The 72,089-nt window shown below is 42.4% G+C and overlaps 1 protein-coding gene and 1 long non-coding RNA gene across 2 annotated transcripts; one reads left to right on the forward strand and one right to left on the reverse strand.

Moving 5' to 3' along the window:
- Nucleotides 1-13,445: 13,445 nt before the first annotated feature.
- LOC106580724 (uncharacterized) lies at nucleotides 13,446-16,768 on the reverse strand. The gene is made up of 3 exons (XR_001322952.2): nucleotides 16,686-16,768; nucleotides 16,464-16,516; nucleotides 13,446-15,730 (listed from the first exon to the last, which is right to left on the reverse strand). It is a non-coding gene; the product is annotated as an uncharacterized lncRNA (long non-coding RNA).
- A 20,838-nt stretch (nucleotides 16,769-37,606) lies between these two features.
- On the forward strand, nucleotides 37,607-40,149 carry LOC106580723 (mRNA decay activator protein ZFP36). Its single transcript, XM_014162065.2, has 2 exons — nucleotides 37,607-37,753; nucleotides 38,021-40,149. Exons 1-2 carry the CDS (start codon nucleotides 37,721-37,723, stop codon nucleotides 39,080-39,082), a joined length of 1,095 nt encoding a protein of 364 aa, XP_014017540.1. The 5' UTR covers nucleotides 37,607-37,720; the 3' UTR covers nucleotides 39,083-40,149.
- The last annotated feature ends 31,940 nt before the right edge of the window (nucleotides 40,150-72,089 follow it).

Consider the following 72,089-nt stretch of genomic DNA (forward strand, 5'->3'; position numbering starts at 1 on the left):
TTTTGGCCTGCCATTTGAGTTCTGTTATACTCACAGACACCATTCAAACTGTTTTAGAAACTTTAGGGTGTTTTCTATCCAAAGCCCATAATTATATGCATATTCTAGTTACTGGGCAGGAGTAGTAACCAGATTAAATCGGGTACGTTTTTTATCCGGCCGTGTCAATACTGCCCCCTAGCCCTAACAGGTTAACTGAATCCCCCAAAAACATTTCCACTGCATTTCAGCCCTGCCACAAAAGGACCAGCTGACATCATGTTAGTGATTCTCTCGTTAACACAGGTGTGAGTGTTGACGAGGACAAGGCTGGAGATCACTCTGTCATGCTGATTGAGTTCGAATAACAGACTGGAAGCTTCAAAAGGAGGGTGGTGCTTGGAATCACTGTTCTTCCTCTGTCAACCATGGTTACCTGCAAGGAAATACGTGCCATCATCATTGCTTTGCACAAAAAAGGCTTCACAGGCAAGGATATTGCTGCCAGTAAGATTGCACCTAAATCAACCATTTATCGGATCATCAAGAACATGAATAAAGAATGGTACCAACACATCCTCCGAGAGCAACTTCTCCCAACCATCCAGGAACAGTTTGGTGACGAACAATGCCTTTTCCAGCATGATGGAGCACCTTGCCATAAGGCATAAGGCATTTGGCAAAAACCCACAAATTCTGAGAAACACCAAGCATTGATTATGCAAGAATGGGCTGCCATCAGTCAGGATGTGGCCCAGAAGTAAATTGACAGCATGCCAGGGCAGATTGCAGAGGTTTTGAAAAAGAAGGGTCAACACAACAAATATTGACTCTTTGCATCAACTTCATGTAATTGTCAATAAAAGCCTTTGACACTTATGAAATGCTTGTAATTATATTTCAGTGCTCCATCGTAACATCTGACAAAAATATCTAAAGACACTGAAGCAGCAAACTTTGTGGAAATTAATATTTGTGTCATTCTCAAAACATTTGGCCATGACTGTACATCTCAATTGTCAGCAGAAACCACATTTGTTTAAGTAAGTCAGCCATTTCAAATATGTTTTTTTAAAGGCAGTAAATGAGGCTGAATGAACTGTTTCGCTGCCAGACAAGGCTCCGCTGATAGCCAGGTGTAGCAGTGGTAAGGTGTTAGGTCTGCTGTTGGGAAAGCTTTATGTAGGCCCTAACAGTTTGTGGGCACCGTTTGTAACCGTTATAGTGCAATTCATGTATTGTTTAATGTTGTGTAGTGGCTTTGCTGGCATGCATCCCACCATTTTTTTGTTTTTTTGTTTGCCCCACCAAGATTTACATGCTAAAATCACAGCTGGTCTTTACTATAACACCCCCAAAACAATGTGTGAATGCTCAAGTGCGTGCACACATAAGGGGTCCCATGAAAAAAACCTGCCCGCCTATGGATATCAAAAGCCCGTCCAACTAATTTGTACATGGCACTAGCACCAGAGACAATAAAAGCCTATGGCTTTTAACTTCTGTCCTGGTCCCTACTTTCCAAATCTGATCTCCTTCTAGCTTGGCTTGGACCGCCGTTCAGGAAACGCTCAGCAGATACTCCAATTCGGCACATGATGGCCATCTGGGAATGTGGGAGCACGGCCAAAGACATGTTTCCATCTGCTGAATTCCTCAGCGAGTCAGAGCGGCTGGCTAAATGCGCAGTGACAGAAAACGGGCACGTTTCTCTTAAAAGAGTGAAGTTAAGTGAGTTAAGACTTCCAAGAGTTCTCTGGTAGACAAGTAGGCTATCTCTGCCCCATTTGTATATTTTATGGAAGGGGCCTAGTTGTTTACCGGTCTACCAACTAACTCCGAGCATAGGAGCTTTTACTAATCTTGTGAGAATTTTTTTTATATTTTTAATACACTGCTCAAAAAAATAAAGGGAACACTTAAACAACACAATGTAACTCCAAGTCAATCACACTTCTGTGAAATCAAACTGTCCACTTAGGAAGCAACACTGATTGACAATACATTTCACATGCTGTTGTGCAAATGGAATAGACAACAGGTGGAAATTATAGGCAATTAGCAAGACACCCCCAATAAAGGAGTGGTTCTGCAGGTGGGGACCACAGACCACTTCTCAGTTCCTATGCTTCCTGGCTGATGTTTTGGTCACTTTTGAATGCTGGCGGTGCTTTCACTCTAGTGGTAGCATGAGACGGAGTCTACAACCCACACACGTGGCTCAGGTAGTGCAGCTCATCCAGGATGGCACATCAATGCGAGCTGTGGCAAGAAGGTTTGCTGTGTCTGTCAGCGTAGTGTCCAGAGCATGGAGGCGCTACCAGGAGACAGGCCAGTACATCAGGAGACATGGAGGAGGCCGTAGGAGGGCAACAACCCAGCAGCAGGACCGCTACCTCCGCCTTTGTGCAAGGAGGAGCAGGAGAAGCACTGCCAGAGCCCTGCAAAATGACCTCCAGCAGGCCACAAATGTGCATGTGTCTGCTCAAACGGTCAGAAACAGACTCCATGAGGGTGGTATTAGGGCCCGACGTCCACAGGTGGGGGTTGTGCTTACAGCCCAACACCGTGCAGGACGTTTGGCATTTGCCAGAGAACACCAAGATTGGCAAATTCGCCACTGGCGCCCTGTGCTCTTCACAGATGAAAGCAGGTTCACACTGAGCACGTGACAGACGTGACAGAGTCTGGAGATGCCGTGGAGAACGTTCTGCTGCCTGCAACATCCTCCAGCATGACCGGTTTGGCGGTGGGTCAGTCATAGTGTGGGTTGGCATTTCTTTGGGGGGCCGCACAGCCCTCCATGTGCTCGCCAGAGGTAGCCTGACTGCCATTAGGTACCGAGATGAGATCCTCAGACCGCTTGTGAGACCATGTGCTGGTGCGGTTGGCCCTGGGTTCCTCCTAATGCAAGACAATGCTAGACCTCATGTGGCTGGAGTGTGTCAGCAGTTCCTGCAAGAGGAAGGCATTGATGCTATGGACTGGCCCGCCCGTACCCCAGACCTGAATCCAATTGAGCACATCTGGGACATCATGTCTCGCTCCATCCACCAACGTCACGTTGCACCACAGACTGTCCAGGAGTTGGTGGATGCTTTAGTCCAGGTCTGGGAGGAGATCCCTCAGGAGACCATCCGCCACCTCATCAGGAGCATGCCCAGGCGTTGTAGGGAGGTCATACAGGCACGTGGAGGCCACACACACTACTGAGCCTCATTTTGACTTGTTTTAAGGACATTACATCAAAGTTGGATCAGCCTGAAGTGTGGTTTTCCACTTTAATTTTGAGTGTGACTCCAATTCCAGACCTCCATGGGTTGATAAATTGGATTTCCATTGATTATTTTTGTGTGATTTTGTTGTCAGCACATTCAACTATGTAAAGAAAAAAGTATTTAATAAGATTATTTATTTCATTCAGATCTAGGATGTGTTGTTTAAGTGTTCCCTTTATTTTTTTGAGCAGTATATTTAACCTTTATTTAACTAGGCAAGTCAGTACCTCATCACGCTGATGTCTGGGAAGGCTCTGGCCTGGGCTACGGCAGTATGGGAGCAACAGTCGGCCGTATGCGCCAATCTGGAGGAGCTTGTGGTAAAGGTTTTCGATGCTCCATTGTCCGGGAGAGAGGCTGCCCGGAAGTTACTCCAGCTTCGGCAAGGCTCCTGCAGTGTGGCAGACTACGCAGTGGATTTCTGCATGTTGGCAGCGAGAGTGCCTGGAACCCGGGAGGGCACTGTTCGACGTGTTAATGCACAGAGTTTTGGAGGAAGTAAAGGACGAGCTTGCTGCCCGGGAACTACCGACGGATCTCGACTTGCTCATCGCCTTGACCATTTGGATCGATGGGCAACTACCGGAACAAAGGAAAGAGAGGAGATTCGATTTCACTCGCCCGTTCAAGAATTCCACCTCGCCTCAAAAGTATCCCGGAAATCCCCGATGGCTCAGTTGCCGAGTGAACCTGAGGCTACTCGAGTTACCCCGAGTGTCTCCAAAGGCTGCTGATTCACCTCTTCCCGAGTCCATGCAACTAGGCAGAGCTAGGCTGTCCCCAGACGAACCCTAGGGAGGTCCAGATAACCGGATGTTCGTGCCTGACGTGGTCCGCTCCGCGGTCCTGGAGTGGGCCCACTCCTTCAGGCTTGCCTGCCACCCGGGCATCCGGCGGACCCTGGCTTTTGTGCGACAATGCTTTTGGTGGCCAACCATGGTTCCTGACGTCTCCGCATTTGTCACCGCTTGCACGGTCTGTGCACAGAACAAGACTCCTCAGCATGCTCCGGCTGGTCTCCTCCAACCTCTGTTTGTCCCTCACCATCCCTGATCTCTGGACTTTGTCACGGGTCTCCCTCTGTCTGATGGCAACACTGCCATCCTGACTGTTGTGGATCGTTTTTCCAAAGCCACCCACTACATTCCTCTCCCCAAGCTACGACAAGCAGATCGCCACCGGACCCCGGCTCCCCACTATCATCTTGGGCAGAAGGTATGGCTGTCCACCCGGGATCAGCCCCTCAGGGTGGAATCCCGCAAACTCTCCCCCCCGGTTTATAGGCCCGTTTCCCATCTCCAAAATCATTAGCCCCTCTGCTGTTCGTCTTATGTTGCTCCGTACCTTTCGTATTCATTCCACCTTTCATATGTCCAGAGTTAAACCCATGTCTCATCGACAGCCAACCGTCATACACAGTGAGGCGTCTCCTGAAGGTTCGACCTCGGGGCAGGGGTTTCCAGTACCTGGTTGACTGGGAGGGTTATGGCCCGGAGGAGAGGTGCTGGGTCCCCACCAGGGACATCCTGGACACATGCCTCATTGCGGATTTCCAACTCTGGCACCCTGGTCAACCAGGTATGCGCCCAGGTAGGACGCCAGGTGGCGCCACTAGAGGGGGGGAGAGGGGGGGTACTGTCACACCCTGATCTGTTTCGTTTGCCTGCCCCGGTTTTACAATTAAACTTTCATTTCGTCGACACTGTCTGCATCTGGGTTATACCTGAAACGTGATATGGATGATGGTGGGTTAATTGAGCGCTGCCCTATGGGACTCCCAATCACGGCTGGTTGTGAAACCTCTTGGATTCGAACCAGGATGCCTGTAGGGATGCCTCTCGCACTGAGATGCAGTGCCTTATACTGCTGCGCCACTCGGGAGCTGGACAATAATTGTCATAAACTATACCAATCAATAGACCACATCCTAAAGATAAAAATGATATGTTTAGATACTTGGAGTGTTCCTTAGGTCGATAATTAAAAAAGAGAGGTCAATAAAACCTCAAATTTATGAAAAAATCATTGGCATGTTGACACATGAGAGCTTTGGAAGTGGCTTCTGTAATGAGTTACTTAACCTCTTACAACTGACCCTTGTTACATTTAGGCCCGGTCTCCCATATTTGTGAATATTTTACATTTGGTTGAAACTTCTCTGTAAGGGTAAACTAATTAAGTAATTTAGAAAATACATATTGACTTGTATTTCCAAATCAAATCTTATTTGTCACATGCACCGGATACTACCGTGAAATTCTTACTGACATGATGACCACACCGCTCGTGTTGCATGCGCATTGCAAAATAAATGTACACATACATGTTATTCAATCATTGCACCCACACTGCTCACGCACGTCAAGGAGCCTCTACGTAGTCAGGCACTAAATATCACAATTTGTGACACTTTGACACGCTGCAAGTCTTGCCTCTCCCATCTCCTCATTGGTTTTTAGGAGCATATACCTACATGGGTGATTGAAAGATTAACTGAGGTCCACACTCCAGTCCAGTTGGTAGTGGTAATGCACCTTAAAGTTGGCTTCCAACCGCCAAATAAGTCCAAAGAAGAAGAAGAAGCCTGAAGGAGGAGAAATTTCTAGAAACAAACACGGTTTACTTTTTTATCTGTGGATTAATTGTCGGAGTAGAGGACCTTGGGCATTTCATGCATAACAACCCAATGTCTATATCCCAGGACAAATTAGCTAGCAACAGCAAGCAAGCTAGCTAAATTCCCCAAAACACCAAGCTAGCTAGCTACATTTTCATAAATTATTATTGCATTTCGACCTATCCCCAAATCAATATAGTTGGTTCAGAGTTTGTTTTGATATTTCAACATGCTTGTCCTGATCAGGTTCAACATGCATGGGAGCAGGCTGGTCAGCATTACCAACAATGCATTTTTAAGAAAACAGAGTTAAGAAAACATTTACTAAATAAACTAAGGTAAAATAAACAATAAAATAACGATAAGGAGGCTGCATACAGGTTAGTCAAGGTAATATGTACATGTAGGTAGGGGTAAAGTGACTATGCATAGATAATGAACAGCGAGTAGCAGCAGTGTAAAAACAAAGGGGGGTCAATGCAAATAGTCCGGGTGGCCATTTGATGAATTGTTCAGCAGTCTTATGGCTTGGGGGTAGAAGCTGTTAAGGATGATTTTGGCCCAAGACTTGCCGCTTCGGTACCGCTTGGTTCAGCTTTTATGAAAAAGTTTTATGGTGAAGTGAACTCAGTTGCACTACCACCACCATGAAACCAGCTCAACCACTCTCTTTCTCCATAGGGCACCAAACGCAATTTGAAAAAATGTAGGCCAACATTTGCGCTTACATGAGTGCACCGTGGCGCACGCATATTGTTTGTGCTACTAATGATTCTAATACATAAAGACTTCACGAACAACTTCTTATTAAATCATTGTGAGAATTTATTGTATCTTCTGAACAAAGTTAGGGCATACATTTCATTTTCAGCCTGTGTCTGTGTTCGCCTTCTCCTTTTGTTGTATAGGTGCTTTCATAGGCCTACCAAAGTAAATAGACAAACATTTACACAACAGAAAACATCAATAATGATGCTTCAGTCACCGACGATAGCAGGTGTTAATATTTTCAGTTGCGTATAACAATAGCCTACTTATCCAAAACTGAATAAATTAGTCACCAACACAATGTATTGAGGAAGTGAAGCGAGTGCACACCAGAGATAGATAGAGGACTCATCATGGATATAAACAATGTTAGCATGGGCATTGCCATTGAGGGCTTCCATCATTTTAAAGTAGTCAACTGGGTGGGGATTCCGATGATTTGGGAGCAATCATCAAATATAGTAAAGAAAATTGACTACTTTAAAATGGAGATAGCTTCAATGGCGCTGCCCATGCTGTCAAAGAGGCTACAATGGCACAGATACAAAGATGAGTCCTCTAACTATATCTATGGTGCGCACTCGCTTCACTTCCTCAATGCATTGTATTGGTGACTCCAGGAATTGCTTTGATTTATTCCGTTTCGGATAAGTAGGCTATTGTAATACGCTACTGAAAATACTAACACCTGCTATCATCGGTGACTGAAGTTTCAGTATTTATGTTTTCTGTTGTGTAAATGTTTGTCTATTTACTTTGGTAGGCCTATGTGCATTTTACCTTTGAAAAAAACTACCCGTTTAGGCCTATTAGGTGTCAAGTTCAGGTAGGCCTATTTAACCTATGCCTCATATTCATTGTTCAAGAGAACTGCTTATACAACGTGTGTTGCGAAGCTCTCTTGATAACTCAGCTTAGGGAGTATTTTTGAGCTGTCAAGCAACCTGTACATACTGTTGAACTTTTTGTTAAAGTTAACTGTAAATAAAACCTGTATTGTAAGGTTGTTATATTCTGATTTGCTCAAACCCTCCTAACTAGACTGCCGGAACCAGTTATATCTTAACACATATGTCGTTTATGATACACAATGTGCTATTCGACCTCTGAGACAAAGATATAAAATGAGATTCTTTGGTTGCAGAAACCATTGACAGAATGAATACAGCTTGCAGATATCTGTTGATCCATTCATCTTTGACTTAAACAGTCTGATATTTGAGTGAGTGTCACACCCCCCCTCCCCCCCTCCAATGTCCTTGAGTTTGCACAATTGGACTTTGAAGGAAGGACATTCCTCAGAGATTAGGTCAACATGACCCGACACCAAAAAAAAGCCCCTGCAGTATCTAACCACAACTGGACTAAAGGGCTCCGCCTACGCATACGATCACAACCAACTAACCGGTGCCCCCGCACATTGACTCTGTGCCGGTACCCCCCTGTATATAGACTCGCTATTGTTATTTTACTGCTGCTCTTTAATTACTTGTTACTTTTATTTCTTATTCTTATCCGTGTTTATTGAAACTGCGTTGTTGGTTAGGGGCTCGTAGGTAAGCATTTCACTGTAAGGTTGTATTCGGCGCATGTGACTAATAAAATTTGATTTGACCCATTCCTTCACTCAGCCGCCGTCTCTATAAGCAGTAACAATGAGCAAGTCACCCTACACCACCAACCCACACCAGTCTCAACCCTCTGGAACACATCCATTACCACTGACCATCCATTATTCACTGACTGAACATCTGTAACATCTTCTATTGCATGAAATATTGGAACTGAGGTAGCTGCTTCTTGACCCTGACTTTGCCTAACAATAACATGTTTCCCTCCCTCAGACTTCAGATGCTGGGTGTCTCTCTGAGGCGTATGCAGCTAGTTGCTAGGTCATGAGAACTGTTGCTATGGAAAAAGATAGGGAGCCAATCCAGATGAGTGACCAACTTCACATACTCAACTTCTTCCTTGTATTTTGTATGTACTAGAAAAGGTGACACACATAATAGCAATCATATATATATATACACACATATACATACATACATACATACATACATACATACATACATACATACATACATACATACATACATACATACATACATACATACATACATACATACATACATACATACATTTAATCCTAGTAAAAAATCCCCTGTCTTAAGTCAGTTAGGATCAACACTTTATTTTAAGAATGTCAAATGTCAAAATATTAGTAGAGAGAATGATTTATTTCAGCTTTTATTTCTTTCATCTCATTCCCAGTGGGTCAGAAGTTTGCATACACTCAATTAGTATTTGGTAGCATTGCCTTTTAATTGTTTAACTTGGGTGAAACGTTTCAGGTAGCCTTCCACAAGCTTCCCACAATAATTTGTGTGAATTTTGGTCCATTCCTCCTGACAGAGCTGGTGCAATTGAGTCAGGTTTGTAGGCCTCCTTGCTCGCACACACTTTTTCAGTTCTGCTCACAAATTTTCTATGGGATTGAGGTCAGGGCTTTGTGATGGCCACTCCAATACCTTGACTTTGTTGTCCTTAAGTCATTTTGCCACAACTTTGGAAGTATGCTTGGGGTCATTGTGCATTTGGAAGAACCATTTGCGACCAAGCTTTAACTTCCTGACTGATGTCTTGAGATGTTGCTTCAATATATCCACATAATTGTCCTGCCTCATGATGCCATCTATTTTGTGAAGTGCACCAGTCCCTCCTGCAGCAAAGCACCCCCACAACATGATGCTGCCACCCCCGTGCTTCACAGTTGGGATGATGTTCTTCGGCTTGCAAGCCTCCCCCTTTGTCATCCAAACATAACGATGGTCATTATGGCCAAACAGTTATATTTTTGTTTCATCAGAGCAGAGGACATTTCTCCAAAAAGTACGATCTTTGTCCCAATGTGCAGTTGGAAACTATAGTCTGGCTTTTTTTATGGCGGTTTTGGAGCAGTGGCTTCCTCCTTGCTGAGCGGCCTTTCAGGTTATGTTGACCCGTTTTACCGTAGATATAGATACTTTTGTACATGTTTCCTCCAGCATCTTCACAAGGGCCTTTGCTGTTGTTCTGGGATTGATTTGCACTTTTCTCACGAAAGTACGTTCATCTCTAGGAGACAGAATGCGTCTCCTTCCTGAGCGGTATGACGGCTGCGTGGTCCTGTGGTGTTTATACTTGCATACTATTGTTTGTACAGATGAATGTGGTACCTTCAGGAGTTTGGAAATTGCTCCCAAGGATGAACCAAACTTGTGGAGGTCTACAATTGTTTTTCTGAGGTCTTGGCTGATTTCTTTTGATTTTCCCATGATGTCAAGCAAAGAGGCACTGAGTTTGAAGGTAGGCCTTGAAATAGATCCACAGGTACACCTCCAATTGACTCAAATGATGTCAATTAGCCTATCAGAAGATTCTAAAGCCATGGCATTATTTTCTGGAATTTTCCAAGCTGTTTAAAGGCACAGTCAACTTTGTGTATGTAAACTGCTGACCCACTGGAATTGTGATACAGTGAATTATAAGTGAAATAATCTGTCTGTAAACAATTGTTGGAAAAATGACTTGTGTCATGCACAAAGTAGATGTCCTAACTCACTCTTGTGTTACTTTTTGATAAAAAATTTTTTTTTTTACTTTAGTTTATTTACTCAAAATATTATGAACTCTATTTCTTGAACTGCATTGTTGGTTAAGGGCTTGTAATTAAGCATTTCACGGTAATGTCTACACCTATTGTATTTCAGCGCATGTGGCAAATAACATTTTATTTGAACATTAAACTAGAAATAGGATTGAGTGGAATGAGTCACTAGTTAAAAGTTAAGTACAACTGTTGTCCAATAGAGAGTGAGTTTGGTACCTTGATAAACCTTTGGCAATAAAGACATGTATTCATTGGGAAATGATTTGCTTGTTGTATAGCCTATAGATCCATCTAGAAGAATAGGTGTAAGGGTGAGATGGTTATACTTTTGTTTTGTGTGAACATGCTGAGCAGGAAAGCAGGTTGACTTTCCAGTTTCTAAGACCCGCTGTCTGTCACACTGTGGTTGGTGCAGTCCCACAGGCATGAACAATGCATGTGTACATGCTTTCACAACCTGCCCTAATTCGTACACTATATAACCATCACACTGCACCTGATACAGTCATGTTCTCAGAAGTGATCAGACAGAATTGCTCAACTAGTGCAAAGATGACTTGAACCATGTCATACTGACCCAAATGGTGCTTGCTGACTAGTCAAAGCCAGCCATTATGACACTAAAAAAGCGACCACCTTCACTTACTAAACTGAGGCCACTGCACATACTGGTATTACCATCAAAATAGAGTCAAACCCATGCAGCACATAAGGACTTTTCTGTACTCATTAGACCGTGTTTGTGCGTGCAGTTAGCACTCCCACACGTCTTATTAACACGTCTAAAATCAGCAGCCGCCCCTCTGCACAGCTCCTTGAGAAGTTAACAGTCTGCATGGACAGGATGTTGTGGTTGTACTGGTAGAGTGCACTTCACACCAAGAGGCGAGAATGGAGACACCATGACGTAAAGGTAAGAAGAAAAACAAAGGCACCGCTATGAGGGTGTGCAGATTCCACCCGGGCCCAGGCCAACTTTGACCAGTGCAGTGTAAATAGTGGCCATGTTTATAAGCTATGTAGCCACCATTAATCTTGCTCAGTTCTTTAATCAACCTTCAGTTTAAGTTAAAGCAGGTACATTCATCTCAATTATGAATGAGAACTTCCAATTTTGAGATGGTCCCTGCGTCTAAGATGAAATAAAAGACAAACCGATCAACATTGAATTATTCCATTGTGCGATAAAAACGTTTTAGTGCCGTTATAGTACAATACAATACAAGATACCACAGGCTAACCGCAATGCAAGAATACAGAGGAAGTGTGCAGTTCCTCCTCTACACAGTCCAAAGGGTGTTTGCCTAACAGTATTCAGGCCAAGCACAGACACTGACGTCAGAGAGCATTTACAATACAGACGGCAGAGTGTACAGACCTAAAAGGTACAATAAAGTGAGAAATTGAGTCCTATGTCCATTAGAATGAGGGCAGCTACAAAACATGAATCACTGTAGTTTCCTTGGATTTCAAATGCAGATAGTGAACTGATAGAGGACAATAGTCTGTGTGTCTAGTATATGATGCAAGCTAAGCCACACAGACCTAATGGTAGAAGTAGTAGTATCTTTATATTTACATATGCCTAGTTAAATTAAATAAAATAAATAAATATGGCAGATAAGCTTGGCTACACAACGACTGGCCTAGAACTACAGGGGTGTAAAATATTGTATTTTGATGACTTGTCCCATAGGTTTATTATTAACATTGGCCAGCTTACATCTCACCATCTGCACCTTGCTAAATCAGGTGAGCGTTAGCAATGCCAAAATTGATTGTCTCTGAATTACGTCATTATATAAATAATTAGTCAGGTGGAAACGCTTCAAGAACCATGTAGCCTTTTTGAGACAGAACTTTCTTCCAGGAAGTCTCTTTCCCTCAGTCTTTGGAAAAACATTACTCAGGTCCTATGATTGTTTAATGGTAAAGGTTAAAGTATGTCAACCTCCTTCACTGATTTGACCCATGAGCTAAAAATGACCGTTGATAAGGAGAAGTTGATCTTTAACCGCGTTAAGTCATTTTTTTCCTTTGTCTGCCCTTTGTTAATCTGTACCTCATCCTTACTAACACGGCTTCCCCTGTGATTCTTTTGTTTGATTACAACAGGTACTTCATTGAGAACCTGTTCCCGTGTTGTTCTTCTTTCTACTATAGATCTACTCTACTATTGATTGTGTAATATGTATTTAGCATACACAACATCCAGGGCTCTGACCCAAACTTACTAGTAAAAAAAACAAATAAACTCCCCCACCCCCATCCAACTCCCTCTGCCCACAGCTCTCCCCTTTCAGCCAGCTGTGATAATGGCCACATTTAGAAATCCAAGGGCTGTTATTACTCACAGGCAGAAACACAAACTCACTCTGCAAACACTTGGCCGAAAGCCTGGTAAACAGAGTCAGAAAAAAAATGCTGTGTTTGTCCCCAAAGGATGGCAAATAAGGGTTGTGAGGAGGTTCGGCTAGTGAATGGTGAACAACACCCTCCTGGCTCACAGCTGTGGGAGACGTACACCACAAACCGCTCCTTGAACAACCTGCAGAGCCGCCCGCCCCTGCTCTTCCCTCACCTACATCGTGTTACACACAAACACTGCACACAGCAGGCTACAATAGCTCAAACTTTAAAGCTACAAAGTATGAACGTCCGTCTATGGGTATGTGAGGGGGTTGTACGTGTGTGTATGGATGAGAGGGAGAGCGAGAGAGACGGATAAGTAGTTAAGACATGCGGCCTGCAGAGCGGGTGAATTAAAACGTTCTAATGGCGGTCAACATTGTAACCAAGCACCAGCTAGTGCACACTCAGATGTTTAGTATGCCCCCTTTTGTATTGTGGCTGACATACACTGAGTACATCAAACATTAAGATCACCTCCTAATATTGAGTTGCAACCCCTTTTTCTCTCAGAGCAGCCTCTATTCGTCGGGGCATGGACTCTACAATGGTGTCGAAAGCATTCCACAGAGATGCTGGCTCATGTTGACTCCAATGCTTCCCACAGTTGTGTCAAGTTGGCTGGATGTCCTTTGGGTTGTGGACCATTCTTGACACACACGGGAAACTGTTGAGCAGGGTTGCAGTTCTTGACACAAACCGGTGCGCCTGTCACCTAATACCATACCCCGTTCAAAGGCACTTCAATCTTTTGTCTTGTCCCTTCACCCTCTGAATGGCACACATACACAATCCATGTCTCAAATGCCCCAAAGCTTAAAAATCCGTCTTGAAACTGTCCCGTCCCCTTCATTTAAACTGATTGAAGTGGATTAAACATGTGACATCAATAAGGGATCATAGCTTTCACCTGGATTCCCCTAGTCAGTCTGTCACGGAAAGAGGTTGTTGATGTTTTGTATAATATTTTGGCATTATTTATACACACTGTTTCTCTGTCTAGGAATGCAAGATCTACGGTAAGCTAAGCTTGTCTTTCCAGTTTTCTAAATATCGGTAACTGGGTGGGACTATTTAAAGTAGGGTGTGGGATCTCTGAATAGACAACAGACAAAGACAGAACATGGAATAATCCACAGTCACCCAACAAAAAGACAGAACTTTAGTAATTATTTCACCTGACCTTACTATTCAACATTTCCATGCAATCATTTGTTGCCTTATGTAAGGGGCCTTGAGACAAGAATCTATGTGAACAGGTTGGCTTCAAATTTCAAGTCACTGGAGTATTAGTACAGTAATTCTTTCCAGTAATGCTGACAATTTTTTTATGGATTTTTTTTCACTGAGAGAAAACATTACCAGCGTAAAGGTCAGCGGTTTGTGCTTGTGCATGTTTGTCTGTGTGTGTCTGTGTCTGATGACCTGTATGAAACCTCTGCTGCACCCCCACTATTCACTAAGTGGTTCAGTGGAGTATAGGTCATTACAGCTATTTTAACTCAGTCATAGAGTTCCTTATTTGCAATAGTATGACAAGGAATGCGATTGGGACACATGACATGAAGAAAATATTCTCTGTAAACTTGTGAACTTTTCCATTGGAATAATGTAGTAAACCTGCATGGTTTCATCATTGTTTTGGTTGAGTACTCTGGAACTTATATCACTGAGACATTTTGACAGGTCATTAATTGTTGTCCTGTGGATTTTGTGTCATGTGGGGCCTCGTCCCTGCCTGTGCCCCACCCCGACTTCAAAGTAAAACTCTGTGATGGGTTCTGCCCCTGCTGTGGGACAGTATAACCCGTTTCACCAGCTCAGAGACTTGCCCAATCAAAGACAGCTCCATAAGTCAGTCCCGTCTCTTGGCACAACGCACGCCTAGGGGTAAGGCTGTAAACCAGGGACTCGCACTGGCCGTTATTCCACCAATCAGATGATGTTTTTATTTTTTTATTTATGACGCTACAGATAAATCTACCAATCAGATGCCCTGTGTTGTATAACCAATTACTCCTCAAGTGTGTCCTATTTCATTGTGTTATGAAAACGTTCTCTATCAATTTTGAGGATTTAGAGGTGTGTCTTATTGTTAATAGCAAATGGAAATAAACAAGGCTTCATTTGTCACCAAAGAATTGTGATGACTTCAGTAAAACTCTGTCACACTGACCCTTGTTCCACCAATCAGCTTTGTGACAACATGATTTATGGTACACTCTTAGAAAACAAATTGCTATGGTAGAACTTAAAAGGGTTCTTCGGCTGTTGCCATAGGAAAACCCTTTGAAGAACCCTTTTTGTTTCCCGGTGTAACCTTTTTGGGTTCTATGTAGAACCCTTTCCACATGGGAACCAAAAATGGTTCTCCTACGTGGACAGCCGAATATTTTTTTTTTCTAAAAGTTTACCATTGCTTAAGCTACCAAGCAGCAGAGTCGAGTTGTATTGCCAATTAACGGTCTGGGATGCTGTTAGATTTCCTCAGATTTGTCCAGTTTGCTGTTTTTTTTATTATGAAAGGTTATCTCTCAAATTTGACGATGTTATTGGAAAAAACTACTGCATTTGCCACCAAAGAATAGAGTAAACCACGCCAGGTAAATATTTGCGATTCGGTTGACCACAAGGGCTATTTTTTCCCTTTAAGAGCTTAAAAAGGACCAATATTGGCTCTGTACCAATACCTCATTCATGTTGTTCTCGCTCTTCACGTGTGGGAACGGGATAAACCTGTATCCTCATCAAAAACAAGATTCACTTTCTTCTGCTATACAACATGTGGCACTTTTGAGATGCAGTAAACCAAGTTCTCAGAATGTGCAGAAATAGTTTTGAGTATGGAGAAGAACGAGTGTTTGTCTCAGAGCTAGCGGGTGGGTAAATTGGTGAGTGTGGAAGTAAGTTGGTCCTCTAAGTCTGAGTCATTGTGGCCTGTGACGAGGCCTCGATGTTCATTCCATCTCATGTGACTCTGTTTCACTGTGGTTTTGGCACAGCGTTAGGGACTTCAGATGGATTCATCTGTGAGGGAACAAAAGAAGACAAATGGATTGGCTTAATGTTCGAGACAACATAACAGACAATCAAAACAAGAATATAAATGCTTAGATGATGGCACGCTTTGTGTGTGTTATTCCTTCAAATAACTTCCTTATGTCTCAAATTCCCTAGGCATTTGTGTTAATGGCAGAAAAAAACAACATTGCACATTTGACAAAGAAGCACTGTTGAAAGGCAGAATAAGCAATACGGTTACGACAAAGCCAAGGAATGGCGGACAACCAATTTACAGCAGTGATTCAGTAGATAGTAACAAAAAGTAGTTGTAGCGGAGATATTAAGATTTGTCACAAACACATGCAAGCTTTGGGTTCTTCCATCCAGGCTTTAACTAAAAATAAAATATAAATATATATCATTATATTATGGTGTCACATGACCTATTAGAAAAAAATCTGGCATTTTACAAAATAGACAATATGGACATAAAATAAAAAGCAAGCCTCTCCACAGGCTGAAAATTTCACTAGAATGACGTAATTAATGGAAGAGATGTAAAGCTTTTCACATTTACCTGTTCAAATCAAACATTACAGTCACACCCATCAATGCCAAAACATTGGTAGACTGAGTCAACATTAGCAGTGGTATGTTTCTGGATGTTTTTGCCAGTAAAGCTTCTAATGTACATCCAGTGACAACAAAGTGTAGAACTTGTGAAGAAACATTGTCAGGTTGAAAAGAGATCACCCACCCCCTTGATTTCATTATATGTTCAACTGCCAGTCATTTGTAGGCTTTGGGAACCTAAGAATCACAAACAGATTTCTGGTTAATTAGTGTGTGTTCTTACAGGAAGTGTGTTAATCTCTCTTCCTTGGAATTGTTGTCAGAATTCTTAGAAACCTGTGGATGTACTCTTAGCCACACTGGCTGGCTTATGCTCTTGGCAGCTTGGATTGAAAAGAAAACCCACCAATCGAGCAGCAGATCTTTCCTCCCGTGGACCTCAACTCCACAGGGCAGGAATGCAGCTCTCACCTCCCTCCTCACTGATCTAGGAAGACAGACGTTTTGCTTTAGTTCTAGGCTCTTCATAGTTCTTCATGATAAGTGCTGAGGATAGCGTGGGTGGGGCGCAGAATAGCATGGTTTGAACGATACCTCCCTGGTGACATTTTCAACATATGGCCTGAGGTTTCAGCCGGAGGAATGAACTGTGATATGATCTCTGGGGAATGGAAAACTATCAGGGTTTTTGACAGTTTCAGTGATGTGGTAGATGGACGGAATCGAAATCCATACCCCAGAGTATGTACTTTGGCTAAATAGTGTAAACATGTAATTATGCACATTTTTATATTATAAAACCAATACTGATTAAAAAGGATGTGGGCGGTGTCAATATGTTGGCACATGGCTTCTGAAAGCAAATTTACTTTGCTAAAGTAAATCCAAAAACTTGCGTCAGCATTAAATGTTCTCTATCATTTCAATTATCCAGTCCACCTTTTATAGATCCTAATGGAAAATGTAATAATGTATGAGAAGCATTCCATACTTCATAGCAAGCATCACGTTACAGTTTCATCTTATTGTGCATTAGGCATTGACAGGTGTTTTGTTTGCTTTGAGGTTTTGCTGATTGAGGAACTATTAGTGAAGCATTTCATGACTTGGTCTCTAGTAACAACAAGTATACACCCTTCTCACCGTATCACCAAGACAACTCAAACAGACAATATGCTGACTTTACAAATACAATAGAAACCAGGAACCTTCTACTATGTGTGGCCGCTTTCAAATACAGCAAATGTCTAATACAAATGTATAAATACACATTTAAAATACAAATAACGTACGCAAAGTTGGTAACCACACAATTTGTACAGCAGATTATTTATTTGAACAGACATACCTTAGGTTTGACTAAACTTCATGATTGCCCCTTTGTTAAAATCAGCTAAGAATTGAATAATAAACACTTGTATTTCATTTCCGTACCCCTAATCACTAATGGCATAAATTGCAGAAGAGTGAGACTGAATCATTCCCTCCATTACTACCGCACACCTCCATATACTCAGCCCAAGCCACAATATTTGGCCCACCACCACACCCTCCATAGGCCCAGTCCTAAGCCTTTAGCCCAGTACCACACCCCTCCATGCGGTAGGCACATGCCTAGGGTCTTGATCCGCCTCCTCTCCCAGCATCTGCCGATTGTTAGAGAGGGCCCTCTTCGCGACGTCTCCTAGCGTCTCCAGTTGCTCTAGCTGGGCCTGTGACTAACACCTCTCAGCTATATTTCACTAACAAATGAGAAGGGTTTCCAGATGACGGGCAGAGAAGAAAAACCAAGGACGGAAATGAAAAACATGTGGGAAAGCCTGGACTGTATTTCATACAGAAAAGGATACTCCAAGAAAAATCTGAACATTCCCCAGACCCCTTCCTCCATTTAAGAGGGGCTTGAACCTCTCATAAAAGCTCTCTCAGTATGAATGGCTTGATGATCTTAACAGAAAGTGATACAATATTGTTATGCATTTGACTGATGAGTGAAGGTACATATCTACACCTAACATAAGCATACATTTAATTAGTCTTGTATGTGTGACCTTGTCATTATTTTTCTTAGGAAATAAAAGCCTTATTACACTATTCCTAATACTGTACGTAACACTAACACTACTGTGTACATTTCTACAACATTTGGGGTGTCTTTGCACTCTGGGCCAACAGATATAGACTTACAAATAGGGTTTTACTGTCATAACATTAAGAGGTCAATAGGTTGTTAAAAAAAAGCCGTGAGTGAGTGAGTGAGTGAGTGAGTGAGTGAGTGAGTGAGTGAGTGAGTGAGTGAGTGAGTGAGTGAGTGAGTGAGTGAGTGAGTGAGTGAGTGAGTGAGTGAGTGAGTGAGTGAGTGAGTGAGTGAAAAAAGCTAAACATTTGTTTGTATGCAGGTTATTATCAACCTCAAAACTATGCAAGGAACTCTGGGTTAAACACAAGCATCAGTCAAAGCTATGTTGTTCTGAAGACATTAAATCAACCTGTTTAAAACAGTGTACCAAATCGGTATGACTGAAGGGGGATAACGAGAAGGGCAGAGGGGGGAATTCTCTGGCAGTGAGGGAGTCAAACCTCTCTTTCAGCTGGAGTCCGTATGCCACCAGCCCAGAGGCAGCCATCTTGCAGCATTGCGGGCATTCCTGTGATTTAAAGCAGCAGGGTGAGTCACTGTGTTCGATGCAAATACGGCCTCTGATTCACACACCAGTGACTAAGACCCCAAACGGACCCCACTGAGAGACGAGGAGCGAGGAGAGGAAAGGAAAGGAGAAGCCTCTATCTATCTGCCATCTCCCCTGCCAGCCAAAACACAGGAAACCTGATAAGGGGACAAAAAGCAATGCATTTATTTCCAAAGCTAATTGTCCATTACCCAACAAATGGTTTTTGGTTGACCTCAAAGTATGCCATGAGTCACTTCCCTAGTTGGCCCAAGTCTTCAGTATACAACTGTTTCTAGTGACATTTCATTGCTAAGATTGTTTAGTAGGCCTATATGCTTTCTCTCAATAATTCTCAATGAGTTTGTACCAGACCAGTATAAAGCCGAGAAGATGTGTCAGAATACATTTCTTAGCTAAATTAGCCAACTTGGCACACATACCACTTTCAATGTATCATGATATGAATTATCAGACCTTTTCACTTTTCTTACAGCTCATTAAAATTTACAAAATAGACAAAAATGACATGTAACATGACGGCTCGACTGTTTTCTCTAAAACTGGTTCAAGAAGACTGAAGACAGCCAAACAACAAGAAACATCCATTCTCTCTCTCTCTCTCTGCAAACTGTCTGACTTCCTGCCTGCTACCAACAGAAACAGGTTGCACCTGCTATGTGACATCATAAAGTATCTTTCCTCTATCATATCCTTACATGGTCTCTCCTATCATTGTTATGCAGATGACACTCAAATACTTTTCTCCTTTCCCACTTCTGACACCCAGGTCGCGACACATCTCTGCATGTGTGGCAAATATCTCAGCTTGGATGTCGGCCCACCACCTCAAGCTCAACCTCGACAAGACGGAGCTGCTTTTCCTCCCGGGGAAGGCCAGTCAGCTCCAAGACCTCGCCATCATGGTTGTCAACCTTCCCAGCGTGCAAAGAACCTTGGCATGACCCTGGACAACACCCTGTCATTCTCTGAAAACATCAAAGCAGTGACTCGACCCTACATCACACAGGAAGCGAAGCAGGTCCTAATCCAGGCACTTGTAATCTCCAGTCTGGACCACTGCAATTTGCTGTTGGCTGGCCACCCTGCTTGTGCCATCAAACCCCTTCAGGTTATCCAGAATGCTGCATCCCGCCTGGTGTTCCACATTCCCAACTTCTCCCATGTCACCCCATCCCTCAGCACACTCCACTGGCTTCCAGCCGAAACTCGCATCCACAACTTGCCTACGGAGCAGCAAGAGGAACTGCCCCTCCCTACCTTCAGGCTATGCTCAAACCCTACACCCCAACCCGAGGACTCCGTTCTGCCACCTCTGGTCTCTTGGCCCACCCCAATGGTGGAACCAACTTCCCCCTGAAGCTCAGACAGTCCCTGCCCATCTTCCGAAAACATGTGAAACCCTACCTCTTCAAATAGTATCTTAATTCCACAGCACCCCCCCCCCCCCCCAAAAAAAAAGCCTTTCGTGAACTAACACTCGCACTTTACCTTTTCCCTTTACTAGCTGTGACTTTGCTGATAGCTACTTTGAGGAAAAATGTACTTACTATGACTATGATGTGTGGTTGTCCCACCTAGCTATCTTAAGATGAAAAGCCCTAACTGTAAGTCACTCTGGATAAGAGTGTTGGCTAAATTATGGTTCTTGCGCAATGGACGACACACCTCAATATCCCTTCTAGATGTTTTCATACTCCTGTTTCAGCAACTGATACAAAGACATAAAACTTCACACACATGATTAGATAATCATTCTTAAATTGAATGTCAAGTAAGGTTTTGATCAAAAGATGACACACATTGCTCATCTAATAAAAATAAATACACTTTATTAAGTTGTCACTTCAAAAAGCGATTCCTTTGTATGTCAGATGGTACAATGTTATATGGTGTGAAGGGCGAGTTAAAAAAGTCCACAACCCACACACTTCAACCTGGGCATTTTGAAGCTCACTTTAGAAAGATATGACCTACATATCAAGACAAAGAAAATGTTAGATTTTGTGACAATTTAGAAAATATCCGTAGGTGGAAGATAATTTACACCTCATCAAAAGGGACAAACAGACATTTTCCATTCCCCTTTCTGAAAATCTCAGATGTACCCACATTGAGAAGAACTGATGAGAACAGGTTATCAGAGCTCCTAAATTCCAGTACTGTTGTTTGCCATCCAAAACAACAGAGATTGGCCTGTGAAACCACAGGAATTAATTATGCAGATATCACCCATTTACACAACCGCAGCCTGCGTCACAGCATTACTCTGATGCTCTTTGGCTTCTTGCTTATTACCCTTCCTGACCCTGATAACTCCCCTTTTAAATCCTCACAAACTTTAAGAGGAGCTCAAAACTAAATCTTTCCGAGCGGTCAGATGTATTTCTTCCTTGTGTGCTATGACATGAACTTCTCTGATAAGGTAGAACTGACTCAAGTGTCCATAAATCCACCCTTGTCCCAGATGGAGGTGATCATATATCCCTTTTCCGGCCCTCTCTCTAGCCTTCCATTCGGATGGCTTGGCAAGGTTCGGGAATACAGGAGGCAGGAGTGTTGGTTCTGATTCAGGAGATTTCACTCTCACATAACCACGTACAACCCAAGCTCGGTCAAAACAATAGGGCGAACTGTGGAGGTTTGCCTTCTTAAGGCGGATTTCATTAGAAATAATCCCAGGGTCTAGGGTCTCACGCACATGGCCCGGGATGTTTGATGTGTGGATTATTGCTCAGATTAAGCCTCCCTTTAAAAAAAGAGGCACATTCAGTGACAGGTTTGATGTAGTGATAAAAAGACACCAGTGACCTGCTTTGATTTGTAGGCCCCTGAATCTGAACACACACCAGCCCTGACACTCCCCACAGCGACCGTATGTACATACCCCAACCAGAAGCCATGGATTACAGGCAACATCTGCACTGAGCTAAAGGGTAGAGCAGCCGCTTTCAAGGAGCGGGACTCTAACCCGGATGCTTATAAGAAATCCTGCTATGCCCTCCGATGAACCATCAAACAGGCAAAGCTTCAATTCAGGACTAAGATTCAAACCTACTACATGGACTACAATGGTCGAGCTGCCCAGTGACACGAGCCTACCAGATGAGCTAAATGACTTCTATGCACGCTTTAAGGCAAGCAACACTGAAGCGTGCATCAAAGCACCAGCTGTTCCAGACGACTGTGTGATCACCCTCTCCGTAGCCGATGTGAGTAAGACCTTTAAACAGGTCAACATTCACACGGCCGCAGGGCCAGACGAATAACCAGGACGTGTACTCCGAGCATGCGCTGTCCAACTGGCAAGGGTCTTCATCTGTTTGTAATACCAACATGTTTCAAGCAGACCATCATAGTCCCTGTGCCCAAGAACACCAAGGTAACCTGCCTAAATTACTACCGACCCGTAGCACTCACGTCTGTAACCATGAAGTGCTGTGAAAGGCTGGTCATGGCTCACATCAACACTATTATCCCAGAAACCCTAGACCCACTCCAATTTGCATACCGTCCCAACAGATCCACAGATGACGCAATCTCTATTGCACTCCACACTGCCCTTTCCCACCTGGACAAAAGGAACACTTAGGTGAGAATTCTATTAATTGACTACAGCTCAGCGTTCAACAGCATAGTGCCCTCAAAACTCCTTACTAAACTAAGGACCATGGAACTAAACACCTCCCTCTGCAACTGTATCCTGGACTTCCAGATGGGCCGTCCCCCTCGGTGCTGATCCTCAACACGGGGGCCCCTCAGGGGTGCGTGCTCAGTCCCCTCATTACTCCCTGTTAACCCATGACTGCATGGCCAAGCACAACTCCATCACCATCATTAAGTTTGCAGACGGCATAACAGTGGTAGGCATGATCACTGACAACGATGAGACAGCCTATAGGGAGGAGGTCAGAGACCTGGCAGTGTGGTACCACGATAACAACCTCTCCCTCAACGTGATCAAGACAAAGGAGATGACCGTGGACTACAGGAAAAGTAGGGCTGAGCATGCCTCCATTCTCATCGACAGGGCTGTAGTGGAGCAGGTTGAGAACTTCAAGTTCCTTGGTGTCCACATCACCAATGAACTATTATGGTCCAAACACACCAAGACAGTCGTAAAGGGCACAAAAACGTCTATTCCCCCTCGAGAGACTGAAAAGAATTGGCGCATGTGACAAATACAATTGTATTTAATTTTATTTGACATAAACCCACAGCTATGCCCTTTGAGGGCAGAGTGCATTTCACAGAGCAATATTTGAGCAATATTTGCACTTCACAATCATGGATAAATAGTCATGTCCTTGGGCATGGGGAGTAGGAGTCACTGGTAGATGGATAAGAGGAGTGGACTGGAACCAGTTTCGATAAAGGGAAATGTTTATGCATGGAATTGGATCGGGTTAGGTTCTAAATTAACCTGCTTAAATCAGGGTATTGCAATTGAGGGACAATGTCAGCTGAATGTAAATGTATCAGTTATAAAAGTAACTGTCAGATTTTAGTTTCTCTATCAGTACATACCAGTGGCGGTCGGTGCCATTTAAGATGAGGAAGAACAATGTTTTTTAATGGGCATGGCCTTATTTCTATTACAGCATATTGGATGACTGTCATTCATATTCCATTCACCCAGCTCAATGTAACATCAATAGGTTTAGGCTACTACATGATACTCAAACAGGTTGAGAGAAAAATGTGAGTAATCCAAACAGTGACACATTCAATAGCACCTTGCACACTCTTGCCTGCATCTAGCTGATATAGGGTGTAATCATTAGTCCAACAGTTGCAAACAAGAGTTTTTACTGGACAAATTCAGGTATGTTGATCCCAGTTTCGTTCTCTGTTTTCTTCTGTTTACGAAACATGTTTCAACAAATTCAGAAAATTGAATAGACCCCAGATCAATGCAAACACAATTCACTTTCATAGCAACCACATACAAACACCATGATCATTTCGCTGTATAATTCCTTTTCGCATCTATGCGCTCTGAAGTGGTGGAAAAAGTACCCAATTGTCATACTCGAGTAAAAGTAAAAATATATATATAGAGTATATAGCTATCTCTCTCTCTTTCTCTCACTTCTCCTTCATTTTCTTATGAATTAATTTCTTCAAAACTGTTCAACTATTGTCCTTCTCTCACTTTGAGTCAACTACTCACCATATTTTATGCACTCCAGTGCTAGCTAGCTGTAGCTTATGCTTTCAGTAGTCGATTCTTTGTCTGATCCTTTGATTGGAATGACAACATGCCAGTTTATACTGCAAGAGCTCTGATTGGTTGGAGGATGTCCTCTGGAAGTTATTACTGTGTAAGTCTATGGAAGGGGGTGAGAACCATGAGCGTCCTAGGTTTTGTATTGAAGTCAACGTACCCAGAGAAGGACGGAAACTAGCTGTCCTCCGGCTACACCATGGTGCTAACCCAGAGATTGCTGTTGAGGCTACAGTATACGACCTTCATTGCAAAACAGTGAGTTTTAGTCAATTATATCATTTTATCAAAATAGTATAAAAAAACGAAAATCTGAAATTCACTGAGGAGAATGGTCCTCCTCTTCCTCCTCTGAGGTTCCTCCACTGGTATATACAAAATATAGGCCTTGACAAGCAAACCATGAACATGACCCAGCGTTTATGACATCTACACAACAAACAGTAACCTCCTTCACACCTCTTCAGTGTTTTCACCCACTTCACAAGGTTCCCTTTAAAAGCCTGAGGGACTGTGTATGTGTGTGTGTGTGTGTGTGTGTGTGTGTGTGTGTGTGTGTGTGTGTGTGTGTGTGTGTGTGTGTGTGTGTGTGTGTGTGTGTGTGTGTGTGTGTGTGTGTGTATGTATTTGTGTCTATGTGCACACATTTGCTGTTATTGCTTAGCCTTTCACTTCTTTCTGCTGTGAGTGTCAATAGTGCCATGGTGGCAAATACAGAGCATACGTGAGAGCACGGCAGCAGGGAGAAGCTTCCTTCAGGAGACAGAGGAACTACACAGACTTTTAATAGGGGGACACACATACGCACCTAGGACCTAGGAGACATACAAGGCGGCGTGTGAGATATCGGAAAGGTGTTGCACTGTACCTTTGGTCTACTTTTATGTGAGAGAACATTCATAGGGAGACGCCACCTGACAAAGAAGCTTCAGATCTGATTGGTGAAAGGGATACACCAATGACGTGTGGCGTTTTCAAATCCACTGTGCTTCAATTTGAATATCTAGAATATTTCACGCTTTAAATGTGACTACAGCATACATGACCTTTCCAAAAAAGTATGGGGAAGTTATGTTATGGAAAAATACAGCTCAACGTGTCCACACAACCACTGGTATTTACTACTGCTGTTCTGATTAATGCTATTATGATAATTTATGATATTTCCACATTTCTCCCATCAGACATGGCTGACGAATGGCCTGAGTCAGGCACCAGAGTGTCGGACATTATTCAACATGACATACGGAGAAGAACCAGCAGCACAAATCCCAGAAACACTCTCCTGGTACATCAGACTTTACCCTGCACATTTTGCCTCCCCTCCCCTACAGGGAAATACTTTTTTATTTTAAAAGAGCAGACACTGGATTGTGAGTGAGTGAGTGAGTGAGTGAGTGAGTGAGTGAGTGAGTGAGTGAGTGAGTGAGTGAGTGAGTGAGTGAGTGAGTGAGTGAGTGAGTGAGTGAGTGAGTGAGTGAGTGAGTGAGTGAGTGAGTGAGTGAGTGAGTGAGTGAAAGAGTGAAAGAGTGAGAGAAGTAGGGCCTGTTATCAATGGAATGGGGAATGTTGACAGGCGGGATGGTGCTGAGATAGCGCCTGCACATCAGGCCTGGTGTGACGCATGGCAGACTTCCACGCCCACTCCCTCCCTACATCCATCTCTATCCCCCTCTCCTTCTAACCATCTTTTGCCCTTTTCTTTACTTTCCTCCCCTTACCGTATGACAAAATGTTTATTTACCTCTTTCATAAAATAATGCTATCCTCCCATAGCAATGGAGGTTAATTGACAAATCAAAGGTTTTGGAACAGACTCTGTTCTCCCTTATTTTATTGCCCATCTCAATTGAGTTCACATGCCTGTGTTTCACTCTACAGGATTTACAAGCACTGCTGGTGTTATGAAACATTTAGGGGAAGCTGCTTCCCTTGGATTCCCAAGTGCACTCATCTGCTTTCCTTTTTCTTCACTAGACCAGAGAAAGAACAAAACATCTGGTGTTGCGGAACCACTGTGAGAGCTTTCAAGACGTTTGGTTTAATTTTCCTTCTTCTGCTTCCCGTCTCTCCCACCCCTTAACCTCCTGCTAGGCTGTGCTGGCCCCACTTCCTTGAGAGGGGAAAAATTTAGAAATATGATAAAGAGGGCAAAGAGGATGGGGAAGAAAGAAAAGGGGTGTTGACATGGAGCTAAATTACAGAGGGGAGTTCAAATAAGCACGGCCCTGGGGATTAGTATATGCTATATGTTCTAATACACAAAGTATTCATAACTTCAAGCCTGTCAAAGAACCACATGAAAACCAATCCAACACTGAAACTCTATTGATATTACTGAAACTGAACAATACTGGTCATGACGTTTGAAACCTAATCTTGAGGAAATGTACTATTTCATAGGTGTGACCAAGGATGACAGAGGTATTACTATTTTTTGCATTTATTTTGTTCTTTGCTCTTGACAATGCATCAGTTTTACGGTATATAAAGAAATTGTCAGCAGTCAGACAGAAACAACTGAATACTCCCTGACCTAATATATATATATATTTTTTTTACCTTTATTTAACCAGATAGGCAAGTTGAGAACAAGTTCTCATTTACAACTGATAAAGATAAAGCAAAGATAAAGCAAAGCAGTTCAACACATATAACAACACAGAGTTACACATGGAGTAAAACAAACATACAGTCAATAATACAGTAGAAAAATAAGTCTATATACAATGTGAGCAAATGAGGTGAGATAAGGGAGGTAAAGGCAATAAATAGGCCATGGTGGCGAAGTAAATACAATATAGCAATTAAAACACTGGAATGACAGATTTGACAGTAGATGAGTGTGCAAAGTAGAAATACTGGGGTGCAAAGGAGCAAAATAAACTCATTAATTAATTAATACAGGAGGGGAAGAGGTAGTTGTTTGGGCTATTTATAGATGGGTGCTTAAAGCTGGTGCTTAAAGCTAGTGAGGGAGATAAGTGTTTCCAGTTTCAGAGATTTTTGTTGTTCGTTCCAGTCATTGGCAGCAGAGAACTGGAAGGAGAGGCGGCCAAAGGAGGAATTGGTGTACAGTCTACTATAGTAATGATGAGTAGTTGTGTATGACCACTCATTACTGCTAAATCACATGACATCCACGTAAAAGGTAGACACTGCCAGGTCTCTCCTATCAAGTGTGAGGTCACGAGGCTGATGGGAAAACACCTCAAAAAGGGGTGTAAGGCTAAGTCATAAGCTGTGTTCAAATACCCATACTAACATACTGTATACTACATACTTAATGAGTATATAGTACATACTATATACTATTAGTTTGTTTAATTATACTGTAAAGCGTCCTAGCGCTTCGCCTGTCTACCGGAAGTTGATGCTGTTGCTATGCAACCTCTTGCTAGCAAGTTAGCATAACAAATGACTAGCTAGACATTTTCCGACTTGGGGTGTGTTCTGAAATTCAATCTGGAGTACCAGAGTGCGCTCAGAGTGCGCTCTGGGCGTACGTAAATTCAGAGCATTGTCAGATTGTCTGTTTGTAAATTCAGAGCATTTCACTCTTGGAGCGTTCAGAGCGCACACTGGATGCTGTGGCCGAGGAATAGGGTTGATTCGAGCGTTCTGATCTTACAATGGCAGTCAAGCACCCAAGCCAACTGGCTAACGTTGGCTAGCTTGCTAGCTACTTCCAGATACAAATGAGAAAACACCTAACTGACCATTTTACTTGCCCTAGAAGAGCTGGTTAGGCAGTTTTCATGTTATCCAGAGCATTGGTGACTGTAACAGTGCTGCTGGCAACAATTTAATTACGCTTTTTGCCAAGGTTTACTGACACTGGCCATCTCTGAAATTGGAGTATAGCCAGAGCGAATTTACAAAAGCACCATAATGTCAATTGAGAACGCGTAACGACTACACCACTTAGCTAAGCTAAAAATTATGGGAATAATCAAGTCAATAAACATTGGGTAGTTACTTATATAGCATATAGTTAATATATTGACAAGTTTGATGTATTAGTAGCCAACTAACTTTAGGTAGCTAGCTAACATAATGGTAACGTTACATACTGCTGTAATGATATGCTATGTGGTGCGTAAGAATAGCATAGGTAACAAATTGTCAGCCAACATAACATGTAAAGGTAACCTATTTGAAAAGTCATTACTTTATTACATTGCTCAACATTTTCTTAACATTTTTCCCAATTAGTTAAAGCAATGAATTGGATGAAGCTCTCGTTGGACTTCGGCTACATATTTTCCATAATTTTCTTCAAATCTGAAAACGATGTGAAGCCACACCCATTTTCGGAAGAATTGCAATATAGGCCCTAAAAGTACGGAAATAGTGTCAACATCCGGGAACTTATAGCATACTAACTATATCCATACTATGACTAATAAGCATACTTTAAACTCAATTTACGTCACAAATAGTAAGGTTATGGCGGTTAGTATGAATAATTCGAACACAGCTATAATCTTACCGAACACTAAGTGGGTCCACATCCGCACAGTTATCATCCAGCAGTACAGCACCTGACCTTGAATACAGCTATGAGTGAAACATGGAAGAACTCAGAAAAGGGAGTGTGTGTGCTTGGCCGTAGCCTAAAGAGCTCTCACAGAGGTTAGGTTTGAAAGCCTATTGCATGATATGAATAGATACACTTAAAAATACACAACTTTGCAGAACATAACTATTTCACATGGACGAGAAAAAAACATTGCACCATAGGAACTGTCTTCTGGCAGTGTCTGACCCCTTTGTCACAAGGCGTCCCCACTCTGGGCACAGCTACATGGTTCACTGACAATAATGTTCCCTACTTTATACTGAGAGAAAGAGAGCATGAGAGAGAGAGAGAGACAGAGAGAGACTATGAGAGCTGTGCTGCTGCAGAGTGAGTGGGACTTCTGACCTATCTCAGGACTGGCAGATTCTGCACTCAGCTTTGACTGCCATACCACACTTGCCTGTGAGGGGATGGCTCAATCATTCCCACGGCGCCTGGCCATTAGGACCTAGGATCATCCAAGTTATTAAAAAGAACAGACTAGCACTGCCTTTAGTAACACCTATAACGAGACAATAATTGAAATAATGATCAAAATACCCACTTCACAAGACAGTGCTGAACTTATTATTGGAATCATAAAGGCCTTTCTTGTATTTTTTTTTATTATCCCTCCCACAAATGGTCAAATCTGAGATGATGTCACCATCCACCATTTGTGAATATTATCATAGAATGACACTGCCTTCCATGTGCGATGTCACACGTGTGGTCAAAATGTGGTTACATGTTGTGTGATGACGTCACACCTGTAAAGCAGTAATATTTGTATAGAATATTGAGAATGGAAGTGCCACACTGACAAGTCAAGCCTCAAATATCTGTAATTCAACATGCTGGATTCTTCAAAGACTATCTAGTTTTCCACGCAATCTTGAACCTTGAGTGAACCTGAATTGTGGTACATTTCCTGGGACAATATTCTACAGCATTCTTTCCAAGACAGGCTAATGATCCCATTTCCGACCTCTGCTCAGTGTGAAAATAGTGCGTCAGAAATTTGACCGAGATGGACAATAAAGGACAGCGTCATTGGCACTGCGGGGTGTTGTCACTGTACGCTGGGCCACTATATTCAGTGACAGGTGCATATAAAAGTTAAGGAATACGGTTTTATGCTTGGATTGACAAACAAGCATCCACATATTAACTGGCACAAAGCAACTTGCTTATGTGTCACGGTTTTGATATAAATTTTTCTATAACAGGGGGACAGGGCACAGTGTATTGCCATCCATTCAGGTTTTCCAGGTGTGGTAGACAGTGCTGTGTTTAAGAGGGGTTGCGTAAATAGAAGGGAGGTAGCATCAACTCACAGAGCCAGTATGTGAAAGACGAGGGGTGGTATTCCATATATAAGGCTATGTTTGTTCCTCAGGGAATATTTCACACTGCTAAAATGTGTTTCGAAGGGAAGTGTAAAAACTGCACCTCCATAGCGAAAACAGAGTGGCACAAATGCAATCCCTCTGAGGACCACTAGAGTAAGCTACCGCTTTGATTCGCTGAGGTAGTTCTAAAAAACAGACATACCTGGAAAACCTTATGTACCAAAGTATTACCCAATTTCAGTTTTTTTTTCCAAAAGCAAATCTTTTAAAAAGCATCTCAAACTGAATTTGTGAACTCAGGGAGATTAACCTCACAGACAAGTTACCCAGTGAGTTTGTCAGAACAAATCAAATAGGCTAAGGGAAAACATACAAAGGCAATAGAGGAAAACGGTTATCATACAAACGTTATAATCAATGCAGAGCAATACGTAGCTACGGTAAAGAACGTCGGCCTACTATACAGCACAAGTCCTCATATACACCTATTTCAAAAAGACACACTGATTTTAAACAAAGGAATAGAACACGGAAACACCTCTTGAAAAAATAAGAGCCACTGTGTTTCTAAGGGCTGAGACTCACTGTTAGTAATGTAAGGCGAGCAGGAAAGGAAGGTACTTTCCCTTGTAAAAGGTCTGTAAATATGGGCTCGTGACCAACCGCAGCAGCTGAGTCAGTCGATGCCCTCTGTCCTCCTCCTGTAAGGTCATCCCCAATGAGAAGAGTATGTGGTGCAACTGACCCATCTTCAAGTGCCCTGATGATACTGAAACCAAGCAGACAAGAGTATGAAAAATGGGGGGAAACAACCCTGGAGAGCTTGGAGGGTAATATAAAGGGAATATTTCGGATTTTGATTCGATTTATTAGGATCCCCATTAGCAACAGCTAGTCTTACTGGGGTCCGACATATAATGAAAAAGACATAACAGACAAATGACTTTACAATTTACATACAGTACCAGTCAGAAGCTTCCATTAACTAAGGTCGATGTCTGCACCCCCTCGGAAATCTAATTAGCAAAAAATATATATATCCCCATACAACTCTGTCAGTTTAAGCAAGAGATACACTACCACTCAAAAGTTTAAGAACACCTACTCATTTAAGGGTTTTTCTTCATTTTGACAATTTTCTACATGGTATAATAATAGTGAAGACATCAAAACTATTAATAACACATATGGAATCATGTAGTAACCAACAAAAAAAAAAGTAGCCATCCTTTGCCTTGATGACAGCTTTGCAAACTCTTGGCATTCTCTCAACCAGCTTCACCTGGAATGCTTTTCTTGAAGGAGTTCCCACATATGCAGAGCATTTGTTGGCTGCTTTTCCTTCACTCTGCGGTCCAACTCATCCCAAACCATCTCAATTGGGTTGGGGTCAGGTGATTGTGGAGGCCAGGTCATCTGATGCACCACACCATCATTCTGCTTCTTGGTCAAATAGCCCTTACACAGCCTGGAGGTGTGTTGGGTCATTGTCCTGCTGAAAAACAAATGATAGTACCACTAAACACAAACCAGATGGGATGGCGTATCGCTGGTTAAGTGTGCCTTGAATTCTAAATAAATCACTGACAGTGTCACCAGCAAAGCACCCCCACACCATCACACATCCGCCTCCATGCTGACACGGTGGGAACCACACATGCGGAGAACATCCGTTCACCTACTCTGCATCTCACAAAGACGGTAGACGGTTGGAACCAAAAGTCTCAAATTGCACTCATCAGACTAAAGGACAGATTTCCACCAGTCTAATGTCCATTGCTCGTATTTCTTGGACAAAGCAAGTCTCTTCTTCTTATTGGTACCCTTTAGTATTGACTGATCTTCATGTCTTAAAGTAATGATGGCCTGTCATTTCACTTTGCTTATTTGAGCTGTTCTTGCCATAATATGGACTTGGTCGTTTACCAAATAGAGCTATCTTCTGTATACCACCAAAACCTTATCACAAGACAACTGATTCGCTCGAACCCATTAAGAAGGAAAGAAATTCCACAAATTAACTTTAAACAAGGCACACCGGTTAATTGAAATGCATTCCAGGTGACCACCTCATGAAGCTGGTTGAGAGAATGCCAAGAGTGTGCAAAGCTGTCATCAAGGCAAAGGGTGGCTATTTTGAAGAATCTCAAATATCTAACTTATTTTTATTTAACACTTTTTTGGTTGCTATATGTGTTATTTCATAGTTTTATGTCTTCACTATTATTCTACAATGTAGAAAATAGCACAACTAAAGAAAAACCCTTGAATGAGTAGGTGTGTCCAAACGTTTGACTGGTACTGTACTGTACACTTAAAAACATTAACATGTAGTGTGTGTGTGCATATCTATCAGTTACACATTAAGGTCAGTACATACACACAACAAGTAAGGAGTACATTTCCATTTGAGTGGAAGTTATGGTCCACAATCATTTAGGTAAAAATTAAATATGTCATTTGGGGTAACGGGAGGGGTGAGGGTGGGGGGATTCTGTTATGTGTACTGTGCCTTCAGAAAGTATTCATACCCCTTGACTTATTCCACATTTTGAGTTACAGGCTGAATTCAAATTGATTACATTTATTTATTTTCACACCCATCTACACACAATACCCGATAATGACAAAGTGAAAACATGTTTTTAGATATTTTAGCAAATTTATTGAAAAGTAAATTCATAAATATCTAATTCATATAAGTATTCACACCGAGTCAATACATCACCTTTGGCAGCGATTCCAGCAGTGAGCATTTCTGGGTAAGTCTCTAAGAGATTTTCACACCTGGATTGTAGAATATTTGCACGTTATTCTTTTAAAAATGATTTATACACTGTCAAGTTGGTTGTTGATCATTGCTAGAAAGCCATTTCAAGTCTTGCCATAGATTTTCAAGACGATTTAAGTCAAAACTATAACTAGGCCACTCAGGAACATTCAATGTCCTCTTGGTAAACGACTACAGAATATATTTGGCCTTGTGTTTTAGGCTATTGTCCTGCTGAAAGGTGAATTTGTCTCCCAGTGTTTATTGGAAAGCAGACTGAACCAGGTTTTCTTGAACCAGGTTTAGCCTGTGCTTAGTTCTATTTCATTTATTTTTGATGCAGTCACCACCATGCTTGAAAAGATAAAGAGTGGTACTCAGTGATGTGTTGTGTTGGATATTGCTTTATTGCAAACAGGATGCATGTTATGGAATATTTGTATTCTGTATTCTGTTCATTATTTTCACTGTCATTTAGGTTAGTATGTTAGTGTCACAGCGGGTGGCTTGAGGAATCAGGAGAGATGGAGTCAGGCGCAGGAGACAGATGATTCCGGAAATAAAGTTTAATAAAATATTCACACGGAAAAATATGCAAAGAACGGAGTGCAGGGTGTGCAAAATAAAGGCACCACCCTCATAAGAACGTTCACCAGGGACGCAGCCCAAAAACAATACAACGTAACTCCAAGAGGGAAAAACACAGAACCTCATAACAAACAATCAACCCTGACAACGAACAATCCCGCACAAACCACAAACCTAACTAGCTAGCCTAAATACCCTTCCCCACTAACAACTAATACAAAACAGGTGCATAACTAACCTAGGCCTAACTAACAGAACGTGAAACATAAATCGGTGGCAGCTAGTAGGCCGGCGACGACGACCGCCGAGCGCCACCCAGGCGAGGAGGGGCACCACCTTCCGTAGGTGTCGTGACAGTTAGTAGGTTAGTATGATCCATCCTCAGTTTTCTCCTATCACAGCCATTAAACTCTAACTGTTTTAAAGTCACCATTGGCCTATGGTTTCCTTCCTCTTCAGCAACTGAATTAGGAAGGACACCTGTATCTTTGTAGTGACAGGTTGTATTGATACACCATCTAAAGTGTAATTAATAACTTCACCATGCTCAAAGGGATATTCAATGTCTGCATTTTTTTTACCCATCTACCAATAGGTGCCCTACTTTGCGAGGCATTGGAAAACATCCCTGGTCTTTGTGGTTGAATCTGTGTTTGAAATTCACTGCTTGACTGAGGGACCTTATAGGTAATTGTATGTGTGGGGTACAGAGATGAGGTAGTCATTCAAAAATCATGTTAAACACTATTATTGTACACAGAGTAAGTCCATGCAACTTATTATGTGACTTGTTAAGCACATTTTTACTCTTGAACTTATGTAGGCTTGCCATAACAAAGACAATGAATATTTGTTGACTCAAGACATTTTAGCTTTTCATTTCTAATGAATTTGTAAATATTTCTAAAAACATAATTCCACTTTGACATTATGAGGTTTTGTGTGTAGGCCAGTGACACAAAATCTCAATTTAATACATGTTAAATTCAGGCTGTAACACAACAAAATGTAAAAAATCAAAAAAATAAAACAAAAAAAATAGTAAAGGGGTGCGAATACTTTCTGAAGGCACTGTAAATACTGACTGCTGTACAAGAAAAATATATTTGGATTTAGGTGTTGAGTCTATTGACAGTGCTGAACACAGATGTGTCTGGACACAACCCTTCACTTATTTATGTCTTGAGCAGCATTGAGAGGAGTTATAATAAGAGCAGCTCACTACGAGCTGACAATTTTGTCAACAGTAAGATAACTACAGCATAAAAACAGTGAGTTTAGCTGAGACATTTGATGACTGGGCCATTTGAGTCACTCCCAGGTCACTTCGCATAAGCGGTATCGGTGAATGATATTGTGGGTTAATGATTTGTGGAAATTGGGACAAAGGACATGGCATACGTGATTTTCAGTGGCAATCCACAATGCACAAAATGTGATTTCTGTATGCATTACATGGAGTTACATTTACAGTTTTGCTTTTACTCATCTATTTTCACACGTTGTTGGGCTGCTAATACAAGCTATAAAAGGTGCTTTAGAAAATGTAGCAATTTCAATTCTGTCAGATTTTTTTTGCATACATTTTGTAATAATTTCCCTAATTTATACCACAGCCACCCCCACCCCATGCACATGTCACCATGAGTGTTCATAAGGGGGTTCCTGCCTAAACATGCCTATTGGGATATCTGTAGTGTATAAATTGTACCTTTGTTAAGACTGGAAAGCCCCACTGGAAAGCTTGGCGTATCGCACATTGTTGCTCACTATAGAATGTCCCTTAGGGCTTAGCTAGTATGTATATTTGTGTGAGCATGTGTGTATGAGCAAGTATGCTGCGCACCTCCCAACTCACTAGGAGCGACTTTCCATACTCTTGGGACCAGGGAAGAAAATAAACTTGGAGAAAGATGCACACCACTTCACAGTTTGAGAAACCAAAGAAGTGGATTGGGAAACAAAATAGAAAAAAAGGGAAAGAAAAGGCAAGGAATAAAATATTTTCAATTTCTCATTAACCATTTTTAAATATAAGTTCCAACCAAATTTGACAAGGTAGTGGAAGCTTGGGGTTATTTTTAACTGGACATGAGTAGGCATGCCTGCTCTACCTGCTTCTGTGGCCGGGAGTTATGCTGCCTGCAATTGATGAAACTTGAGATTTTCAGGGCCCCATATGGACACGTAACACTGCTGTTGGGATAATGACATAATGTAAAGAAAAGGTACACTGTGACCACTAAGGTGGGAAACTGACATAATATGTCTTGGGAGGGAGGGACATAGAGTGTTTCTGCCTCAAGTTTGTGTTTCAGTTCCACATCCACCCCTTGGCTATATAGGCAATGAGGAGCTGGCTTACAGGAATATGTATACAGCAGTTACTACACATCATGATAGGCCAGTCTCTGCACCCATTTCCCCTCACATTGTCTCCATAATACAACCTTAATACTGAGTTAAACACAGGCTTTAAAGTTTAGGACACAACCAGATTATACAAAAACACTATCCAGTAACAACGGTGCTGAAGTCAATGTATAAGCATTTTGAGGGAGTGATAGGGTCCAAGTAAAATGAGCAGTTTCCTTATTAAACATTGAATAGTTGAAACCGTGTCCCTTCTGCCATTAGGTCGTTTGGCAATCAAATGACTAATTTGAAAGAGCTCAACGCACATCCAAGTGTAAGCATTTCAAAGTAAATATATTACTTTCTATCGCACTTCCTTGTTAGACTTATGAACTGTGTGACAACAAACCCACATGACAAATAGAGATACAGTCACCTCTAAGAACTGTAGATCAACTCAACATGGGACACTGTCACTGGATATATTTGGACTGGATATGTTTGTAAACCCTCTTAACTTCTTCAACTTGACACTATTTACATGAGCAAGTGTATCACAACTAATGTACCAAATACTCTCCGAATGTAGTCTACTAATCAAGACAAAGAGTGGGTTATTCCACACTTTAAAATCGGGCCATTCTTGCATCTACTTTATTGGTGTCGAGTTAATGCCAAAATGACTTATTTAGCCACACAAATTCAGATGCGTTTCTCACGCGTGTGAACAGTGCTATGTCAGGCAAGGGATAGACCCATGGTTTCATTGATGGTTAAATAGCAGAAACAGAAACATAGTCATTATCCAAGAGTTTCCTGCTATTGAGGGATTAGTAATCACATTGTCTGTTTACCATTGGGCTACCAGTAACACAGATGGAAAAAATACTTACATAACCTAATTCAGCCTTGTCATGGTACCACACATGACTTAGCAAACACTACATGATATCACAAATAGAAACTAAACCATATCCTTAGAGACCCTGTGTTTCAAGTCTAGACTGATTACTGGATAATGTTATTTGTTACAGTAAGATCATACTAAAGTCATTGCCTAAATGGATTCTGTCACCTGTCTTTACATTGTCATGTAAAATGGACATACAGATGGACATACAGATACATTTTAGGCCACCTTGTTAGATCTATAGTCTACATGACCACCATCCGGTCTCCAACTAAATGTAGTCTACATGAAATTGACCATGTCTGTTTTGTGCCAAAATGTGAGTGTAATTGTCTGAAGAGTGATTGAAAACATTGAGTTTAAATAATGCACATTGGCATATTTATTTCTATAGCCTAAGGGTATATAAATAACTATCTTTCCCTCCTTTGAGGGCTAGGCTATAACTGTTGGAAAATGAAAGTAAAGACTGGAAAATATATTATTAAAGACAGAATAAAAACAGAGAGCAGGTCTCACGCATAGAAACCAATGAGGAAAAAGTCTGGGGTGATTCTGGTAACAGCCTTGGGGGAAATGTGTCCAGCAACGAAGTAGTTAATCATAGCCTACTATCCCAAAACTAGTCGTCATCGTAACTTAAAATCGAATTGAACGTAGGAAAATAATGAACAAGTGGGTGACTATTTGTGTGCGTATTATGTAGCACTGTCTATATGATGCGTTTATGTTTGAATGTTGGTGAAACCGAAACAATACACAGCTGTTCAAAAATACAAAAACAGGGCTTTACGACAACCCTGGTTGCTGTGTATGAAACTTTACGGGAGTGGTGTCCGGGAAGATAGCACAGGAAACCCCGCCTGCCGCCCTAAATAAACTATAAAAGGCGAGTCCTGCAGTAACAGCGCAGCGCAATCGCCCGTGTCTTGCAGCTGAAAGTGACAGGCGAACTAAAACTTTTCAACGGACAAGAATACATAGAAGCATGTCAGATATGATCGACGATATTATCACGAGGGTAAGTTTTATTCACTGGGTTTATATTTATGTTCAGATCAGTAACATAAGCTATGGTTATGCATTTGGTGGGTAAAAAAAACACAATTAGACTATTTTATTAGTTGTTGGCTCCTTTCAACTTTGATTATATGTTGAAATATTCACAAAACATATTTAACGATTAAGCTTCTGAGGAGCAGAGCAGATGCTACAATTCTGCATCGTGAGTAGGCTATTACATGGTTATAACGTGATCATTTATTGACTGTTATATTTCTCTCCACAGAATCTAATCAATCTGGGTTTAGATGAACCATTCACCCAGAAACAAATTCAACCGATGTTACCTCGTCTCAACCGTTCAACTTCGTTCTTCTCACCAAAGAGCCATAGTCTAAGCTCTGAGCAATTGAACAATGATACCCCCTGGCCACTTGACATTTGGAGCAAGATGGCTCCAAGTCAACCACAGGTTTCCTTCAGACCTGACCGCTCCATGAGTCTGACCGAATCCAGTGTCCTCTCCTTCGGTAAAATGAAGACCCTGGATGAAGTGCCTCCACCGCCTGGATTTCCTCCACTGAACAGCCCGACACCTCTCCCTTCCAACCGTTACAAGACCGAACTGTGCCGTAGTTTCCAGGAGAACGGCAGCTGTAAATATGGGAGCAAGTGTCAGTTTGCCCATGGAGAGCCTGAGTTGCGTGGTTTGTACAGGCACCCAAAATACAAAACGGAGGCCTGCCGCACCTTTTACAACTTTGGCTACTGCCCATATGGAGCCCGCTGTCACTTCATTCACGAAGAGAAGCTCACCCCCTTAACCCAAAAGTTCCACAACCAAGCACTTGCTGATCAGAGCCCACGTCAGCTCCGTCAGAGCGTCAGTTTCGCAGGTTTCCTGAGATCACGCAGCTCACCCCCCCCTGCGCTCCACGACCCCCTTGGCTTCACCCGTGCTCCCTCGGTGTCACCACCCCCTGCGGACATTCTCTCCCCAGTGTTCAATGACACCCAACGCGACACATTTCAGTTTTGTCAGAGCCGACCCAGTGTTGGTGACATCCACAAAATCCCTATGATAGTTGAGCCACAGAAGCCCTCACGCTGCGTTTGTGGCCACGGAAATAACTCCCCAGACACTCTGAACAAATCGTACGCTATGGAGGACCGCAACAACATCTACATCACCCAGCAAAACCTCCAGCGCTTCTCTTCTGAAGATTCCCTCTCAGATCGGGATAGTTACACCAGCACAGGCAGCACCAGCGGTTCAGAGTCCCCCACATTTGATGGGGCTGGCAACAAGCGCCTCACCGTCTTTGCGCGTCTGTCACTCTCTGACTAGGAAACCCAAATCACATAGAGACAATCGAACACACGAACCTTGATCAACTGTGAAGGTTCTGCTTACACAAATCAGAAATCCTATCAATATGATGCGCATCAACACTTTATACTGTTTATTTATATTAGTAAATTACTTGCTCAGTGACATTTATTTGGTACTCAAACTTCTATCAAAATCTGTATATTTTTTATAATTATGAATATTTTCATTTAACTTTTCATCTTGTCTTCCATTAATTGCTTTCTTTAAAAATGACCTTGATCGTTATGATAGTAACAACGTTTTAAGTAGCTTTACCTGTCTCAATCAATATGAGAAGGACCTAGTAGCCTTACTTCGATTAGTCCTTTAAATATATGATCAACAAAAGACTCCCCTCCATTTAGTAAGCTGACAGAACTGTTTGTCAGGTCTGTTTATTCTGTTGGTATTCATGTGTATACCAAGAACTATTCAAACCATCAATGTGACTTGGAAAATGACAACAATACATTCTCTCACTGTGATATGCACTTTAAACTAGGTATTGGGAGACTAGTCTCTCTATGTAGCATTTAACCAAAGCTTTACACTTCTTTTATACTTTTGCCAAATTCTATTTTTCATATTATTTTTGGACTTTCATCATATTTTAACACATCTGTGACAAAAGTGAGAAGGTGCTAGTACACCCTCTGTGTATGTCACAGATCTAGGAGGGGGTATTTGTGTAACCTTGCCATTTATTTAGAGACCTGTTTTGTTGCATAATGTTTTGACAACCCTGGTCGGGTCCTACTCAACTGTAGTAGGTGACTTCTATTTCATCAGGGACTGTAACATCACAGTATTTCCATAGACTATATGTTGACTTATTTGCATTTCTTTGCTTTTTGTAATTGTATAGACTTAACTAATATATTTATTATGATATTTATTGTGGTAATACCAATGTATTTTGTACTTATTTATCAAGAACTTGTCAGGGTATGTAAAAACGATGTGTGAATAATTGAGAAAAAAATATGAATTTATTTTTGATCGGCTAAACAAGAGAAATAAATGAAAATGATAAAGAAATGTCATTTCTTGCATTTCATTGTCTTTTTGACAGTTTCACAGTTTGTCTCAAGTTTGATTCAATAAGGAAAACATTTCTTACTATTTGATGACAACACAAACAGAAGCTACATGAGGGCAGAATACATGGTTTAATAATACAAAAATAGAAAAAGAAGAAGCTCTCAATTCCTCAGTGTAAGCTGTGAGCAACCAGTCTATATCTTTCTGGAGACGGCTGTTATGTGAACACAAATGGGTGATAGGTCCAGTATTTGGCCAAAATACTGTGTCAGTCACTGAAGGCATTTGACCCAAAACAACAACTTACTCCTTATCCTGCATGCATAGAGCTCAGTTTCAGAACTAGCCATGCGTATATGCTGGAGCTAATGTGTTGATTGGGAGCTGAGCTGTAACCTAGCAGTGTGGTCAAGTGCCTGTCATATATGACATTCCTCTCCTGGAACACCATTTCCTCAAGGGTGCTCACCCTTGTGTTTACTCACTGGCAAGGTTGTCATGGTTAACAGTCTTTCCTTCTGCTCTGTATACACTTCAGTGTAAACCAATACTTGCAATTTTTTTATCCCCAAATGGGGTATCAATTTTTATGATGTCAGATATGACTAGATTGCTTCAGAAAGGCCTTCTATTAAAAATGAACTCCGGAAATCTCCTTTTGCGATGTGTCCCTTCATATAAGGATAGCTGACAGGGTTTTATTGAGGAGTTTTTAATATGGGCACAGGATGAACACAAAGAGCAATGCAAGCACTTCCTTATACCTTGTATTTGAAATGTGAGGTTTATAGCGTTAAATCAACCTCCCTGCATCAATAACCTACTCTTACTCAACCCAGTAAGGTCTTCAAAAGTCTATACGCTGCACATTTCTGATGGGATCATCAGAAATTCCTTCTCCAAGAATAAAGTAGGGGTCAAAAAACAACCCTGAACACATAACTAGGGTTACAAAAGGAGGGTATATTACTGGAAACTTTAGATGTTTACCAGTAAATTACCAGAATTTTGTTATCTTTCAAGGATTTTATGTAATCTATCAAAATACATCTAGTCGCCCTTTTGGGTACCTCAGATTATCATAGGTGTCTGTAATTATCTCTGGCCCTCTGTGCGGCCTTATCACATCTAAAATACAGTTATATGAAATAATTGAATAAGATGATTTTAAATAATAGAATGACAAAGCTGGAAAACATTATGCTAAATATAAACGATCAACTATCAACCATTGGTGATTAATATGAGAGTTTCAGCATGAAATATACAGTACCAGTCAAAAGTTTGGACACCTGCTCATTCAAGGGTTTTTCTTTATTTTTACTATTTTCTACATTGTACAATAATAGTGGAGACATCAAAACTATGAAATAACACATATGGAATCATGTATCATCATGGGCTCCCGAGTGACGCAGCAGTCTAAGGCACTGCATCTCAGTGCTAGAGGCGTCACTACAGACACCCTGGTTCGAATCCAGACTGTATCACAACCAGACATGATTGGGAGTCCCATAGGGCGGCTAGAAATTGGCCCAGCAGGGTCCGGGTTTGGCCGGTGTAGGCCGTCTGATGCACCACACCATCACTCTGCTTCTCGGTCAAATAGCCCTTACACAGCCTGGAGGTGTGTTGGGTCATTGTCCTGCTGAAAAACAAATGACAGTCCCACTAAGCGCAAACCAGATGGGATGGCGTAGCACTGCAGAATTATGTGTTAGCCATGTTGGTTATGCCTTGAATTCTAAATAAATCACAGACAGTGTCACCAGCAAAGCACCCCCACACCATCACACATCCTCCTCCATAATTCACAGTAGGAACCACACATGCAGAGATCATCCATCAACCTACTCCGCGTCTCACAAAGACACGGCGGTGGGATCCAAAAATCTCAAATTTGGACTCATCAGACCAAAGGACAGATTTCCGTCGGTCTTATGTCCATTGCTCGTGTTTCTTGGCCCAAGCAAGTCTCTTCTTATTATCGGTGTCCTTTAGTAGTGGTTTCTTTGCAGCAATTCGACCATGAAGGGCTGATTTACGCAGTCTCCTTTGAACAGCTGATGTTGAGATGTGTCTGTTATTTGAACTGTGTGAAGCATTTATTTGGGCTGCAGTTTCTGAGTCTGGTAACTCTAATGAACTTATCCTCTGCAGCAGATGAAAATCTGGGTCTTCCCTTCCTGTGGCGGTCCTCATGAGAGCCAGTTTTATCATAGCGCTTTATATTTTTTTCCGACTGAAAGTTCACATCTAAAAGTAATGATAGACTGTCATATCTCTTTGATTATTTCAAATCAAATCAAAGTTTATTTGTCATGTGTGCCGAATACAACAGGTGAAGACCTTACAGTGAAATGCTATCTTACAAGCCCTAACCAACAGTGCAATATTTAAGTAAATTAGGTAAATAATAGATAAGTAGAGAAATACAAAATAAGAAGAACAGTAAAATGACAGTGAAAATAACAGTAGCGAGGCTGTATACAGGTGGTACCGGTACAGAGTCAATGTGCGGGGGCACCGGTTAGTCAGGCTAATTGAGGTAATATGTAAACTCAGCAAAAAAAGAAACTACCCTTTTTCAGGACCCTGTCTTTCAAAAATAATTCGTAAAAATCCAAATAACTTCACAGATCTTCATTGTAAAGGGTTTAAACACTGTTTCCCATGCTTGTTCAATGAACCATAAACAAATAATGAACACGCACCTGTGGAACGGTCGTTAAGACACTAACAGCTTACAGACAGTAGGCATTCTCCATCCAAGATGGCATAGCAGTCAGACGTCCTTTGTCCTCGTCTTGTCGTGTCCCATGTATATAAATATTTAAATATTTTCTTCGCATATATTTTTATATATATATTTTTCTTCTAAAAACTCAACTTCAAAACATTCTCCTGCAACCTGCCTCACCAATTGTCTTCAAAAAAAAGTATTATTCACCTCAAATCTGAAATCCACAACAGAAGCTAGCCAGAAGTTATCCAGAAGTTAGCCAGTTCACTGGCTAACATTAGTTTTCAGCTAACCACGGTTGGCTGTCATCAGCTATCCTTTAGCTCGAAAAGCTATCTCCAGTTTTTGTACAACGTGACTCAGACCAGAGCATACCGGACCTATTTTCTATCCATATCCATGGATTTCTACTGCAAGCTCCGGACATTTACACCTGGATCTTGCAGCTAGCTAGCTGCCATCCGAATGACTATTGGCTAACATCAGTCCCGGAGCAAACATCAATTATTCCGGAGCTAGCCAGCTGAAGAGTTCCATCAGCCACTCCTGGGCTACAATCACCTATCCGGACCCGTTTTACTGCCAATGCGGAGCCCCACTGGGCTTTCACGACTGGACTACCGACGTTATCTGCCCGAGGGAGTTATCCAACTGGCCCCTCCTTCACGACGTAACCTGAACGCCCATATGCAGCCCGCTAATCATTAGCTGTCTTATCGGCTGCTATCTGACTAGGTGTATCGGACAATTTTCTTGGGCCACTATAACTATTTTGCCAATTGGATTGGTCCCCTCTACCACATGGAACCCCACTAATCTACCGACGGAAACGCACGAGGTGGCTAAAAACAGACCATCTTCTGCAAGCTTGCTACCCATGGCCCGGCTAGCTGTCTGAATCGCCGTAACCCCAACCAACCTCACTACTCACTGGACCCCTATGATCACTCGGCTAAGCATGTCTCTCCTTAATGTCAATATGCCTTGTCCATCGCTGTTCTGGTTAGTGTTTATTGGCTTATTACACTGTAGAGCCTCTAGCCCTACTCATTATACCTTATCCAACCTTTCAGTTCCACCACCCACACATGCAATGACACCACCTGGTTTCAATGATGTTTCTAGAGACAATATATCTCTCATCATCCCTCAATGCCTAGGTTTACCTCCACTGTATTCACATCCTACTATACCTTTGTCTGTACATTATACCTTGAAGCTATTTTATCGCCCCCAGAAACCTGCTCCTTTTACTCTCTGTTCCGGACGTCCTAGACGACCAATTCTCATAGCTTTTAGCTGTACCCTTATCCTACTCCTCATCTGTTCCTCTGGCAATGTAGAAGTGAATCCAGGCCCTGCAGTGCCTAGCTCCACTCCTATTCCTCAGGCGCTCTCTTTTGATGACTTCTATAACCGTAATAGCCTTGGTTTCATGCATGTTAACATTAGAAGCCTCCTCCCTAAGTTTGTTTTATTCACTGCTTTAGCACACTCTGCCAACCTGGATGTCCTAGCCGTGTCTGAATCCTGGCTTAGGATCTCAGCGATCTTTCTATTGTTTTGGAGTTATTGCCCTTATTTCCTGTTTCCGGTCACAACTTGCAGACTTGTTTACGCTGCTGTGCGTTTTTGTTGCCGATCTTACTTTGATACCTGACGGTTTTTTACTTTTTCATTACCGTATATTTTTACTTTTTCCCTCACTCAACTTTTTTCATTCAACTTTTTCACCCCGGAGGTTTTATCTGGACATGGTTCGTCAGGACTTCAAACAGCCGAAGCTAAGTAACATTAACATGATGACTTCTAATTGCAGTCGTTGTACTTATAATATACAGGAGAACGATCGCCTTACGGCAAGGATAGCTGTGCTGCAAGCCCAGCTTCAGACGCGATCGTTAGGCAAGGGTAATTTCAGTGTAGGAAAGGATGAAACAGCGTCTGTGCCACCAGTAAGTACAGATAGTAACGTTAGTATAAACCCCCTCGCACGGTCCCCGCAGCCGGACATCTTTCTCATGGCTTCTGGAGGGAAACGCTGTAGGAATGCTCAACCGGTGTCGCTTATTCAGCCGACAGAAACTTTCAACCGGTTCTCCCCATTAAGCGAGTCGGAGTCGGAGGCCGAGACTTCTCTGGTCTCTACTCCTCCCGTTGTGGGGTCTGAGACGCCGACGGCTCCCACCATTAGCTCTGACAAATTGAAAACCCTAGTCATTGGCGACTCCATTACCCGCAGTATTAGACTTAAAACTAATCATCCAGCGATCATACACTGTTTACCAGGGGGCAGGGCTACCGACGTTAAGGCTAATCTAAAGACGGTGCTGGCTAAAGCTAAAACTGGCGAGTGTAGAGAGTATAGAGATATTGTTATCCACGTCGGCACCAACGATGTTAGGATGAAACAGTCAGAGGTCACCAAGCGCAACATAGCTTCAGCGTGTAAATCAGCTAGAAAGATGTGTCGGCATCGATTAATTGTCTCTGGCCCCCTCCCAGTTAGGGGGAGTGATGAGCTCTACAGCAGAGTCTCACAACTCAATCGCTGGTTGAAAACTGTTTTCTGCCCCTCCCAAAAGATAGAATTTGTAGATAATTGGCCCTCTTTCTGGGACTCACCCACAAACAGGACCAAGCCTGGCCTGTTGAGGAGTGACGGACTCCATCCTAGCTGGAGGGGTGCTCTCATCTTATCTACGAACATAGACAGGGCTCTAACTCCTCTAGCTCCACAATGAAATAGGGTGCAGGCCAGGCAGCAGGCTGTTAGCCAGCCTGCCAGCTTAGTGGAGTCTGCCACTAGCACAGTCAGCGTAGTCAGCTCAGCTTTCCCCATTGAGACCGTGTCTGTGCCTCGATCTAGGTTGGGCAAAATTAAAAATGGCGGTGTTCGCTTTAGCAATCTCACTAGTATAAAGACCTCCTCCATTCCTGCCATTATTGAAAGAGATTGTGATACCTCACATCTCAAAATTGGGTTACTTAATGTTAGATCCCTCACTCCCAAGGCAGTTATAGTCAATGAACTAATCACTGATAATAATCTTGATGTGATTGGCCTGACTGAAACATGGCTTAAGCCTGATGAATTTACTGTGTTAAATGAGGCCTCACCCCCAGGTTACATTAGTGACCATACCCCCCGTGCATCCGGCAAAGGCGGAGGTGTTGCTAACATTTACGATAGCAAATTTCAATTTACAAAAAAAAAACAACAATGACGTTTTCATCTTTTGAGCTTCTAGTCATGAAATCTATGCAGCCTACTCACTCACTTTTTATAGCTACTGTTTATAGGCCTCCTGGGCCATATGCAGTGTTCCTCACTGAGTTCCCTGAATTCCTATCGGATCTTGTAGTCATAGCAGATAATATTCTAATTTTTGGTGACTTTAACATTCACATGGAAAAGTCCACAGACCCACTCCAAAAGGCTTTCGGAGCCATCATCGACTCAGTGGGTTTTGTCCAACATGTCTCTGGACCTACTCACTGCCACAGTCATACTCTGGACCTAGTTTTGTCCCATGGAATAAATGTTGTGGATCTAAATGTTTTTCCTCATAATCCTGGACTATCAGACCACCATTTTATTACGTTTGCAATTGCAACAAATAATCTGCTCAGACCCCAACCAAGGAGCATTAAAAGTCGTGCTATAAATTCTCAGACAACCCAAAGATTCCTTGATGCCCTTCCAGACTGCCTCTGCCTACCCAAGGACGTCATAGGACAAAAATCAGTTAACCACCTAACCGAGGAACTCAATTTAACCTTGCGCAATACCCTAGATGCAGTTGCACCCCTAAAAACTAAAAACATCTGTCATAAGAAACTAGCTCCCTGGTATACAGAAAATACACGAGCTCTGAAGCAAGCTTCCAGAAAATTGGAACGGAAATGGCGCCACACCAAACTGGAAGTCTTCCGACTAGCTTGGAAAGACAGTACCGTGCAGTATCGAAGAGCCCTTACTGCTGCTCGATCATCCTATTTTTCCAACTTAATTGAGGAAAATAAGAACAATCCGAAATTTCTTTTTGATACTGTCGCAAAGCTAACTAAAAAGCAGCCTTCGCAAATGGAGGATGGCTTTCACTTCAGCAGTAATACATTTATGAACTTCTTTGAGGAAAAGATCATGATCATTAGAAAGCAAATTACAGACTCCTCTTTAAATCTGGGTATTCCTCCAAAGCTCCATTGTCCTGAGTCTGCACAACTCTGCCAGGACCTAGGATCAAGGGAGATACTAAAGTGTTTTAGTACTATATCTCTTGACGCAATGATGAAAATAATCATGGCCTCCAAACCCTCAAGCTGCATACTGGACCCTATTCCAACTAAACTACTGAAAGAGCTGCTTCCTGTGCTTGGCCCTCCTATGTTGAACATAATAAACGTCTCTCTATCCACCGGATGTGTACCAAGCTCACTAAAAGTGGCAGTAATAAAGCCTCTCTTGAAAAAGCCGAATCTTGATCCAGAAATTATAAAAAACTATCGGCCTATATCGAATCTTCCATTCCTCTCCAAAATTTTTGAAAAAGCTGTTGCACAGCAACTGACTGCCTTCCTGAAGACAAACAATGTATACGAAACGCTTCAGTCTGGTTTTAGACCCCATCATAGCACTGAGACTGCACTTGTGAAGGTGGTAAATGACCTTTTAATGACGTCAGACCGAGGCTCTGCATCTGTCCTCGTGCTCCTAGATCTTAGTGCCGCTTTTGATACCATCGATCACCACATTCTTTTGGAGAGATTGGAAACCCAAATTGGTCTACATGGACAAGTTCTGGCCTGGTTTAGATCTTATCTGTCGGAAAGATATCAGTTTGTCTCTGTGAATGGTTTGTCCTCTGACAAATCAATTGTAAATTTCGGTGTTCCTCAAGGTTCCGTTTTAGGACCACTATTGTTTTCACTATATATTTTACCTCTTGGGGATGTCATTCGAAAACATAATGTTAAATTTCACTGCTATGCGGACGACACACAGCTGTACATTTCAATGAAACATGGTGAAGCCCCAAAATTGCCCTCGCTAGAAGCCTGTGTTTCAGACATAAAGAAGTGGATGGCTGCAAACTTTCTACTTTTAAACTCGGACAAAACAGAGATGCTTGTTCTAGGTCCCAAGAAACAAAGAGATCTTCTGTTGAATCTGACAATTAATCTGGATGGTTGTACAGTCGTCTCAAATAAAACTGTGAAGGACCTCGGCGTTACTCTGGACCCTGATCTCTCTTTTGAAGAACATATCAAGACTGTTTCAAGGACAGCTTTTTTCCATCTACGTAACATTGCAAAAATCAGAAATTTTCTGTCCAAAAATGACGCAGAAAAATTAATCCATGCTTTTGTTACTTCTAGGCTGGACTACTGCAATGCTCTACTTTCCGGCTACCCGGATAAAGCACTAAATAAACTTCAGTTAGTGCTAAATACGGCTGCTAGAATCCTGACTAGAACCAAAAAATTTGATCATATTACTCCAGTGTTAGCCTCCCTACACTGGCTTCCTGTTAAGGCAAGGGCTGATTTCAAGGTTTTACTGCTAACCTACAAAGCATTACATGGGCTTGCTCCTACCTATCTTTCCGATTTGGTCCTGCCGTACATACCTACACGTACGCTACGGTCACAAGACGCAGGCCTCCTAATTGTCCCTAGAATTTCTAAGCAAACGGCTGGAGGTAGGGCTTTCTCCTATAGAGCTCCATTTTTATGGAATGGTCTGCCTACCAATGTGAGAGACGCAGACTCAGTCTCAACCTTTAAGTCTTTACTGAAGACTTATCTCTTCAGTAGGTTCTATGATTAAGTATAGTCTGGCCCAGGAGTGTGAAGGTGAACGGAAAGGCTGGAGCAACGAACCGCCCTTGCTGTCTCTGCCTTGCCGGTTCCCCTCTTTCCACTGGGATTCTCTGCCTCTAACCCTTTTACAGAGGCTGAGTCACTGGCCTACTGGTGTTCTTCCATGCCGTCCATGGGAGGGGTGCGTCACTTGAGTGGGTTGAGTCACTGACGTGGTCTTCCTGTCTGGGTTGGCGCCCCCCCCTTGGGTTGTGCCATGGCGGAGATCGTTGTGGGCTATACTCGGCCTTGTCTTAGGACGGTAAGTTGGTGGTTGGAGACATCCCTCTAGTGGTGTGGGGGCTGTGCTTTGGCAAAGTGGGTGGGGTTATATCCTGCCTGTTTGGCCCTGTCCGGGGGTATCATCGGATGGGGCCACAGTGTCTTCTGATCCCTCCTGTCTCAGCCTCCAGTATTTATGCTGCAGTAGTTTATGTGTTGGGGGGCTAGGGTCAGTCTGTTACATCTGGAGTATTTCTCTTGTCTTATCCGGTGTCCTGTGTGTATTTAAATATGCTCTCTCTAATTCTCTCTTTCTCTCTTTCTGTCTTTCTCTCGGAGGACCTGAGCCCTAGGACCATGCCTCAGGACTACCTGGTATGATGACTCCTTGCTGTCCCCAGTCCACCTGGCCGTGCTGCTGCTCCAGTTTCAACTGTTCTGCCTGCGGCTATGGAACCCTGACCTGTTCACCGGACGTGCTTGTTGCACCCTCGACAACTACTATGATTATTATTATTTGACCATGCTGGTCATTTATGAACATTTTAACATTTTAACATTTTGACCATGTTCTGTTATAATATCCACCCTGCACAGCCAGAAGAGGACTGGCCACCCCTCATAGCCTGGTTCCTCTCTAGGTTTCTTCCTAGGTTTTTGGCCTTTCTAGGGAGTTTTTCCTAGGGAGTTTTTCCTAGCCACCGTGCTTCTTTCACATGCTTTGCTTGCTGTTTGGGGTTTTAGGCTGGGTTTCTGTACAGCACTTTGAGAATATCAGCTGATGTACGAAGGGCTATATAAAAATAAATTTGATTTGATTTGATTTTTGATCACTGCCTCATTGCCTGCATCCGTAATGGGTCAGCGGTCAAATGACCTCCACTCATCACTGTCAAATGTTCCCTGAAACACTTCAGCGAGCAGGCCTTTCTAATCGACCTGGCCCGGGTATCCTGGAAGGATATTGACCTCATCCCGTCAGTAGAGGATGCCTGGTTATTTTTTTTAAATGTCTTCCTCACCATCTTAAATAAGCATGCCCCATTCAAGAAATTTAGAACCAGGAACAGATATAGCCCTTGGTTCTCTCCAGACCTGACTGCCCTTAACCAACACAAAAACATCCTGTGGCGTTCTGCATTAGCATCGAACAGCCCCCATGACATGCAACTTTTCAGGGAAGTTAGAAACCAATATACACAGGCAGTTAGAAAAGCCAAGGCTAGCTTTTTCAAGCAGAAATTTGCTTCCTGCAACACAAACTCAAAAAAGTTCTGGGACATTGTAAAGTCCATGGAGAATATCACTACTCTAGACGGTTCTGACTTAGAATATGTGGACAACTACAAATACCTAGGTGTCTGGTTAGACTGTAAACTCTCCTTCCAGACTCCCATCAAACATCTCCAATCCAAAGTTAAATCTAGAATTGGCTTCCTATTTCGCAACAAAGCATCCTTCACTCTCTTCACGACTGTCTTGGTATGTTTGGACCATGATAGTTCGTTGGTGATGTGGACACAAAGGAACTTGAAACTCTCGTCCCGCTCCACTACAGCCCCGTCGATGTTAATGGGGGCGTGCTCGGTCCTCCTTTTCCTGTAGTCCACGATCAGCTCCTTTGTCTTGCTCACATTGAGGGAGAGGTTGTTGTCCTGGCACCACACTGCCAGTTCTCTGACCTCCTCCCTATAGGCTGTCACAGCGTTATCGGTGATCAGGCCTACCACTGTTGTGTCGTCAGTAAACTTAATGATGGTGTTGGAGTCGTGTTTGGCCACGCAGTCGTGGGTGAACAGGGAATACAGTAGGGGACTAAGTACACACCCCTGAGGGGCCCCAGTGTTAAGGAACAGCGTAGCAGATGTGTTGTTGCCTACTCTTACCACCTGGGGGCAGCACGTCAGGAAGTCCAGGATCCAATTGCAGAGTGAGGTGTTTAGTCCCAGAGTTCTTAGCTTAGTGATGAGCTTCGTAGGCACTATGGTGTTGAACGCTGAGCTGTAATCAATGAACAGCATTCTCACATAGGTGTTCCTTTTGTCCAGGTGAGAAAGGGCAGTGTGAAGTACGATTGAGATTGCGTCATCTGTGGATTTGTTGTGGCGGTATGCGAATTGGAGTGGGTCTAGGGTGTCTGGGAGGATGCTGTTGATGTGAGTCATAACCAGCCTTTCAAAGCACTTCATGGCTATCGACCTGAGTGCCACGGGGCGATAATCATTTAGGCAGGTTACCGTCGCTTGCTTGGGCACAGGGACTATGGTGGTCTGCTTGAAACATGTAAGTATTAGACTCAGTCAGGGAGAGGTTGAAAATGTCAGAAGACACTTGACAGTTGGTCCGCTCATGCTTTGAGTACACGTCCTGGTACCTGTTTAAAGGTTTTGTTCACATCGGCTACCGAGAGCGTTATCACATAGTCATCCAGAACAGCTGGTGCTCCCATTCATGCTTCAGTGTTGCTTGCCTTGAAGCGAGCATAAAAGGCTATTAGCTCGTATGGTAGGCTCGCGCCACTGGGCAGCGCGCGTCTGGGTTTCCCTTTGTAATCAGTAATCGTTTTCAGGCCCTGCCACATCCGACGAGCGTCAGAGCCGGTGTAGTAGGATTCAGTCTTAATCCTGTATTGACGCTTTGCTTGTTTGATGGTTTGTCTGAGGGCATAGTGAGATTTTTTATAAGCGTCCAGATTAGACACCCGCTCCTTGAAAGCAGCAGCTCTAACCTTTAGCTCACTGCGGATGTTGCCTGTAATCCATGGCTTCTGGTTGGGAATTGTACCGTGGGGACGACGTCGTTGATGCACTTACTGATGAAGCCAATGACTGAGGTGGTGTACTCCTCAATACCATTGGATGAATCCCGGAACATATTCCAGTCTGTGCTAGCAAAACAGTCCTGTAGTGTAGCATCCACGTCATCTGACCACTTCCATATTGAGTGAGTCACTGCTACTTCCTGCTTTAGTTTTTGCTTGTAAGCAGGCATCAGGAGGATAGAATTATGGTCAGATTTTCCAAATTTGTATGCATCTCTGTGTGTGGAGTAAAGGTGGTCTAGGATTTTTTTTCTCTGGTTGCACATGTGACATGCTGGTAAAAATTTGGTAAAACTGATTAAAGTTTGTCTGCATTAAAGTCCCCGGCCACTAGGAGCACCGCTTCTGGGTGAGCATTTTCTTCTTTGCTTATGGCCTTATAGAGCTGGTTGAGAGCGGTCTTATTGCCAGCAGTGTTCGGTGGTGGCATATAGACAGCTATGAAATAATGTAAATGAGAACTCTCTTGGTTGATAGTGTGGTCTATAGCTTATCATAAGGTACTCTACCTCAAGCGAGCAATACCTTGAGACTTTTTTTAAATTAGACATCGTGCACCAGCTGTTATTGACAAATAGACACACACCCCCACCCCTCGTCTTACCAGAGGTAGAGTCTCTGTTCTGCCGGTGCATTGAAAATCCCGCTAGCTCTATATTGTCCATATTGTCGTTCAGCCACATCTCGGTGAAACATAAGATGTTACAGTTTTCGATGTCCCATTGGTAGGATAATCTTAATCGTAGGTCATCAATTTTATTTTCCAATAATTGCAGGTTAGCAAGAAGAATGGATGCAATGGGAGTTTACTCGCTCGCCTACGGATTCTCAGAAGGTTGCCCGATCTGCGGCACATTTTCCTGCGTTTTTTCTTCACACAAAAGGCATGGATCTCAAATCAAATCAAATTTTATTGGTCACATACACATGGTTAGCAGATGTTAATGCGAGTGTAGCGAAATGCTTGTGCTTCTAGTTCTGACCGTGCAGTAATATCTAACAAGTAATCTAACAATTTCACAAAAACTACCTTATACACACAAGTGTAAAGGAATGAATAAGAATATGTACATATAAATATATGGATGAGCGATGGCCAAACGGCATAGGCAAGATGCAGTAGATGGTATAGAGTACAGTATATACATATGAGATGAGTAATGTAGGGTATGTAAGCATTATATAAAGTGGCATTGTTTAAAGTGACTCATGATACATTTATTACATCCAATTTTTTATTATTAAAGTGGCTAAAGATTTGAGTCAGTATGTTGGCAGTAGCCACTCAATGTTAGCGACGGCTGATTAACAGTCTGATGGCCTTGAGATAGAAGTTGTTTTTCAGTCTCTCGGTCCCAGCTTTGATGCACCTGTACTGACCTTGTCTTCTGGATGACAGTGGGGTGAACAGGCAGTGGCTCAGATGGTTGTTGTCCTTGATGATCTTTTTGGCCTTCCTGTGACATCGGGTGCTGTAGGTGATATGGAGGGAAGGTAGTTTGCCCCGGTGATGCATTGTGCAGACCTCACTACCCTCTGGAGAGCCTTACGGTTGTGGGCGGAGCAGTTACCGTACCAGGCGGTGATACAGCCCAACAGGATGCTCTCGATTGTGGATCTGGAAAAGTTTGCGAGTGTTTAGGTGACCAGCCAAATTTCTTCAGCCTCCAATTTTTTTCAGCCTTATTCACTACGCTGTCTGTGTGGGTGGACCATTTCAGTTTGTCCGTGATGTGGAGGTACTTAAAACTTTCCACCTTCTCCACTAATGTCCCATCGATGTGGATTGGGGGGTGCTCCCTCTGCTGTTTCCTGAAGTCCATGATCACCTCCTTTGTTTTGTTGATATTGAGTATGAGGTTATTTTCCTGACACCGCTTTCCGAGGGCCCTCACCTCCTCCCTGTAGGCTGTCTCGTCGTTGTTGGTAATCAAGCCTACCACTGTAGTGTCATCTGCAAACTTGATGATTGAGTTGGAGGCGTGCATGGCCATGCAGTCATGGATGAACAGGGAGTACAGGAGAGGGCTGAGAACGCACCCTTGTTGGACCCCAGTGTTGAGGATCGGCGGGGTGGAGATGTTGTTTCCTTCCCTCACAACCTGGGGGCGGCCCGTCAGAAAGTCCAAGACCCAGTTGCACAGGAAGGGGTCGAGACCCAGGGTCTCGAGCTTAATGACGAGTTTGGAGGGTACTATGGTGTTAAATGCTGAGCTGTAATCGAAGAACAGCATTCTTACATAGGTATTCCTCTTGTCCAGATGGGTTAGGGCAGTGTGCAGTCTGATTGCGATTGCGTCGTCTGTGGACCTATTGGGACGGTAAGCAAATTGGAGTGGGTCTAGGGTGTCAGGTAGGGTGGAGGTGATATGATTCTTAATTAGTCTCTCAAAGCACTTCATGATGATGAAAGTGAGTGCTACGGGGTGATAGTCGTTTAGCTCAATTACCTTAGCTTTCTTGGGAACACGAACAATGCTGGCCATCTTGAAGCATGTGGGAACAGCAGACTGGGATAGGGATTGATTAAATATGTCCGTAAACACACCAGCCTGCTGGTCTGCGCATGCTCTGAGGATGCGGCTAGGGATGCTTTCTGGGCCAGCAGCCTTGCGAGGGTTAACACGTTTAAATGTTTTACTCATGTTGGATGCGGAAAAGGAGAGCCCGCAGGTTTTGGTAGCAGGCCGTGTCAGTGGGACTGTATTGTCCTCAAAGCGAGCAAAGAAGTTGTTTAGTTTGTCTGGGAGCAAGACGTCGGTGTCCGCGACAAGGCTGGTTTTCTTTTTGTAATGCATGATTAACTGTATACCCTGTCACATACGTCTCATGTTTGACCCGTTGAATTGCGACTCTACTTTGTCTCTATACTGACGCTTAGCGTGTTTGAGTGCCTTGTGGAGGGAATAACTACACTGTTTGATTGCCTTGCGGAGGGAATAGCTACACTGGGCCTGTTCCAGTGAAAGCAGGATATCCTTCTCGTCGGATTCGATAATGAAAAAAGTTTATTCCGGTCTGTGGTGAGAAATCGCTGTTCTCATGTAGAGAAGTTATTTTCGGTCAGAAGAGACGGAAGCAGCAACATTATGTAAACAATAAGTAAAAAAATAAGATTCAAAATGCTAAAAAACTAACAAAATAGCACAATTGGTTTGGAGAATGTAAAATATCAGCCATGTTCTTCGGTGCCATCAGAGCTGTTCTTGCCATAATATGGACTTAGTCTTTTACCAAATAGGGCTATCTTCTGTATACCACCCCTACCTTGCCACAACACAACTTACCTTTTAACAAGGCACACCTGGTAATTGAAATGCATTCCAGGTGACTACCTCACAAAGCTGGTTGAGAGAATGCCAAGAGTGTGCAAAGCTGTCATTAAGGCAAAGGTTGTCTACTTTGAATTTCAAACATAAAATATTTCGATTTGTTTAACACTTTTTTGGTTACTACATGATTCCACATGTGTTATTTCATAGTTTTGATGTCTTCACTATTATTCAACAATGTAGAAAATAGTAAAAATAAATAAAAACCCTTGAATGAGTAGGTGTATCCAAACTTTTGACTGGTACTTGTATGTATTTTCTTTACATATTTATTTTACTATGTCAATATGTAAAGTTCGGAAATTTACATAAATTAGTTTTAATGACTCCAACCTAAATGTTTCAACCACTCCACAAATGAATTGTTAACAAACTATAGTTTTGGCAAGTCGGTTAGGACATCTACTTTGTGCATGACAGAAGTACATTTTCCAACAATTGTTTACAGACAGAATATTTCACTTATAATTCACTGTATCACAATTCCAGTGGGTCAGAAGTTTACATACATTAAGTTGACTATGCCTTTAAACAGCTTGGAAAATTGCAGAACATTATCTCATGGCTTTAGAAGTTTCTGATAGGCTAATTGACATAATTTGAGTCAATTGGAGGTGTACCTGTGGATGTATTTCAAGGCCTACCTTCAAACTCAGTGCCTCTTTGCTTGACATCATGGGAAAATCAAAAGAAATCAGCCAAGACCTCAGAAAATAAATTGTAGACCTCCACAAGTCTGGTTCATCCTTGGGAGCAATTTATGAACGCCTAAAGGTACCACGTTCATCTGTACAAACAATAGTACGCAAGTATAAACACCACGGGACCACGCAGCCGTCGTACAGCTCAGGAAGGAGACGCATTCTGTCTCCTAGAGATGAACGTACTTTGGTGCGAAAAGTGAAAATTAATCCCAGAACAACAGCAAAGGACCTTGTGAAGATGCTGGAGGAAACAGGTATAAAAGTATCTATATCCACAGTAAAACAAGTCCTATATCGACATAACCTGAAAGGCCGTTCAGCAAGGAAGAAGCCACTGCTCCAAAACCGCCATAAAAAAGCTAGACTACGGTTTGCAACTGCACATGGGGACAAAGATCGTACTTTTTGGAGAAATGTCCTCTGGTCTGATGAAACAAAAATAGAACTCTTTGGCCATAATGACCATCGTTATGTTTGGAGGAAAAAGGGGGATGCTTGCAAGCTGAAGAACACCATTCCAACCATGAAGCACGGGGGTGGCAGCATCATGTTGTGGGGGTGCTTTGCTGCAGGAGGGACTGGTGCACTTCACAAAATAAAGGAGGCATATTGAGGAGGAAAATTAAGTGGATATATGGAAGCAACATCTCAAGACGTCAGTCAGGAAGTTAAAGCTTGGTCGCAAATGGGTCTTCCAAATGGACAATGACCCCAAGCATACTTCCAAAGTTGTGACAAAATGGCTTAAGGACAACAAAGTCAACTTTTGGAGTGGTCGTCACAAAGCCCTGACCTCAATCCTATAGAAAGTTGAAAAAGCATGTGTGGGCAAGGAGGCCTACAAACCTAACTCAGTTATACCAGCTCTGTCATGAGAAATGGGCCAAAATTCACCCAACTTATTGTGGGAAGATGGTGGAAGGCTACCCAAATCGTTTGACCCAAGTTAAACAATTTAAAGGTAATGCTACCAAATACTAATTGAGTGTATGTAAACTTCTGACCCACTGGGAATGTGATGAAAGAAATAATACCTGTAATAAATCATTCTCTCTACTATTATTCTGACATTTCACATTAAAATAAAGTGGTGATCCTAAGACAGGGAGTTTTTACTTGGATTAAATGTCAGGAATTGTGAAAAACTGAGTTTAAATGTATTTGGCCAAGGTGTATGTAAACTTCCGACTTCAACTGTAGTTGTAGTCAGTGCTTTGGCATCAAAGTGGTGCCAGTTGTGAAGAGTTGCAGAGTTAATTTAAAATAAAGCCATTGTTATTTAGATGCTTTTTCATGAATTAGTCTATTTTCTCTAGAACCATACAGTCTATCTACTAGAAACTCATGGACAATATGATGACACAGATATAAGAAATAAATACTACATATGGATAACCAAAGTTACGATAGATTGCCTTAATTACAAAAATTACAGAATATTCCGGTAACTTTAGTAAATTACCAGTATCTTTGTAACTTTCAGGTATACTCCCTCTCCAGCCTCTAGGTCATCAGGCTGCTGATTATCCCGCACACCTGTCTCCATCATCTCGCGCACCTGCGCCTCATGACACTCACCTGGACTCAATCACCTCCTTGATTATCTTCCCTATATCTGTCACTCCCCTTGGTTCTTTCCTCAGGTGTTATTGACTCTGTATTCATGTCGGTGTGTTGTTTGTGTTTTGTGTTCATTGTTGCTTTTATTTATTAAAACACTCACTCCCTTACCTTGCTTCCCGACTCTCAGCGCACTTGTTACAGTAACCCTATATGCTACTAAAGCTCATATTCTTTTCAGTTTGCCATTTACTCTAAATGAGAGGTTTCTGGGAATAGCCTACTAGTACATTTCAGGCTAAGCCAATGGATTGGATATGCTATCTTCTCACTGTCAATGCAATCAGCAGTGAAGAGACAGTGCTAAATGCTAATGCCTCCAGATAAACCTGTCCTGAGATCAGTTATCTGTGCATGTACGTACATAGTCCTAATCCATATGTAGGAAAACACAACCTTTGAACAGGTCACCAAATAGACAGATCAATAGTTGCAAAAAAAACTGTCTATGTAGACCTACATTGCCCATATACTATAAAGTGGGAGCACAAGCTATTATTTGTTTAGATAATGTAATCTTGCATGGTGCTGCTAGTGTGATTTTCACTTCTAGATGAAGGTAAGAGACCACCCACTCAATGGTTGACGCATGAGATAGACAGCATTGTTGAAACCACAGTAAACCTAATTGTGACAGCTACAAGTGAGGTCAAGGATATGACAAATTCACGGCATCAATTTATTTGTTGCCTTGCCCTCTTCGGACCAAGATGGGGTAGTAGAGGTGTCAGTCGACAAGGAGGAAGTTAAAGTTTGATCTGAAGAACAGAATGTTTTTTGTCTATCAGATGATCTTGCAATTATATTTTCTCTGTATTTCACCCAAGAACTTAGAATGTAGGACCAGAGGACCCCTCACAGCACCCCTAGGAAGACCATGCCGTTACACAAAAACACCTACTATAGGGAAACTACGATTGCAGGCCATCATTCACATCAATAAAGAGTTAAATTCACAGTCCATTTAGTTTCTCTTGTCCTTTACGTCAGTACAGACACAGGATGTGTTGCCATAACAACAGAGGCATTCAGGAAAAGCAAATAACCAACACAGAGCACAAATGGGAAGTGTGTTTTCTCTTGGTTTGGCCTAGCCTCACACTGCAAACATAGACAGCTGGTGGACCATCCATTGCAGTTTGGACCGCAACAGTGTAATGCCACATATAGTGTGTGTCTTTATTCTATTTTTGCCTTTTATCTTTTGTAATGGTTAGTGAAATCCTTTTCTTTAGTTGACATTTTGAAAGATCGTTACTGTGAGTATTATGCTAGTTTATATACTATGTGTAGATTCCTGCCAAGGAGGATATATTTACAGTCTATGACAAACTCCATTTACAATTGTGCACCTTGTGTAATGGACCCAGTTATATGTAAATGGTCACATGGTGAGTCACAAATCAGTCCCAAGTATTACGCTCTACTCTGATCTGATTCCAAGACTCAACAGTGATACCCTACAACTGATTTAAATCCAGTATCACTGGTAAAGAAATATTATAGCGAGCAATAGTAATGGCGTATTTTTGTAGGCACTAACTCTGCCATGGCTCATTGGCCAAAGCCTATGGGGAAATGAATGGGTTTTCTAGAGTTTTTGGATAAATGCCAAAAATAAGGTATTTTACCCCATATGAATGGCTGAACGAACCAGAGGTAATTCATTTCTGTTTTTTAGGACTTATTAGGAGATCTTATACGTTTTGCTCTATAAGAATCTTTACCAGTGAACATCACTTTTTGTGAATTTTGAAGCATTTATGTAAATCAAAACAAGCACATAAAGACGTCATAATTTACAAAGGTCATGTTAACTGACTGATATTATCTCACAGAACAAAACGTATCAGATCTCCTAAGCCTGTGTTAACCTTAGACCTTATTTTCTATTTATCCCAAAACCCAAATCAAATCAAATTTTATTGGTCACATACACATGGTTAGCAGATGTTAATGCGAGTGTGGCGAAATGCTTGTGCTTCTAGTTCTGACAACGCAGTAATATCGAACAAATAATGTAACAAATTCACAAGAACTACCTTATACACACAAATGTAAGGGATGACTAAGAATATTTACATATAAATATACTGCTGAAAAAAATAAAGGGAACACTTAAACAACACATCCTAGATCTGAATGAAAGAAATAATCTTACTAAATACTTTTTTCTTTACATAGTTGAATGTGCTGACAACAAAATCACACAAAAATAATCAATGGAAATCCAATTTATCAACCCATGGAGGTCTGGATTTGGAGTCACACTCAAAATTAAAGTGGAAAACCACACTACAGGCTGATCCAACTTTGATGTAATGTCCTTAAAACAAGTCAAAATGAGGCTCAGTAGTGTGTGTGGCCTCCACGTGCCTGTATGACCTCCCTACAACGCCTGGGCATGCTCCTGATGAGGTGGCGGATGGTCTCCTGAGGGATCTCCTCATAGACCTGGACTAAAGCATTCGCCAACTCCTGGACAGTCTGTGGTGCAACGTGGCGTTGGTGGATGGAGCGAGACATGATGTCCCAGATGTGCTCAATTGGATTCAGGTCTGGGGAACGGGCGGGCCAGTCCATAGCATCAATGCCTTCCTCTTGCAGGAACTGCTGACACACTCCAGCCACATGAGGTCTAGCATTGTCTTGCATTAGGAGGAACCCAGGGCCAACCGCACCAGCATATGGTCTCACAAGGGGTCTGAGGATCTCATCTCGGTACCTAATGGCAGTCAGGCTACCTCTGGCGAGCACATGGAGGGCTGTGCGGCCCCCCCAAAGAAATGCCACCACACACCATGACTGACCCACCGCCAAACCGGTCATGCTGGAGGATGTTGCAGGCAGCAGAACGTTCTCCACGGCGTCTCCAGACTCTGTCACGTCTGTCACGTGCTCAGTGTGAACCTGCTTTCATCTGTGAAGAGCACAGGGCGCCAGTGGCGAATTTGCCAAACTTGGTGTTCTCTGGCAAATGCCAAACGTCCTGCACGGTGTTGGGCTGTAAGCACAACCCCCACCTGTGGACGTCGGGCCCTCATACCACCCTCATGGAGTCTGTTTCTGACCGTTTGAGCAGACACATGCACATTTGTGGCCTGCTGGAGGTCATTTTGCAGGGCTCTGGCAGTGCTCCTCCTGCTCCTCCTTGCACAAAGGCGGAGGTAGCGGTCCTGCTGCTGGGTTGTTGCCCTCCTACGGCCTCCTCCACGTCTCCTGATGTACTGGCCTGTTTCCTGGTAGCGCCTCCATGCTCTGGACACTACTCTGACAGACACAGCAAACCTTCTTGCCACAGCTCGCATTGATGTGCCATCCTGGATGAGCTGCACTACCTGAGCCACTTGTGTGGGTTGTAGACTCCGTCTCATGCTACCACTAGAGTGAAAGCACCGCCAGCATTCAAAAGTGACCAAACATCAGCCAGGAAGCATAGGAACTGAGAAGTGGTCTGTGGTCCCCACCTGCAGAACCACTCCTTTATTGGGGGTGTCTTGCTAATTGCCTATAATTTCCACCTGTTGTCTATTCCATTTGCACAACAGCATGTGAAATTTATTGTCAATCAGTGTTGCTTCCTAAGTGGACAGTTTGATTTCACAGAAGTGTGATTGACTTGGAGTTACATTGTGATGTTTAAGTGTTCCCTTTATTTTTTTGAGCAGTGTATATGGATGAGCGATCGCCGTGCGGCATAAGCAAGATGCAGTAGATGGTATAGAACAGTATATACATATGAGATGAGTAATGTAGGATATGCACACATTATTAAAGTGGCATTATTTAAAGGGACTAGTGATACCTTTATTAACTCAATTTATTACTGTGGCCAGATATTTGAGTCTGTAAGTTGGCAGCAACCTCTCTATGTTAGTGATGGCTGTTTAACAGTCTGATGGCCTTGAGACAGAAGCTGTTTTTCAGTCTCTCGGTTCCAGCTTCGATGCACCTGTACTGACCTTGCCTTCTTGATGATAGCGGGGTGAACAGGCAGTGGCTCGGGTGGTTGCTGTCCTTGACGATCTTTTTGGCCTTTCTGTGACATCGGGTGCTGTAGGTGTCCTGGAGGGCAGGTAGTTTGCCCCCGGTGATGCATTGTGCAGACCGCACTACCCTCTGGAGAGCCTTGCGGTTGAGGGTGGTGCAGTTGCCGTACCAGGCGGTGATACAGCACGACAGGATGCTCTCGATTGTGGATCTGGAAAAGTTTGTGAGTGTTTAAGTGACCAGCCAAATTTCTTCAGCCTCCTGAGGTTGAAGAGGCGCTGTTGCACCTTCTTCACCATGCTGTCTGTGTGGGTGGACCATTTCAGTTTGTCTGTGACGTGTAAGCCGAGGAACTTAACTTTCCACCTTCTCCACTACTGTCCCATCAATGTGGATGGGGGGGTGCTCCCTCTGCAGTTTCCTAAAGTCCATGATCATCTCCTTTGTTTTGTTGACATTGAGTGAGAGGTTGTTTTCCTGACACCACACTCCGAGGGCCCTCACCTCCTCCCTGTAGGCCGTCTCGTCATTGTTGGTAATCAAACATACCACTGTAGTGTCGTCTGCAAACATGATGATAGAGTTGGAAGCGTGCATGGCCACGCAGTCATGGGTGAACAGGGAGTACAGGAGAGGGCTGAGAATGCACCCTTTTGGGGCCCCAGTATTGAGGTTTCAGCGGGGTGGAGATGTTGTTTCCTACCTTCACCACCTGGGGTCGGCCCGTCAGGAAGTCCTGATGGGCCGCCCCCAGGGTCTCGAGCTTAATGACGAGTTTGGAGGGTACTATGGTGTTAAATGATGAGCTGTAGTCAATGAACAACATTCTTACATCGGTATTCCTCTTGTCCAAATAGGATACGGCAGTGTGCAGAGTGATGGCGATTGCATCGTCAGTGGACCTATTGGGGCGCTAAGCAAATTGGAGTGGATCTAGGGTATCAGGTAGGGTGGAGGTGATATGATCCTTGACTAGTCTCTCAAAGCACTTCATGATGACAGAAATGAGTGCAACGGGGCAATAGTCATTTAGTTCAGTTACCTTAGCTTTCTTGAGAACAGGAACAATGGTGGCCATCTTGAAGCATGTGGGGACAACAGACTGGGATAGGGATTGATTGAACATGTCCGGGAAACACACCAGCCTGCTGGTCTGCGCATGCTCTGAGGACGCGGCTAGGGATGCTGTCTGGGCCGGCAGCCTTGCAAGGGTTAACACATTTAAATGTTTTACTCACGTTGGCCACGGAGAAGGAGAGCCCACAGGCTTTGGTAGCGGGCCGTGTCAGTGGCACTGTATTGTCCTCAAAGCAAGCAAAGAAGTTGTTTAATTTGTCTGGGAGCAAGGCGTTGATGTCCGCGACAGGGTTGGTTTTCTTTTTGTAATCCATGATTGATTGTAGACCCTGCCACATACATCTTTTGTTTGAGCCGTTGAATTGCGACTCTTCTTTGTCTCTATACTGATGCTTTGCTTGTTTGATTGCCTTGCGGAGGGAATAGCTGCACTGTTTGTATTCGGTCATGTTTCCAGTCACCTTGCCATGATTAAAAGTGGTGGTTCGCACTTTCAGTTTTGCACGAATGCTGCCATCAATCCACGGTTTCTGGTTAGGAAAGGTTTTAATAGTCACCATGGGTACGACATCTCCAATGCACTTGCTAATAAACTCGCTCATCAAGTCGGCGTATATATCAATGTTGTTGTCTGAGGCTATCCGGAACATATCCACGTGATCGAAGCAATCTTGAAGCTTGGAATCCGATTGGTTAGACCAGCGTTGGACAGACCTGAACACGGGCGTTTCCTGTTTTAGTTTCTGTCTATAGGCTGGGAGCAACTAAATGGAGTCATGGTCAGATTTGCTGAAGGCAGGGCGGGTGAGGACTTTGTATGCATCACTGAAGTTAGAGTAGCAATGATCCAAAATGCTACTAACCCTTGTCACGCATTCGATATGCTGATAGAATTTAGGAAGTCTTGTTCTCAGGTTAGCTTTGTTAAAATCCCCAGCTACAATAAATGCAGCCTCAGGATGTATTGTTTCAAGTTTACATAGAGTCCAGTGAAGTTCTTTCAGGGCCGATGAGGTATCTGCTTGGGGGGGATATACACAGTTGTGACTATAATCGAAGAGAATTCTCTTGGAAGATAATGTGGTCGGCATTTGATCGTAAGGAATTCTAGGTCAGGTGAACAAAAGGACTTAAGTTCCTGTATGTTGTTGTTATTACCCCATGAATCGTTAATCATGGCATACACAAGGCATACACCCCACCCTTCTTCTTACCAGAGAGATGTTTGTTTGTTTCCCTATTAATTTACCCCATATGAATGGCCAAACGAACCAGAGGTAACTCATTTCCATTCTTTAGGACTACAAGCTGGCGAGCTCTATGGCTATCTATTGTGGACTGAGAGTACAATAATTTACTAGCATGGCAAACTGATCCTAATCCCCATTTCTTCTTGCAATGCCTTTAGAAACCTCTAGGGGTCTGCAATAACTCACTTGGGGGCACTGGCCTTGTGGCCTAAACCCAAAAGAATAACTGTTCTTAAAGGACCTCATAATGGGGACAGAGGAAGGACATGATGAGATCGCTAAAGTCATATTTTATACACAAGGTTCACTCAGCCTCTTGACAGAGTGAGGTTGTGGCACAGCGGTCTAAGGCACTGTAACTCAGTGCTGGTTGCGTCACTACAGGCCCTGAATCGAATCCAGGCTGTATCAACATCTGGCCGTGATTGAGCGTCCCATAGGGCGGCGCACAATTGGCCGAGCGTCGTCCGAGTTAGGTTTTGGCTGGGCTAGGCCGTCATTGTAAATAAGAATTTGTTCTTAACTGACTTGCCCTGGCAAGGTTGTCTTAGTACAAACAAGCAGATCCATAATCAGAGGCCAAACCTCTCCCAACATCAATGTTTAACCACTAGTAAGAGATAAAATATAAACAAAATCCATTACTCCATGAGCTACATTGTGGAACGTCAAGACCCACCCTCCCAAGCAAAGAGGAGATAGTAGGCCTACTAGACAGTCTACTATTATGAAACACTGAAGCCTTACAAAAGTATAATTTGAATAATAAATATTCTAGTCAGGACATTGTTTTGTTGGGCAGACAGGCTCTCGAAAAACATGTATGACTAAAAGCAGTGTTTTGACCAAGGTAGTTATTTCCATTCAAAAGTACATGTCTCTAAAACACATCCTCTGCCTACAGTAACAAACATGAACAGGCAAACTTTTTTTTACAAACATGAGTCACAATAGGAAAGTTAATTTAGGAGCACCATAATATGAACAGTTAGAAAGCAGTCAATTTGAACCACTCTCTATCAACATTTGCTGAGAGGTGATTGCTAGAGCAGCAGTTCAAAGGTAGAAGTGGTCTATTTGCACAAGTTACTGAGGCGACACAAGATGAATTACAAAAGCCTCTTGAAACAGGCATGTTCAGCGTCATGGAAACAAGTCTGGTTTCTATTCTGCCAGTGCAAGTCAGTGTCAAATCCTATCAAGACTCCTCCGGCCAAGAACAACACAGAGGGAGAATTCCTACCTATCTAATGTGGAGCATGTGTGCACAGCAATATGAGCGATGGAGAAGTTATCGCAACAGTCACATTTAAGCACTGCCATAGTTTTGTATTTTGAGTCAGACACATTCAAGGTTGAATGGTGCACTCCCTGTGCTATTATAATCATTCAGGGCTAGCTATAAAACTTCACTTAAGTCAAATCAAAATTTACTGTATATGAACGTGTATTTTAACAGGTGTGTGTGAAGGCAGTTGGCATATCTTTGAGCTGAGCATCTAAGCTAAACAAATAACCAAACAATGTGGCAAATTGGCTAAAGAATCAGAGAGTTAGGAAATAGGCTTTAAGTGTTTGGCTTTATTAATCAAGTTGATCTGAGAGAGGCTGCATTGAAGACTTTGTGGTGTGTTGACTTTATTCATTTGGTGTTGTGGGAAGTCAGGCCATGGGATATAGGCTATAGTAAGGGACAGAATGACATTTATTGTGGGGGGGGGGGCTGGTCCAACTCAATGGATCATAAAATTAAAAAAAATGCACCACCCTCCCCAACATTACAAATATTTTCACATGGCCCTCCCCTTTACTGTAAAATAAATGTAACCACCTTATAAATCAACTCAAAAAATTGTTTTCGACCACTAATAACAATAACTATAGCCATGTAGGCCCTGTGTTAATAAATGTGGATATTGACATTGCAATTTCAGCATGCTTTTGTGCACAGTTGATGCCATGCAGGGCTATGAGCCAGAAGGTTCGCTGACCACCACAGATAAGCTCACTCTCCCTGCCTGTTTCATTACACTACGATCAGATCTGGCTGGAGACAATTGATCAGCTAGGGGGAAATCAGATTTTCAAGATTTGATGCCATATTTATAATTATATAAAATATCTGCAACGAATTTTCCACCAACAGGTTTCTGTGCAAATGTACCACACAACCAATAAACAAAGCATACTGACTTCAGGCACTTCAATATCATGGTTTGCATTTTCAACACCACAATATATAGACAATGTCAATTTCGACAAACAGAAAATATATCTCTCCCTACCTTGAAGGCTTACTCAGTATTGAAGGCTTGGCATGACATTTTCAGAATGTCATTAAACTCTTTGGTGTTTGTAACAGATGTCTCTTTCCATTCATCAATTGGCAGTTGCACAGTTTGAATTGATTTATTGATTTTATTTGTCAGTAAAAAAATATATACCGACATCCATCTGCATTCAGATCCGACCTGGCGTGCACAGCGCCATCAATAAAAGAGGGATGTTGGCCAAATGAGCCACATTTACGTATCTTTAAAAACAGGCCTTTAACAAATTACAAAAACATTATTCCTTGTGTTTCGATGTGTAGCATAGGTAAAACTTTATAGCCCAATTTATTATTTTGGGGGGATTTTTAGCTACTCTCCTAAAATAATAATTGTCTACCACACAGTTCATCTGTCAGAGATTTGAGCACTAAATGTATCAGGGCATTGCATGCAAAGGCCTATAGGTTTACGTGTCCACTGTATGTGTCACGGTTGTTGTAGGGTAAAGACCAAGACGCAGCGGGAAAATATCTACTCATCCTCTTTTTTATTAGGTGAAGAAGGAAAACACAATAAACGTATACAAAACACAAACGAACTGGACAGTCTTGTCAGGCACACAGCTAAACAAGCACAATCTCCCACAAAAACCCATGAAAACAAACTCCTAATTATAGGACCCTCAATCAGAGGGAACAATAACCAGCTGCCTCCAATTGAAGGTCCAACCCCAATTAACAAAACATAGAAATACAAAAGACTAGATAGAACATAGAAAATATACTAACATAGAACAATGACTAACAAACCCCGGACTAATAAATCAAATACCCCTCTACCTAAACACATACACAAAACACACCCTGAACCACATAAAACAAACACCCCCTGCCACGTCCTGACCAAACTACAATAACAAATAACCCCTATACTGGTCAGGACGTGACAGTATGAATAATTATATTTTAATAAATACATATATAGAGCCTATATAAAAAGAAAGAAAAGCTTAGGCCTAACCCCAGAGATCGAGAGAGCTAGATATGCCGGTGGCATGCTACAACGCCGACATGTATTTATTTATGTCAGATGGCTACTGCATCTGCTATACAGATATAAATGTACAGAAGGAGGCTAATTCGTACATTTTTTATCAAAATATTTTGTATAAAGATAAGCATTATATTGTTTGATTATAGGACTAACTCTGCTATTCCTGAAACAGTCTTCCTCACCTCAATTTCAACTGTTGGAGTCAGCTGGAGCGCCGGGGCACACTGCCTTCATATCATAGGCCTGCAATAGCTACATCTTAATAATAGCCACACCATGCCAAACCTTGACAAATGCTTCTAAATGTATTAGGGTTATATCAAAAGCAAGTCAAGCCATTGTTTATAGGGATAATACAAGCAGAAGAGCGAAAGTCAACCAGGGAAAAACGCACTACCCTCCTGTGACCAAAATAAAAAAAACACACACACAACCGTCCCAAAGCAAAAATGTTTAAAGTTTGACAACCCTCCACTATTTTGGACCACCCTACCCCCTCAGTACATTTCAATCTGTCCCTAACAATATAATGCTGGGGCATGTCATTTGGTGCCATTCTGTTCCAAGGGGGGGAGGGAAGAAAATGTTTAATCAGAAGTAAAAGTACATGTATCATTCTGTGCTTTCTACTAAATAACAGCAATCTTCTTCACAGTGTAATTGTAGTCCATCATGTTTTGACAATGCAGAGCAGATTCAGTAGTAGTCCAAAGGTGTCTGTAAAGGCACATTTCTGCATCTCATCAAACTTCATTGCCAAGTCTCAGTGTGACCTCAGTCCATTCTAAAGTAAAATTGTTCTTACATTTCCTCAAACATAAAGAGCTTTGAGATCATTGAGCCTGTCGATTGAAAGTAAAAGCTTTGGGAAGGGGAATTCTTCTTCCCTTTCCTCACGGCCGACATGTGCAAACTTTTCTATTTCTCCCTGTGTGTGCGTCACAGCCCTCTCCAGGGTGCTGGGACGCAGTGCTCTTCTAAGGAATGCACCAGAGAAAGAGAATGTGGCTATAAAAGGAGAGCACTTCCACTCATGGGCGTTGACGTCAGTGGACAGCTATTTCCCTCCTCTCTACTCATTTTTGTACAAGCAAAACTAAAGCAGCTCATTCTCTGCCTTGCAGCTGCATTCAATGAGATGAATCTAAACCAGTTTAGAAGTTTGCCATTTTTGTCCCCACAGTCTCCAGCATGCCTTTCAATAAAACCTCCTTTAGCTTTCTAAGGTGGGAATAAATAGTGCTCTTTGGAGGATGCCCTGAGTCACCTGGAATCAAGTGATGGGCAACCCATCTTGTAAATAAAAATATATATCCTACAGGAGTACAAATATATTTTAATAATTCACCACTGCGACATACCATCTCCCAAGCTATTTTTCATTGTCTTATGCTTTTACTATTGAGCATGTACAATGAAGTGATAAAAGGGACTATAAATTGACTAAAAAAAGGGAAACAGACACCCGCACCAAAGCAATACTCTCCCATAGTGAGGCCATCTCCTTGTGAACCCTGCCATTGGCTGATGATCTGTACACGGCATACTTTGCGTCACTCTCTTCTGCAAAAGAAATACCCTGTCAGCATGTTTCACATCTCCTTGTTTTCTAAAAAAGACATCTTTCACAACCCATGTGTTGATAACCTGCAGAAGTTCAGACCAAAGTTCCTGTTTCATGTTCCTTTTTGAAACCCTGGCCCTGGGTGGTCATTGCGAGGTGCATATAAAAAGGCAAACACAATAAAATCACATTTCTGGCTCCATTTTCAACTTGACCTCAGAAATCTTGCACCAGGAACTCTTCAAGTATTGTCCCAGAGTTCTTTCCACTCACACAATAAGAAACCACTTAAATAACATGTACACAATGGTGTCCTGATGGAATTTGATTCCACACAGTTGAGAAATGCCTTGGCAAAGCCATCATATTTGCAGGTGTTGGTTGCACAATGATAGTCATTCGTAACAACAACAAATAGGTTTACCCTATAACGGAGCATGGGAATCCTGTGGGTGGGAATGGACCTCTGATGAAGCACGACAATCAGATGGGATAGACTCATTAGTAATGTGCTTCTGAAGCTTTCATTACAGCTTTATGAAGTTGCTATTGTCATGTGAATGTGACTAAAATGAATTGCAATACATTTAGGTAGATCTGCATTTGAACGAAACTGGCAACCACTCCTTCTTGTTCATGTCAATTCCCCCCAAAAATACATATAGCCCAGAAAAATACAGAAAATATAGCATTACATTGAGATCCCAAAGCAGCGGTGATAGTCATGCATTTTCTTTATGAGTCTAGCTGACAATGCAGTAATTTTGCACACAAGAGGTAAATTGTCTTAGCATAGCACAGATGGTCATACTTCAATTAGGTAATTACAATTGTGTTTTTTTAGGTCTAAAATAAGCACTGGCGAGTGTTTGGAAATACAGCACATGACATTGCAAATACATGGTAGCGGACAATTCCCCTTTGTAGACAGGCTGTCCACGCTGGGTATTTGAACAGGTGTGTGAATTCTGTAAGGAGGTATGTATAGCGTGGTTTGAATGGTATATTACTAGCAGACCTCCCCAGGCATACTGTGGTAACTCGACTGCCGAGGACAGCAAAATAATTACCTCTCTCAGTGAAAATAATCCATCATGGAAAAATGAAGCTAGCAAGAAATGGTGGAAGAACAATGGAAACAAACCGGGAATGCCACAACGATTCAAAACTTAACGTAAGACATCTGTTTCCAGTAAACATTCTCTCCATCCACCATTTCTTAACATCTCTCTGGACTTGAAGAATGTATCAAATGACATTTCTCGGGTTGATTAAACAGCCTGTCAAGGACCCAGTGAAACATTATTACTGTTCTGTGGAAGAATAACTGCCCTTGTGTGTTTTGAAAGTGGCTGAGACTAAATTGCTATCTTCGAGGCCTCATTATTTGGCTAGCCTAGACTCAGAATAGCAGGGGCCACTTCAAAAGGTGAGACCAAACCCCCACCAACTCTTGTCCTCCTGGGGAATGGGACACCTGTGCACTCACAATGCAATCCCCCCACTTTTCTGTCTCAATTGGGCTTTATGATAGAGTCTACTGAAAGGCCTATTAGGACCATTCATAGTCTCTGAAATACTTTCTACTCTTAAGGTCTACCGGTTACCCCATTGATAGAACTGCTGATCAGACTGGGCTAGGGTCCAAGAAATGCAGCACTCAGAGCTAGTGAGTGTTTGTTGACAACCTCAGACTTGATTAACCTACTCTGGTGAATTATCAACAAACATTGATGACAACAGAGGCAGACGGCTGGGAGTTAGTGACGACCATAAAAGGGGAACTGATACTCATGCTGACGTCCTGTTTCTGAAGTAGCAGTGTTTTTTGTCGTAAATGTTGTACTAGGATATCTGTGGGGGTATAGCTTATTCTCATCATAATGTAGTAATCAGGTATGGGCTCTTTACTTACCACATACAAGTGGTACTGGCCTATGTGAAAAGATGGCTAATCCTTATAGAGAATCATAAGAAGTTACTTGAATGTTGATTTGAAGAAAAAAAAATGTGAAGAGAGTCTCAGATTATAGGTGTATGATACTGATTCTTTTTTGGATGATAGTTTTACTCAAGGGCAGTGTAAGGAGAAAAATGTTCATTCCTTACCAAATACTTCACATGAAGCCGACAGCAGGAACTGAGCTGTCTTTTTAACTTGTAATATAATATAATTGCTTCAGCTACGCCATAAAGCTTTATTCGTCTGCAATTATGATAGCTATGATATGTTCTAGAAATTATTTATTTTTATAATGATATTAAACCATTTATTTTTTAGAGTAAGCGCTTTTTTGCCCTGAGCTTCTCGGTTCAAGGCATTAAATCTTGGGTTTCATGCAATAATTGTTTTTATTGCCTGTCATCCAGACAAAAGCTGTGTGTGCAAAGAAACAGTTTCAATGTTTCAACCTGGTGCATAAAAATAACAGAAAGACAACTGTAACACATTTTGGAATGCTCATTGCCCTGCAGCCATTCACGCAGACAGATCAAATCTTCCACATTAGCCTTAGGAAAGTGAAACAAGTTTTAATGGAGACAGTGAGGGTTGCCAAATGTTTTATTTCCCCTTACAGTCTTGATACATTCAAGATACACTTTTAGGGTCAACATTGGTTCTGGCAGTAAGCCAACCTCTCCCAGACATGACAGGTTGAAATGCCACTACCTGTTGTGTGCTCCACGGTAATGATCTACTCGTCTACTCATTTCTTTATTTAGACATTTGGTTACTCTGCTAATGCAGGCTGAACTGTTCTAGCTACAACCAAACTGAGCACCTGAGAAAACGATTGAGCTGTTTTTGTGAAATAGTTTCATTTTGTATGGTAATACTGGAGGCCATGAGAGGGCAACACATAAGACAACAGATATTAGAAACATCTGGTATTGCAAGAAGACTGACATGGCCAATAATGCTAGTTGGTGAAGAGAGTTGATGAAAATATTTTTGTCATTTTGTATTTGTATATATTATGGCTTCCCATTAGCTGCTGCCAAGGCAGCAGCTACTCTTCCTGGGGTCCAGCAAAATTAGGGCAGTGATACAATTTTAAAAACATTACAATACATTCACAACAGATTTCACAAGACATTAAGTGTCTGCCCTCAGGCACTACTCTACTACCACATACAGTATCTACAACAACAAAAAATCCATGTTTAAGAGTTTGTATAGTGGTATGTCATCATGTGTGTGTATGCATGTGTCTGTGCCTGTGTTTGTGTCTCTTCTGTTGTTCTGCTAATTTTACTTCTTGCATGAGTTACTTGATTTGGAATAGAGTTTCATGTAGTCATCATGGCTCTATGTAGTACTGTGCACCTCCCATAGTCTGTTCTGGACTTCGGGACTGTGAAGAGACCTCTGGTGGCATGTCTTGTGGGGTATGCATGGGTGTCTGAGCTGTGTGCCAGTAGTTCAA

Source organism: Salmo salar, chromosome ssa20 (genome assembly GCF_905237065.1).
Source record: "Salmo salar chromosome ssa20, Ssal_v3.1, whole genome shotgun sequence".
Classification (NCBI taxonomy): domain Eukaryota; kingdom Metazoa; phylum Chordata; class Actinopteri; order Salmoniformes; family Salmonidae; genus Salmo; species Salmo salar.

What these genes read in the sequence shown, in the direction of transcription:
- LOC106580723 (XM_014162065.2), top strand. Translation starts at nt 37,721, where the DNA reads ATGTCAGATATGATCGACGATATTATCACGAGG. An exon ending in TCGACGATATTATCACGAGG is followed by an intron (nt 37,754 to 38,020) that starts GTAAGTTTTATT and finishes TTCTCTCCACAG; the next exon opens with AATCTAATCAATCTGGGTTT.